This window comes from Cryptomeria japonica, chromosome 3 (assembly GCF_030272615.1).
Source record: "Cryptomeria japonica chromosome 3, Sugi_1.0, whole genome shotgun sequence".
Lineage (NCBI taxonomy): Eukaryota > Viridiplantae > Streptophyta > Pinopsida > Cupressales > Cupressaceae > Cryptomeria > Cryptomeria japonica.
Window position 1 is genome coordinate 638,957,640 of NC_081407.1, and position 72,089 is coordinate 639,029,728.

At 37.1% G+C, this 72,089-nt stretch overlaps 1 protein-coding gene across 2 annotated transcripts; it reads right to left on the reverse strand.

The window, feature by feature from the left end:
- Nucleotides 1-9,461: 9,461 nt before the first annotated feature.
- LOC131050155 (uncharacterized) lies at nucleotides 9,462-54,159 on the reverse strand. Of its 2 annotated transcripts, XM_057984329.2 has the most exons (9): nucleotides 53,877-54,156; nucleotides 53,439-53,739; nucleotides 13,791-13,843; nucleotides 13,605-13,654; nucleotides 11,224-11,428; nucleotides 10,947-11,045; nucleotides 10,604-10,770; nucleotides 10,146-10,285; nucleotides 9,462-10,069 (listed from the first exon to the last, which is right to left on the reverse strand). In XM_057984329.2, the coding sequence occupies exons 1-9, from the start codon at nucleotides 53,877-53,879 to the stop codon at nucleotides 10,059-10,061; spliced, it is 1,029 nt and encodes a 342-aa protein (XP_057840312.2). In that variant the 5' UTR covers nucleotides 53,880-54,156; the 3' UTR covers nucleotides 9,462-10,058. The 2 variants fall into 2 exon arrangements, with proteins under 2 accessions (XP_057840312.2, XP_057840311.2); XM_057984328.2 differs by having other exon boundaries at nucleotides 9,462-10,285; nucleotides 53,877-54,159.
- Between the last annotated feature and the right edge of the window lie 17,930 nt (nucleotides 54,160-72,089).

Genomic DNA, 72,089 nt, shown 5'->3' on the forward strand with positions numbered 1-72,089 from the left:
ACTCCTACATTAAACAAGAGCAAAGCAATAAGGCTTTGTTTTGGACTTAAAATGCTATGAAGCCATAAAACTCATTCACACATTGGCAATTTACTCATACACAAGCTCTGCAATGTCAAAATATTTATGTGTTGTAGAGAAGGATTGCACCATCCTCCATTATTGCAAGGTAGGGCACCGATTGGTGGCTCACTGTTGAATATGATGTTGTAGTGTCATAAATTGTATCCTCATACAATTTCATACTTATTTGGGGTTTACTTTAGTGTTTCTCCCTCCTTGCCCCTAAGATTGTCTAATGCCACTCAAACAATGCCTAAATCTAACGTCTCAACACCATGTTCACGCTTTCTGACTTTGTTCTAGTCCTAGTCCTCCTTGACTAGGGTGCCTAGCACCTTAGTCCCCCTAGTCTATGGCACCTAGCACCATAGTCCAACCAAAAGCAACCCAAATTTGAACCCTCTGATGATTGTACAATATTGAGCGAGAAAATGTCCTCAATGTCAACCTTCTTCGAAATTTTCAACACTTTTCGTAAGGTTGAGTATAAAAGAAAGTCTTACTTACCCCCTAATTTGAAACATCTCTCAATCACCTCGTATCAAGTAATTCAATTCACATCAAGCAATCAAGACTTCTCAAGGCGGTGAAGGAGAGGTCAATATTCAAGTTTTCAAGCATTAAAGATAGCATCCATGATCAAGCTTGTGTGAAGGCATGCATGATCTTCCACTTAGCAACATCAACTTTTCATGGAGACTTTCAAGCAAAGACAGGTATAGCATTTCAATTTTGCATTTCCTTAAAGTTTTCAGCCTTTACCCTACAAGGTTAGGCTCTCTTTTTCTTTCATTGTTTTAAGGTTAATTCCAACTCGAAGTTTGACTTAGGCAAACCCCTATACAACCCAACACCATTTTCTTGCCTCCTTGTGTGCAAAATTAAAATTTGACAAAAGAGGATTATAGATTTATAAAGTTCAAATTGAGACAAAATGATCTAGACTTTAAAGAAGCATAAAACCATGGTCAATGGCAATTGTTGTTAGTTTTTGATACTTTTCCATTGAAATTTTAGGGAGATTATTTGTGCAACATCCTAATCCAAATTCTATTCACGATCACCTTCAGGTTAGTGACACATCTTGACATAGATCGGCACTTTTAGGCTCAAATTTGTAAACACAAATTCTTTTCTAATTCCTATTTTCAGATTTGTTCTTAGAATTTGCATATTTGTTCTATAGCTTACTATTTATACTAATTATTGTCGATTTTGCATCTTTTGACCTAGTTCTTGCATTTTATCATTTTATCTTATCCAATCATATCATTAATCAAAAAGAGGAATAATCAATCATTGTGCCTAGCTCTCCCGATGGTTTTCAGTTGGGCCTATTAGTTATTTCCCTAATGTATGTTGATGTGAATGTTTTTGATTCCCAGTTTGGCATGTTTAGATTAGTGAACCACATTCCACCACATCTATAGATGCAAAACGACCCATTGCTGAGGAGCACAACACTCAAAGCAACAATGTTAATCCCATAATCTTGGGTGCACAAATCAGCATATAACATTGGATGGCAAATGGAATGAAATCACAATGAAGGGGAAATGAGGTAGAAGATTGATTTGTTTTTTTTAAGATTGGGAATGCAAAGTTAGGGTCACATTTTAGTTTAATAATAATAATTCCTTAATGAATAATTTGTGTGGGTTAAAAGTGTCTAGTGTTTAAAATTAAGTTGTTTAACTTGTTAGTTGTGTCTATATTATTTGGCATTAGAGGTGTTTTAAAATAAGTGTTTAAAATTAAGATGTTTATCTTTTTAGTTGTGTCTATATTATGTGGCATTAAAGAGGTTTTAAAACAAGTGTTTAAAATTAAGTTGTTTAACTTGTTAGTTGTGTCTATATTATTTGGCATTAGAGAGGTTTTAAAATAAGATTATATATATATATATATATATATATTTCAAATGCTAGATATCATAATCGTCTACCATTATTTAGGGGTCTAAAAGATTCTATTTTCAACTCCTTATACAAGCATTGATAATATGTTAACATGGAATTGAGTTAGACCTCCAAATAATAGCTATCGGTAGATAAATTGTTTAACCAAATATGTACAAATTTGAACTCTAGAAACGATGCTACATAGACACCACATGAACTCAAAATTAGAGTGAACATCTATTACATCTTCTCCTTTACTTCTCATGTTTTAAGGAATTTCAAACATTCGAACTGATCCCAAGATTTGTCATACTTCAATAATGTAATTTGTCTAATACACTTTCCTATTACAAGGTTTAAAATGTGACGGTTCTTCCATCTGATATGTTCCCCTTTATTTCCTCGTATATGATATCATACTCTCATCCTAATCTCACCTCATGACCTTAACACCTAGGACTTTTGTATGTGTCGGTATGATGATGTTTTCCTACATTTTCTATTTCAAACATTCAAATTGATCCCATGATTTGTCATAATTCAACAGTATAATTTGTCTGATACACTTTTCTATTACAAGGTTCAAAACGTGACAGGTATTTCCATTTGATATGTTCCTTTTTATTTACTCATATGTGATATCCTGCTCTTATTCTAATCTTACCCCGTGACCCTAAAGACTTTTGCTATGTGCAGGTATGATGATGTTTTCCTACATTTTCTTATATGATACGCTACCTTGTTCATATGCTAAATGCAGTTAAAATTTATATGATTGGTTTGTGGTTGATATTTGTCTGTTAGATATTGGTTAAATCCAAAACACGCAGTATTCTACATATTCTATATGTTTATCACTGTGGAACACAACCAAAATTGTGGCAATTTCAAATTGGACCCAGTCAAACTTTGCAATTGTTGAAATTTCGATCTTCAGAAATTTTGTAAATATCAGTTGCACTATTCCACACACTTCAAGAGCTAAACATCGATATTTCAAAATGGCAATTATACTAACCATCAGGGCTGCGTTAGCCAGCAAATCCTATTTGGTTCAGAGATATGTTAATTATAGTCTCAGTCGTAACACAGGAAAATAAATCTGTCTCCTTATTTTATCAACACACCGAAACTAAGTCTGTTATTTGCGATTTAATTGTGATTAAATTTAGTTAGTATTAACTAACAAATTTGCTATGCTATGTATCGTTGAGTTTATGTAAGGAAGTAATCGCCGGTGTAGAAGGATCGTGGCTCCACACAGGGGTCACGACCCTATGTGGAACCAAGGAAGTAATCGCCGGTGTAGAAGGATCGTGGCTCCACACAGGGGTCACGACCCTATGTGGAACCACGTGGTTCCACATAGGATCGTGACCCCCTGTGGAGGCACGATCCAATGGAAACAAAAGATATATATATATATATGCTACCCTCTCTGTTTATAAGATATTCGATAGAAGAAAACAATACAATGATCGGTAGTAAATATAATCGTTTGTTTTTCATCTGCAGAGGCAAATCGATAAGACTAATAAAATCAATTTTACATATCCAACACTAAAACTTCTAAACATGGTTCCACATAGGGTCGTGACCCCTGTGGAGGGACGATCCAATGGAAACAAAAGATATATATATATGCTACCCTCTCTGTTTATAAGATATTCGATAGAAGAAAACAATACAGTGATCGGTAGTAAATATAATCGTTTGTTTTTCATCTGCAGAGGCAAATCGATAAGACTAATAAAATCAGTTTTACATTCCTTATATCCAACACTAAAACTTCTAAACTAGTTGTCTCAGAATTCTGATTGCCCAGAAAGTAATAACAGTCTATTTACATTTACATGGTATCAGAGCCTAACTACTTAAAGATCCGAATAGACTGAAAGCGAAGTTTACAAATTGAAGAGTTCTAAAATGGCGAACACAATCAGATTCGAGGACAGACTCGAAGGAGCAGCAAATTTTTTGGCTTGGAAAGTCAGAATTATGATAGTGTTAAAAGAGAACAAAGTAATCAAATTCATAAAAGAAGACAAGCCCGAACCTGTAGACGAACTTGAGAAAACTGTATGGAATGAAGGAAATGATAAAGCTGTAAAAATCGTGATAGATGCAGTAAGGGATCACATAATACCACTTATATTAAAATATGACAATGCATATGAAATGTTCAAAACCCTTGAAAGGACGTATGAAATAAACAATCCGAGCAAAAACCTAGCTCTAAAAAGACAGTTGAACCACATAAGTATAAATAAAGGTGAAACAATAAACTCATACTTCATGAGGATAGGTTCACTTAGAGATCAACTGAAAAAACTTGATTATCATGTCGAGAAGCAAGAACTATTAATGATTACCCTAGACAGATTACCTGAATCCTGGGAATCATTCAAACAAGGCATAAATGCAAGGGATAAATTCACAGAATTTGATCGACTAAAGGATGACTATCTCCTTGGAGAATCAAGGCAAATGAAAGGGGGAAATCACAAAACTAAAGATGAAGACCTCCACATTCTGAATACCGACTCCCATAAGGAAGGCAAGAAGAGAAACTTCAAGAAGAGAAAATCTCATCATGGGAAAAGCTTTCATAAGAAAGACATGTCAAAAATCCAATGTCATAGATGTGATTAGTACGGACATATGTCATTTAACAGTCTTGATAAAGTAAAATAGCAGGCATCATTCGCCAAAGTAGAGAGGAACACAGAACTTGAATCTGAGAAGTTTGTATTATATTCAACACTATCAAGTCAAGCTTCAAAAAAGTCTAACACTTGGGTGATAGACAGTGGATCGTCAAGACATGTCACCGGATTCAGAGAATTACTAGACTCAATGGAAAAGGGATCAAATGAAGAGGTAACGATAGGGGATGACTCTGCACATCCTGTAAAGGGTGTCGAGACATGTACAATCAGACTAAAGTTTGGAATCTCAATCCAACTCACCGGGGTACTATTTGTACCAGGCATCAAAAAGAACTTAGTCTCTATCTCTGCAATTGAGGACGACGTATATAGAGTCTCATTCATAGAAGGAAAGGTAATGGCATGGCCAAAAACAGCCACCTTCAAAAGAGCACAAGTGATTGGTTACAGACAACGGCACCTATATGAATTGTGTAATGAGCCAAATCAAACCTTACTTCATGAAGTCATAGATCAAGCAGAAATTTGGCATAGAAGACTAGGGCACTTACATTTTCATGCTCTACCCTCTATGGAGAAATTAGTCACATGACTACCTAAACTAAAGCCAATTCATTTAGATGTTTGTAAAGGATGTGCACTAGGGAAAAACACTAAAAGCTCTTTTTCTTGCAGTTCTAGAAAAACTAAAGGGGTACTAGAACTAGTTCACTCTGACTTATGTGGGCCTTGTCTAAACCATCACTAGGAAACGCATTATACTATGTAATCTTTGTAGACGATTTTTCTAGGAAAACTTGGATTTATTTCCTTAAAAGTAAAGAGTCTGAAGATATTTTTAGGAAATTTAAAGAGTTCAAATCTATTACAGAAAATCACTCTGGTAGGAAAATCAAAACTCTTAGGACTCACAATGGTAGGGAATACACATCAGAAGTGTTTAAAGAGTTTTGTAAAGATGTTGGGATTAAGAGGGAGTTCACTGTACCTTACAATCCTCAACAAAACGAGGTTGCTGAAAGAAAAAAAAGAACAATAGTAGAAGCGGCAAGAGCTATGTTAGATCAAAACCTAGAAACTGCACTTTGGGGAGAAGCCACTAATACCGTTGTATACATTCAAAACAGATGTCCTCACTCTCATATTGGTGACAAAACTCTTGAAGAAGTCTTTACTAGAATTAAAACTGATATTAACCATCTAAAAATATTTGGATGTCCTGTTTATATTCATGTACCTAAGGAGAAAAGAACTAAATTAGAACCTACTGGACAGAAAGGGATTTTTGTAGGATATAGTGAAACATCTAAAGCCTGCCGAATATTCATCCCTGGTCAAAGACAAATAGAATTAAGCAGAGATGTCATATTTGAGGAAGATATAGCTATTAACAAAACAAGGAGTTCCATCACACCTGAAACCCCAACTAATTCCATTAATTTGGAAGAAGATTCTCTTTCTGAAACTCAGAGGGAGCAACCTAAGGATAACACCTTGGAACTTGAGAACACTACAACAGAGAATCCCAAGAAGAGACCACTATGGACCACTAAAATAGTACAAGAAGCAGAATCCTTTGCAACACCTAGAGGAACAGTTAAAGAAAGCAAAAGACCTTCAAAGTTTTCTAGCTATGTTACTCTAATGACAGATCTCATAACTGTTGAACCTTCAAGTGCCGGAGAGGCTCTTAAACAACAAGTATGGAAGGATGCCATGATAGAGGAATATCAATCTATCTTAAAGAATGATGTATGAAAAATTGTGCCTAGACCTAAAGGAAAATCAGTTGCATCTTCTAAATGGCTCTTTAAAATTAAGCATGTTGTTGATGGTAGTATAGAAAAACATAAGGCAAGATTTGTTGCTCGAGGTTTCTCACAGAAGGAAGGAATTGACTATGAAGAAACATTTGCGCTTGTTGCACGATACACTTCTGTCAGAACAATCCTGGCTATAGCAGCATATAAAAGATGGAAAGTTCATCAAATGGATGTAAAAAGTGCATTTTTGAATGGAACAATTGAAGAAGAAGTATATCTACAGCAACCTGAGGGATTTGAGGTAAATAATGCTAAAACACATATATGCAAGTTAGAGAAAGCACTGTATGGATTAAAACAAGCTCCCAGAGCATGGTATGAAAGAATTGATAGTTACTTATTTGAGATAGATTTCTCTAAGAACATTGCTAATCCAAATCTGTATTTCAAAATAATCAAAGGTGAAACGTTGATACTCATATTATATGTAGATGACTTATTAATTACAGGCGAAGATCATCTCATTGTAAAATGCAAACAAGAACTAGCTTCAAAGTTTGAGATGAAGGATTTAGGTCTACTCCATTATTTCCTTGGATTAAAAGTATGGCAAAAACCAAATGGTATTTATCTAAATCAAGGTAAATACACCATTGACATTCTGAAGAGATTTGGAATGATGAATTGTAAGCCAATGTCATCTCCTATGGAAACAAACCTACATAAACTAAAAGAAGCTATAGCAAATTCCAAATTTGCAGATCCAACATTATACATACAGATTATTGAATCATTAATGTACCTAGTCAATACCAAACCTAATATATGTTATGCAGTAAATGCACTCACTCAACACAGGGTTGAACCTAAAGAAATACATTTGGTTGCAGTAAAGCATATATTGAGATATCTACAAGGTACCTTGGACTATGGACTGCATTATGAACACACTGCATTGAACCTACATGGATACTCTAATTCAAACTGGGCTGGAAGCGTGATAAACAGGAAGAGCACTTCAGGATGTTGTTTCAACTTAGGATCAGCCATGGTATCTTGGATCTGCAGAAAACAATCATCTGTAGCTCAGAGCTCCACAGAAGCTGAATATATAGCTACATCCATAGCAGCTAAGGAAGTCGTATGGTTGAGGAAATTGATAGTAGGATTGTTTGATGAAAGTCTGAAGCCTACTATCATTCATTGTGACAATCAGAGCTGCATTAAACTTTCAGTGAATCCAATTTTTCATGATAGATCCAAGCACATTGAGATCCCATATCACTATGTAAGAGACATGACAGAGAGAAAGGTAACAAGACTGGAATATGTCAATACAGGAGATCAGACAGCTGACATTCTCACCAAACCCCTAGCAAGAGTGAAAATAGATCACTTCAGGAGGTATCTTGGTATGGTTAAACTGCAATTGATGTCTAAAATTTATGTAAACTTCTTGGTCATATATTTGAGTATATGAAGTATGCAACCTTTCCCTGTGTTCATTCTAAAGGATGAGGATTCTTTAGTTAATGAACACTTGTATTTTAACATTGTAAGGTGACGATCTTATAAATGTTTGGAAGATCATATAAACTGAAAATCAGACAATTTGAATATCAATAATATGATAAGTTATAGTAGACATTATGTAAGCGAATTAATGTCAATGCACATACTATAACAGGGACATCAAAGTAAGTATATCCTTAGTATCACAAGCTGATATTTAAAACTGGATATCAAAGTGAGTATATCCTGAATATCACACGATGATACTTCACATCTAGGTGATGTAATTCTCATGAGATTAGTGGTGAGCTCAATTAAGTTTTAAGTCTATACTCCTAAGACTAAGAGGGAGTGTTAATTATAGTCTCAGTCGTAACACTCAGGAAAATAAATTTGTCTCCTTATTTTATCAACGCACAGAAACTAAGTCTGTTATTTGCGATTTAATTGTGATTAAATTTAATTAGTATTAACTAACAAATTTGCTATGCTATGTATCGTTGAGTTTATGTAAGGAAGTAATCGCCGATGTAGAAGGATCGTGGCTCCACACAGGGATCACGACCCTATGTGGAACCCTATGTGGTTCCACATAGGATCGTGACCCCCTGTGGAGCCACGATCCAATGGAAACAAAAGATATATATACGCTACCTTCTCTGTTTATAAGATATTCGATAGAAGAAAACAATGCAGTGATCGGTAGTAAATATAATCATTTGTTTTTCATCTGCAGAGGCAAATCGATAAGACTAATAAAATCGGTTTTACATTCCTTATATCCAACACTAAAACTTCTAAACTAGTTGTCTCAGAATTCTGATTGCTCAGAAAGTAATAACAGTCTATTTACATTTACAAGATATAACGGTAGCATCATAAAACTTCAAAAAGCACCAAAACTTTTCTTCACAAAATGTAACAAACTCCACTGCATAAGGTTTGTGGTGAAATACACAACTTAAATGCAAATATATTGAATGAACCATCCTTATGTCATTAATATCAGAATTGTTGTCACTGGCACAGCCGAATGTGTAAAATGAATGGCATATATATTCAGAGTAGGCATGGAAAAGCAACTCATAATAGACATGAAATACAGCCTTGAGAAACATATTGAACAGAATTACCTCACATTAGACTGGTTCAAACCCCAAACCATCAGAGATTTTTTTGTTTGAAAGTTTTTAAATTCAAATACAAGGTTTCAAACAAAGGATATCATTTAAGTGTAAGCATGCAATGCATTTTTGACCATGATCAACTTAACCATGCACAAATTATTGTCAAGTCTCATAAAAGAATAAAAGAAACATCAATCAGTTCCAGAATTGTGGTCAATCTCATTGGTTAGAAAATAATGTAACTGTTTCCAATGCCAAAGAACATCTATTATTCACAAAGTAAGCTTAGGGCGTTTCTAAGGATCTACAACCAGCTAAACAAAATTTATGGGCAACAGAATGTGAAGAAAACCAGAAATCTTACAACTATTCTCATAGGCACCAGTTTCTCCAAAACAAATGATCTTAAAAAAAAAAAGCAGAAAATGGAAACAATTAATGGATTCTGTCCTCTCAAATACTAGAACAAAACAGTATGTTACACATAATTAATCCTCTTCGACCTCAATCAACTTTCCGTGAAACCCATTTTGTCTTCTTATATTTTTCTGTCTGGAAAGGTTTAACTTCGGATTTCTCATCGGTATCATGAATTGAGTATTTGTTACCAGGCAAAAACAATTTCATATTATGTGGTATAGATGATATAATGTCAATTGTGATGTTCCCTGCAGGACTTGAATCACCTTTCCAATTGGAATTGTCCTGTTTATCAATCAAAATAGGGTTTTCCACAATAGAATTTCTGTCTACAGAAAGCATGGCATCTTTTTCACTAACCTTATCGCTTGTTCCCTCAAGTCCACAACCTGAAGAGGAATTAGTAGACCTAGCTACTTCTAGCAAGCCAATTTCAGGGGATGAAATGGGATGGCTGGACTCACATAAGTCATGGTATAAGCTTCTTGATATTTGTTTCTGACTTGCATGCGAGCAGAATGTTTTCACAATTTTTCCTGCTCTTGGACAAAGATGATTGGCAAATTCCATAGTTATCAGCAGTATCAGGCATTACATTATCAGCTACCTCGGATCTGTCCATGAAATGAGTATCTTTATAAGTTGGTTTGCTAAAATCTCTTTCTAACATAAATGAATATGTACTTTTACCAGATTCTGCAATTTCCATTGAATGTATGGCCTCATCAATGAGCCGACGAATTTCCAAAAGAGAATCTTGCACTAAAGTATTAACAGTTGCAGCAGACTCCAAGGCTTTTGCTGCTTCCACTGCTTCTGCGATTAGCAACCTGTTCATCCATACATTAAGTCACATCTCAGAATGATGAATATCTGCAGTCTACTATAAGCTTCCTAAATCTGTCTAGAGCTAGCTTACAAATATTTATGATGTATTGTCTAACCAGCATACTGGATGCCCGTTTAGCCATATTCAATAATTAAAGGAAATTAAAAAATATCGAGTTCTAATTTTCTTTATTAAATAATTATGGTCAAATGGGCATCCAGTAAGATGGATAGACATTGCCATACAATGCATAGAAAGCACATATATTTTATTGACAGACAAGGTGTTCAAAAAGAAAAGTGAAATTTTCTAGACATACATCGCTCGCCCCTTAGCTAATCTTTTTTCTAGTTCTTGGGCCGCTCGATCTGCTCGAATTCTCTTTATTGTCTGTAATTTGGTATCCAAATGTGGGTCTTTATATGGCTGTAGGTGTCCTGGTCTCCTCAAACGCTTTGACTTCTCCATTCCAGTCATCACATTTTTCTGGTATTTACGGAAATGGAGAAAGAAAACAGGTATTTCAAAATACAGAGATAAACAAGCAGTTTGATGCAGTTTAGTTCCTACAGATAAGAATGAGAAAACTGGAGATGCATGCAAATGCTTCTTTAAGATTTCAATAATGCCGTTACAGGATTTTTCCATTTATATTTGATTACCCGCTGTAATTTGGTATCTGGTCGTGGGACTTTATATGGCCGTCGGTGTCCTGGTCTCCTCAAACGCTTTGATTTCTCCGTTCCAGTCATCACATTTTTCTGGTATTTACAGAAATGGAGAAAGAAAACAGGTATTTCAAAATACAGAGATAAACAAGCAGTTTGATGCAGTTTAGTTCCTACAGATGAGAATGAGAAAACTAGAGATGCATGCAAATGCTTCTTTAAGATTTCAACAATGCACTTTAACAGGATTTTTCCATTTGTATTTGATTACCCGCGACCACTCTTGGTGTATAGCTTCTCTCAAAATATAACAACTATCCCACTGTAACTCATCTTCACCATCACCTCCCCTCCTTGCTGATTCTGCAATGCTCTCTTTCCACTCAACCATACATATTTGCTGCAACACTGATCTCTTCCGACGCACTTCCCATGCTCTACTCTGAATTGCACTTATTTCTTTTTTTCTCTCCTCACTGCACAAGTAAATCTTTGGTTACTAATGAAGTGGGAATACTGCTAAGTGTTAACAACGGAAAGAGGTGTATCTACTTCCTACGAGAGAAAGATATGATGTCGAAATGGATGAAAAGGTCTCCATCAGTTGTTAAGAATTTACCATGCATAGAATAGTCTGTTGTACTAAAAATATAAAATGGGTACTTGGAAATATTTGAAACAGATGCATCCTAAGCAGGGACAACTAGGGTACTTGGAAATATTTGAAACAGATGCATCCTAAGCAGGGACAACTAGGTAAGGGAACAATATTTGTTACAGATATTTCCAAGTACCCATTTTATACTAAAAATATAAATGGGTACTTGGAAATATTTGAAACAGATGCATCCTAAGCAGGGACAACTAGGTAAGGGAACAATAGAACATTAGGGTAAACTTCTTTGGTAAACAGAGGAAAACAAGGAATTAACATTAAACAATATCAGTAGCAGCACAAGCATTCAGAAATAATAGCTGCACCGAAATTCATATACTGACCCCTGGTATTCAACTCTGATCTTCAAAACATGTCTCTGCCTTAATAATACATGGGGTGTTAACAAACTTCAAATGCTTCAGTCTTCAGCTTACGTCTCTTGGTGTCTACAAAGATATTGGGAGACTAGAGGTTTTAAACTGCCCTATATACTATATGGATTTTTGCCTCTTGAGCCAACAACTGATCAAAAGGAATTAAAATAACTCAAGCAAAATAGGCTATATTTTGGCAGCAAACTTATTATCAAAGCCCATAACTGGTACCAATAAGGAGATAAAAAATAAGAAGGTTTATATGTTAGGATGTCGGTCTACATGAAACGAAATGGGAGAGAGTTGCTCCATGTTACTAGCTTGTGCTTATATACTGCAGTGTTCCTGATCTGCATTTGCAATTTCTTACAACTCACAAAAATACATGAAATATTCTATAGTTGTCAACTTTCACAAAAAAACATTTTAAGAAGCATTCGGATCAGTTAAAAATTGGTAATTGTTAGTAATATTCTTCTATTGCAGATGCTTTGTTGTACTGTAGTTTTCCGTAGTTAGGGCATACTTTCAATTTTTGTACACTTCATTTCAATACTAAAAAAGACCTTCAAGTTTATCCAATAATTACACGGTACAGCTTAAGTACAGCACTTCCATACAGTTATGGCTGAGAGCAGTATCTATTTTGAACATCTCCAGGTAATCGAATAGACCTGTCTCCCAGAACATTATGGAGGCTCATAATATTTTGTGCTTGATCTTGTATGAGACCTTTTTAATTCATCTCATTTCTGGCATCTTGTGAGCTTTTGCTTTGTGTAACTGTACTTCAATAATAGTATGCATTTTGTCTGTATTGTTAAATGTTTATAGAGCATTCTAATTCATTAATTTTCATTTAATTCATCTTGCAATATTTTAATTTAACACAAATATTTGCATTTTTATTTTTCTGTAACCCATTATTGTATTTCTTCAAAAGTCCGCATTTCCTTACAACTACGCAAAACCTCTTGGAAACAGTATCAGAAATACAGAAACTCCTGCAAGTAGTATTGGAAATTTCCCCACATCTGATTTCCAGCAATGGAAATCTCCACAAACTCTGAGAACAGCATACTGCTGCAAATATCTCTAGATATTTTGAAAATGTCTCCTGATGTTTCCGGAAATTTCCATATGCTCTTTGCAATTCCTATAATTCCAAGATGGGGAAGCATTCCAGCAATTCAAAAAGATGGATCTGTCTAACTACAAATTGATTTTATAATTCGAAGTACAATCCCAACAGATAAACAAGTCAGTAAAGCATCCTCCAGATTATCCTTTTTAAGGACGGCCTGTACACTAAGCCAGGCCCCTATAGCCATATTAATCACTAACTATTACAATGTATATTAATATTCTGATGTTTGACCATCATTTGTAAGTTGTCTCGGTTATTATAATTCAGGGCATAATAAAATACTATGAGCATAAGATAACTTAGAAAATGGTCTGAAAGTCACATTTCTAGAGGCCTATTGAGCATCAGGACACATGACCGATGCTCAATGGAACTGAAGCACGTAAGACAAAACTAATAGGCTACTCTAAGATACCTAGAGAGAGAGTTCAACAAAGCTTAAGATACTGAAAGGAAATGGTGCTACTACTTACCTTTCTGATGCTGCTCGGGCATACCCTGCTCGTGACATCTTCAGCCTGGTCTGCAAGTTCAAGCATGAATTCAACACAAGAATCTACAGTCACCTTCATGTTTGATTCTGTGTGCATTTAAAACTAGGCCATGAGGAGATATTGTTCAATTTCCAAACATAACTCCCACTTCTTACATGACATCACCTTGGGGTTTTGCAGAGCTTGCTTGGTCCTTTCCGAAATGAGTGCAAGCATCTCTGCCAATAAGAAAACTCGGAAATGAAAAATACAGTTGTATTGGATGGCATAAATTCCAATTAGAGTCTTGTACACTGTTTCTAATACAGCCAAAATGAGAATAAAATATGCCTTCAGTTATTTTGATAAAATACAAAATGTATACCTTCAACATCAGCCTGGATTAAGACCAACTCTGTTTTTTAAGACAACTTACGAATACACTAAACTAGGTTGTGTAAATCCCATTCAAGCAATAGCAGGCACTTTAACTGTTAGAAAGAAGAACCCAAGAATCTTAGCTGACCAAGAAGAGAGGAAAGAGAAATGAAGCTCTCCTTAGGAGGGGCTACACCAAATTAAATCTTGAAAGTGTGTCAAGAGGCAATCTAAGATTAGCAAGAGGAGGTTGGTGCTTTGGAGTGCAGAAGCAGAGCTCCTTTTTGGCAGTTGTCTCTTCCTCAGCATAAAATTGAAAAATGTGGCTGAGTGGAAATCTCTTGTAGCTGATATGGTGGCGGCATGTAATGTCCCCATTTGGGATTCACCTTGATTTAATCCTAAAACAATAATTCTAACTTAAAGTGAGAATTGTACTGCATTTATAAATATAATTTCATTAATTCTGAAGACATTTTTCTATAATATTTAATTCATAATGCTAAGAACAATTTTGGAAGATAGACTTATCTTGATAACTTCCCCTGATTTGTACATGGGAGATATACTATGACTGAAACAATGATGTCTGCAGAACTCAAAGTGTTGCTCTTGAATTTGGTTATGGTTCCTCACACAAGATGATAGACTTTGATGACGTTGGTCTTTAATTAATACTTCACACCATTTTATTTATTTGCTTCATTGATTCATATTTATTCTCCTTGAATGGCCTGCCTTTCTATGTTTATATCTGCTTCAAGGCACTTAATAAATATGCTAAACTATGCTTCATAAATCTGCTATGATCCTCATCTTCTTAAATACTAGTAATCAGAATGATTAGTAAATAACTTTCTCTGTAGTGCTTATTCAAGAGTTCTTTCTGATTTTACAATTTAATATAATAATATTGTTATTGATCTGATCAAACCTTATATATATATATGTATAAACCAAATAGTATTCCCTATAATATAAATTATTAACATTACCATTTTCTAAAACATTAATAATTAGACCACCTAGTAACAGTAATGGCAGACAGATCTGACACGCGTCAGATCTGGTCTGACACTGTATATGAGATGAAGTATGACTGTCATTGTATTGTTGCCTATATTAACATTATTATTAAATACTACTACTAAATCCAGTATAAAAATATTATCAGGTTGTTTATGTTAAGCACATCCCCGTGCATACGGCCAAGAACCAAGATGTTACCATAATAGTTCTGATCGGAACTGGACAAACCTCCTCAAATAATATTCTTTTTATTATTCCAGATTTGCTATCTCCCTCTTCCTCGTTTCATCTATCCATTTCTTTTTTCCTTTCCTTAAGTGTCAAACACTTATTGTTTGTAAGAAGTTTTTAATCCGATCTAATATATTTGTGATCCTATATGAACCGATGGAATTATAGTAATCTGCAACATGAATATCGTTCTTTTTCCCGATATCCCCTCCTCAACGAATTCTGGAAAAGTATTCTTATATCGATGTGTTTAGAATGGGGAGTCATATTGGACGAGACATGTCTCATCCCCTTTGATGATCGCCACTCTCTATAACAGCTTCTAATCAGAACGCACCCCTTCAATAATCATAGCATTTTCTTATATTAATTCTGAAATATTGTTTAGTCTCTTTATCGGTAAGGTGATTGCACATGTATCAGTGAATTACTTTAAGTCGACACTTCTTTGATGAGAATGACTTTCCTTCAATAAATAAATTAAATAACTAATTAATATATTAAGTAAATAATCAAATTATCATATTTGTTTATAATTTATGTAATATTAAATATTACAAGAATATAAATAAAATAAATATTTAATAATTTCAAATATTTGTTTGTTGATAAATATTGTATTAATTAATAAATAAAAATTTGCTATATATATATATATATATCAAGGAGGGGACATGACACGGCAGCCTCTCTAATGTTGCCTGAGCCAGTGGTAAGATGATTCTCTAATAGTAATAAATGCAGCTTGTGCCAGTAAGAGTCTGAACTGGAACTTAAACAGATATATACAGAAGTGAAAGGACTAAAACATACATTTAAAGAAATCACTTTTGTTCATTGTAACAGAGAGTTAAATGCTGTGGAAGACCTATTGGTGAAAGCAGGTATTGACCAAGAACCTATAATGACAATCTGCACTCATGATCTGAATATTTAGAAAGATTTGGAGAGACCTGTAGGATTCCACCCACTATGATTGGGTTTGTTTTAGGAGTGATAAGGTGGCATAAGTATAGAAGATTGTATGCTATTTACTGGTTTTAGGTTTATCATTCCACTCAAGATGGTATTAATGCATATATGCAAAGAATGAAGATCTTTGGTGGTGTTGGTGATCTAAGTTGTAGGACCCAAATTTCTAAGGTTAGATAATCTACAATGTTCCACCGAGATTACTAACGGTGGGACAGGGATGGATTTTAGGGACGGGAAAGGGCCTAAGTTTGGGGATGGTGGGGGGACAGTGGCTGGGGGATGGTGCTGATATACATATAGTACTTGAAAAAATATTTATAAAAAGATGTATAAGAATTACAATTTTGAATTTTCAAATGAAACTTTGGCAAATTAGTACAATAGCAAATACTAAATACTGAAATACTTGAATACTACTAAAATTTGAAGTGAACATTCAACATTAACAATTTGAATTTAACATTGAAGTTTGAACAATGAAAATGTCAAATTCAAGATTTATATTATATTCAAGATTTCAAAAAGATGATTACAATGAGCACAATGATGTCAAAATAACAAAATATAGTGAAAGGAGGCCTCTAATCATCCCCAAACTCCTAATCACTAGAACTACTGGACTCCACATGGTCAAGCTCCCCAAAACTAATACCAACCAGCCCTACCTCTATAATTATAGTATCTTCATCAATCTATGCTAGCTCCTCTGCCTCTACATCTCATCACGTTTGTTGGACTATCTTTGTACACAAGTGTCTTGCATTCAATGAGACAAAAAGCACTATGTACAACCATAAGATTATCTGCTCTCCTAGAGGTAAGTTTGTTCCTCTTAAGACATTGGATGAAGCTATAAGTAGAACAGTTCCTCTCAGCAGTTAAAGAACTAGAAACTTGAGATAGAAATCAAATTGGCTAGCGAGGTAGTCAAGTTATTCGGTCCATGGCAATTCCACCACAAAATTGGGTCCTATGCCATAGTTGCCATATCCATCTTGGCTGCCTCAGAATAACCCCTAAGAGTTGCAAATTTGGTCCACTCAACGTGAATGTTGTTGGCCTCTACAAGATCATACATCTTCTTACTGGCACTAAAGAACCCTGCCTTCACCTCAGCATCCTATATCAATGTAACTCTACCAGGCCTATGCTTACCATTTAGGATTCTCCCATATCCGACGAATGATTGGCCAAATGTGCTCATTGTAGAAAGATAATGTGGGGTACTCTTGCATGACAATCCTCATTCGGTCAAGCATAGAATCAATGCACTCATACACCTCTCCAAGGTTAGGTGCATCGACATCCCCATATCTAATGACAATTGGAGTAATGATGTTGACTATATATTTTGCATTACTCCAAAAAAACATCAGTCTTCACCGTATCCTTCACCCTCCTCCCCCACTTTGTCTTGGACTCGGCCCAATTCCATTCTATTGTCGTAACCATGAGTCGCAATGACTCTTGCAACTTAATCATTCTCTCCAAGAGAATTAAGTAGGATGTATATCTAGTCTCAACAAGTTTCAAAAACTCCTTAGAGAAACTCTTGAAGAGTGCATGTGAAGTGTGGTGGTTGCACATAAAAATCCAAACATCTCTAGCATCACTAACCATTGCTTTGATCCACTCAATCTTCCCATGTCCTTGAGTGCATTATTCATGGCATGCACACAACAAAAGAGTCCACCAAATATGTTTGTAAGCTACCTCAACTAATTTTCCCGCAACTTTGGACACATGGGCCACATCTATTATTACTTAGACCACATTTTGTGGCCCAACCTCCTCAATAGCATCCATGACGATCTAAAACTGAAAATCGGCATCTTTGTGATGCCCTGAACAATTATTGATGAGTGGACAATGTGTAATGTCCATCCACCCATCCATGACTATACTACATCCACTTTTCACCCAACATTCCTTCATTGTCTCCATCAACACATTTATCTTGAAATAGTTCTTATCCAAGATAGTGGACCTCAATTTTGTCTCCCCTAGTGACACGTGATGGTTCTCCCCTTGCTACCATTGACATCATCTCCTTATAATAATGAGATCGAGCTACATGAAATGGAATGCCATTGGAAAAGAAGAATTTGCCAATGGAATCATCTATATCATCCTTCAGTAGCACATTGAATAAATCAGCTATGGGGTTACAGGCATCACTTGTCAATTTGTGTTTTCCCCCTACCCTCTCATGCATTGGCCCAAGTTGTTACCGATACTACCCTTATTTGTAAAGTAACAGGTATGATGGTGCAAAAAAAGTATAAGCATATATTTTGGACACAATGTTGTGTGCATTCATTGAACAATGCACTCAATGATATTGCCAAGTTCCAATGGATTTCAAACTTCAAAGAAATGGGCAGAAAAATACAGATATTCATATGTAACCATCACCATACACAAGCCATTTATCATAAATTTGTCAAGGTGGAACTTCTCAAACCAGCTAATACAAGGTTTGTTTCTTTATTCTTCTTGACCGCCTTTGTGAAGTCAAAGGAGTTTTGCATTCCTTAGTTGTTAGTGATGCATGGACATCTTGGAGCCAATTTACATCAAATACTGCAGTTGAGGTGAGAGATTTGGTCCTTGATGACCATTTTTGGACTAATGTAAGATTTGTTGTGGACTTTATTATGCCTATATGTGAGGTGATTAAATTTGCAGACTTGGACTAGCCATGTTTGGAAGAAGTTTATGAAAAAATGGATTCCATGTGTGAAGAGTCAAGAAAATAATTGATGCAAAAGATCTTTCTTTATATCCTTTGATAGAAGAAAATTTACATGGAAGACGAAACAAACTTAACACACCCCTTCATTGTGTTGCCTATGCCTTAAATCCTAAATGGCATAATACACAAGAGACCAATAAGAGGCCTCTACATAAGAAAGATTTATGGTCAAGGTGAGGATGCCTCAATTATAAGAAGTCAATGGAATAAGTTTTCACGTGGGTAAGGTGATTTTTCTTCAATGGAAGCTTTAGATGATATGCAAGCAAAGAAAGACCCTTTAGAGTGGGGATTGAACCATGGAGGTGAGACCCCTGAATTGCAATCACTTGCAATTAGATTGCTCTCACAAGTAGCTAGATCTTCATCTTGTCAGAGAAATTGGAGTAGTTATGGTTTTATTCATTCACAAATAAGAAACCGATTAGGGACAAAGAAAGCAAAAAACTTGGTCTACATTCATAGCTCACTTTGTCTTCTCTCTCGTGTCGATCTTGGGTACATGGAGAGTCCTCCATGTAATGTCCCCTACTAGGAGTCTGCCTCTTTCCTATAAATTAAACATACATCATTTAATACATTATTATGCCTTAAATTAGATTATTAAAACTAGAGAACAATTAGTATTACTAATACAATTGATAATTACCATATTTTATGCTCCCAATCCTTACTTCTTTCCTAATCATCAACCCTAACGAGGATGGGGAATTACTATATTAGGGCGCTAGAAAACCATTCTCCACAAATGGGCCAAGGGTTTCAAGATCACTTGTCCATACCACCTCTTGGTCCCCCTAAGGATTTTAGGCACACCCGTCCATACCACCTCTTAGACTCACCTACTTTGTAAGATATTAATACAGCCTTTCCGCAACAAAACCAACCTATCCTCATGAGGAGCAATAGAGAATGATTAATGATTAGGTCATTAATATGCTAATCCCTCATGTATTATGAATGTATATGTAAATAAATGAAATTAAGTATAATTGTCATATAAATCTGATTTCCCTATTATTAACAATTATAAATCTTATTGGCATTATTTTGTCATGTGAATATTTAAGAATAAATGAAACGTCTTATATTATAGGCCATATATCTGCCCCTTATTCCTTATAGAATTCAGATATAACATTACTGTAAATAAGCATTTAGTTTATAAGTGAGATACAGCATAACAATCTGCTGTTACAACAATGATTGCCAATAATATAATATGATATGTTCCTTCGATACTGATTACTTGCTTAGAGTTCTCATTTTATATCCTTCAATTGGCAATAAAGGTTATGTATCTTTCCACATGTTGTAACCTCCCTAAAGGGTATCCCTTCAACTAACTATTTCCCAACTTAACTAATGAGATGGCTGCTGATTATAGCACCTGTTCATTTATTACTATACTAATTGTTGCATTGTTATATGGATGGCTGCACTCAATAATTTTGTGTTTTGGTGTTGCTTTTCATACTTATTAATTTATATCTATCTTTGTTAAGGGTGTTGGCCATTCTTTATATTAATTGCTGTTTTATTTATACTAACTGTTATCGCTGTTTTATGAGTAAATAATATTTGCTTAACTTGATCAAGGTTTAGTCCACCATCGTATTGTGCTGAAGTTTGCTTTCCTAATAATCTTAACTGCTCCGAGTCTTAGTTTTTAGACCAGAAATGAAGATACGCAGAAAATACAAAATGATGAGCAACAGAACACAGCAAATACCCTGGGAAAACCCTCCTTGAGGGAGAAAAACCCAGCCAAAATGTATCTCTTATATATTGAATGAAAAAGGAGCAGAAATCTGCTTACAACTTAGGCCAAACACAAGGCCGATCTGATGCAATGAAAGATAGCACCTCTCTTAGATGCAAATATTCAGTCAAATATGATTTCTCCTTGATATCGATCTGCTTGATACAATATGGTGATCTGCTGCAAATGTACGAACTCCTTCTTGAAGTGCGAATTGATTGTCTGTATGAATTGATGATCAAATGAATGATCATCACCTTGTATATATACAAAGCAAGGTGACCTTTTATTTGAGTCAGCCTCTTTTAGAAAATAAAAGAATAAAATTATTATTTATAACGAGGCCGACTTGCCTTGGTATTTATTCATTTATCATTTATTGTTTTAAATTTGAGAGAAATATATCTCCTGCCGCTAGAACATTAACACTAAGCACTACCTTAATATGAGTTGATGCATATTTAACGAGCAAATTTTCATCATTTCCTTTTAACTGCTCTCAAACATGTCTTCGTAATAAAATCACGGTTTTTATCAACCCATGTGCTGTCTATTAATAATGTTTTCAGATTGCTCTTTCTGGAAAAATCGTCTTGTCTCAAGACTTCACGATTTTTCTAAGGTATTAGTATTCCTTTATGGTGGGGCATGACACTTCAGCAAGATGGGACCAAATTACACCTAATGGAGAAGTTGCAGTCATGGGGGATGAAGTGGTTGAACCAAATAGCCTTAATGAATTGCTCCCAATTATACTACCATCAAAGGAACCTGAATTAAAGAGTGATGAGTATATAGAGAGCATCCTAGCTGAGGACCTTGATATGGATGATCAAAACATAGTAGATGATAAATTTCTGATTTTTGTTTTTCATTTGTGTATCAACATCAATCTATCAATACTTTTGGATTTCAAAATGTAATGATAATCTAATATGAAATATGTAGTGTGAGTTTTGAACTATTAGACTCTGACACAATGACATTTGTGTATTTAAACTTGAAAGTTAATGTTAATTTGTTAAACTTCACCACTGTTCTTGTTTTCAAAGGTCCATGTTATGGTATATTTTGAAAATTATTAAATTATATTAAAAAATATTATGTCTCCAAGGAACCCCGTCTCCTATTTTTGAAAATTTGTCATACTAGTACCGGTAGCGGTACCCGCCCACAAAGTCTCCAAGTACCCCCATCTCCTGGTAAGCTTGATTTTAACCCATTTCTTTGAGCATCCAGCAATCTGTTTCATGGCTTTTTAATACGTTTATTGCAATTTAATATGTTCGCTGTCTGTAAATATCTAGCATAAATCATTTCAAATTTTCAAGTATATGTCCAATACAAAGCAAACCTAATTATGATGTTTGTAAATGAGAAAGGGCATTTAGTATTATTAAATACTAGGACAAATACATTTTACTTTCATTCTCTATATCAACTAAGGCAAAGTGTTCCTCGGTTATAAGACTATTCTCAGGTAGGGCTTCACATATTTTATCTTTTCTAAGTTATTTGAACTTGTCTTTAACAGAATCTTCCAACAGAAATCATTAGCAAGGTTCAAATAAAACCAACTGGAGTTTGCTCTTCCAATTGGGTAGGGAAAACCCTCATGTTTGAGCAAAATCCAATTTATAAGAAAAATACTCTTGTTTGAGCATAAGCTAAATCAGTTAAGGCAAACTCTCTTTCCATGTATGCAAAATTTAGTGTTGGGATTTTACGATTCATAGAACTAGGGGAATTCCTATCGCAAACATGTATAATTTCTTATTGATAAAAATTAACAAGATTTTCAGGAGAATGGTATTGGCCCCAGTGTCGAAGACTAGAACTAGTATTGGTACATCTATTTTGAAAATTGGAGATTGGGGCAATTGGAGACATCATTTATTTCTTTAATATAGTTTGATAATCAATTAATTTGGTAAGATTAAAACTAAAAATATCATGACATTGAACTTTCAAAACAGGAGCAATGGTAAAGTTTAAACACACAAATGTCAAAGAGCCAAAGACAAATAGTAAATTAAAATATAGTGTCTAAACAAATAGTAAATTAAAATATAGTGTCTAAGTGTCGACTTTGAAGACTCTTGATTCAAGAGTTCACACTACATATCAAGATTCAAAAATGCTGATAGCTTGATAATAAGCATACAAAAAACAAAAATCAGAAATCTACATTTCTATTAATATTATATTTTCCTAAGTTATTAATGCTCAATAATGTAATATATTGTAAGATATTGTAATTTTAGTTTCTTATTAGGATCTTTCTATTTTGAGATTCTTTATAATGATCTATATGATCATTCGTAAATACAACAATCATTTTTTACCAATTACCTCTCGGTAATATGGTATCAGGGCAGAGAATTAAATTTTTTTGAAATTTCTTTGTTATTCTAAACATTTTCGAAAGGAATTTTTTAGAAAAAATTTCAAAAGTTTTTCGAAGTGGTTTGCTTCTAGTTTGTGGATTTTTTTTCTGCAAATCGTGTCGCATGTCTTTGCCCTCGATCCGCATCTATTCTCCACATGTTTTTGCTCGATCTAGTTCATTCATGGCCACCTAGGGTTTCTGCAATTTTCAACTAGGGTTTTGACCCTTCAATTCAAGTCGAAATTTTATTCTGGTTGCAGATTCTTGGTGGGTTTTACGAGACCTCAACTGGGTCATCATCAGATTTTTTTGGGTGCATCGTTTTTCGTGCCTCAATTTTTGAGCCATTGGATCTGCATTTTGATTTCAGATTCTTGGTGGGTTTTTCGAGAGCTTTTCTGGGTTGGTCTCAAATTTTTCAGGGTGCCTCGTTTTCCATGCCTCAAATTTGTCTTGGAATTTGTGCATGTACTTGTCTCAGTGCATTGAACTTCGTACCTTGGGTTTCGTGCATTCAACATCTTCTCAGTAGCTCGTTTTTTGTGCCTTGAAAAGTGTGAAGATGGCCTCTGGGCATCAATGTTTGTTAAGGTTTTTAATATTTTTTACCTGAAAAAAAATTCTGATGGGTTTTAATATTTTTTTCCCTTAAAAAATCTGTGGGTTTTAATAATTTTGTCCTCAAAAATTATCTATGGGTTTTTAAATATTGTCCCTGAAAAAAAAATCATGGGAGGGTTTATGATTTTTTCCTCAAAAATTGTACTTTGCTGCAATCTATTTTTAGTCGCACCTGGAGTTGTTGTGCGAACATCTGCACTAGTCTCTTGTTTGCAGTCTATTTTCGGGCATCTTGTTCCTCTGCAATAGTTTGGAGGGTTTGTCAATTCTTTCCTCAAAATCGTGACAGTTGTTCTTGGTGTGTCTCTAGTTACAGGGAGGAATAGTTCTCCAACATCAGGTTGGACGATTGGTATTGTTTTGGGTATCTCCAAAAGTTCTATAGTTTCTGGGAGGGTTGATGGCAGACTCATCTCAAGTGGCAGAGTTAGTGACAAGCTCTTGTCTTCTGTTGTATGTACCTGTATCTACCTCTATTTTCTGCATTGGGATTTGTGCTTTATATTATGTGCTATTGCCTCTTTGATTTTTGTTTTATGTGCATTGGGAATCGTGCAAGATGGCGTCATTGACCAACTTGATGTTGGAAGGCAATCAGCGATTCAACAGCAAAAATTATAACACCTGGAAGCAGCACGTGCTGACAATCTTTGAATATCACCACCTAGATGATCTTGTCTTGGGAAAAGAATCTCGTCCTTCTGTAGCCGGAGCCGATCAAGACAAATTTGATGACCGCAATAGGGAAGTTGTCATGCTTCTCAATCTCTTTGTCACAGATGACCAGCTACCTCAGATTCCTTTTGGTCAATCAACCTCAAAAATTTGGAAGCATCTAAAGGAGTTGCATGAGACATCCGACAAAAGCCGAGCATTCTTCTTGAAGAACCAATTGTTCTCCATCATAATGGATGAACGCATGTCCTTATAGGTGCATCTCATGAAGATTAAGGACATTCGAGATCAGCTCGACGCTATTGGTCAGAAAATGGAGGAAGAGGATATGGTAGTCATAACCCTCAAAAGTCTACCAAAATCCTACGAGAACTTCATAGAGACTCTCAACATTACGTCTACGACTATTGATCTGAAATTTCCAGAATTGTGCACCAAACTCTGCAATAGGATCATTGGAAACAATAGTTTGGTAGCGGTGCCACTTCATCCTCCTCTGGGCAAGCATTTGCAGCCAAATCCTTTCACAAGGATAAAGGCAAATTTCGGTCATCTCAGTTCTCTCAGTCAAAGGGCTCTAATCAGTCACAGGAAGGCTCGAAAAAGAAGAAGGTTCAATGCAATTATTGTCACAAATATGGCCATTTGATTAAGGATTGTCGTAATCGGATAGCTTCCGAACAGCAGAAGCAGGGAGGGTCTCAGCCTAAAGCCAATGTCGTTGAGCACACAGAGCAAAAAGAGTCTGCCTTTTACGCCTTCATGGCTAAAAGACCTACAGACCATGTGAAATCTTCTGCTTGATATATTGATTCTGGTGCTTCTCGACATTTCACTCACAGGCGTGATTGGCTTACAGAATTCTCTCCCTATACTGATTCAGTTATTTTTGGAGGAGGTGAGGAGTATACAGTTGTCGGCAAGGGCAACGTTCAGATACAATCTGGTGGGAGTAATCTCATATTCCTCAATGTGTAGTTCATTCCTAGCATGGAACTAAACCTTCTCTCCGTGAGTCAGATTATGCGGCATTCTCCTAAGCTTGATGTCATCTTCAATGCACATAAGTGTTCTATTGTTGATCGTGCGACACGCACTACAGTTGTTGTTGGTATTGAGGATCATGGTCTTTATAGACTTGTGGATACAGGTGATTCTCTTGAGCATGCCTTCGCAGCAAAATCCTCCTCTATCTCCCGTCTATGGCCTAAGTGATATGGTCACCTGAACATTCATTTCTTGCTCAGCTTGTTCGGGAAGATTTAGTACATGGCCTACTTGAAATTCAAACTCAAAATCAATGAGTTTGTGAGGCTTGTCAGGCTGGGAAGCAGCATAAGACACCGTTCAAGGATGGTGACTCATGGCGAGCATCTAAGGTACTGCAATTGGTCCACATTGATGTATGTGGTCCAATGAATACTACTTTTGTTACTGGGTGCAGGTATTTCTTACTTTTTGTTGATGATTATAATCGTAAGATGTGGGTGTACTTTCTTAAACAGAAATCAAATGTGTTTCCTGTATTTCAGAAATTTAAGGCCTTTTTAGAAATAGAGTTTGGTTGTTCTATTATTACTCTTAGGTCTAATAATGGGGGGAGTTTTGTTCTACTGTTTTCTCCACTTTTTGTGATACACATGGCATAAAACGTCAATTAACCACACCATACACCCCTCAGCAGAACATCGTAACCACACTGTTACAGAAATGGCTAGGTCTATGTTGGAACACAAAAATGTTCCTAAGAAGTATTGGGCAGAAGCAATATTTACTGCAGTCTATATCCTTAATAGGTCTCCCACTCATGTTGTTAAAGGGAAGACTCCTGGGGAAGCCTGGACTAGTCGCAAACCCAGGATCAGCCACCTGAAAGTTTTTGGCTCTCTAGCATATGTTTGGATTCCAAATGCCAAGCGCTCTAAGTTGGATTCCAAGAGTCAGAAGCTCATGTTTACAGGTTATAGTGACAACCCTAAGGCTTATCGGTTGATTGACATAGACATTGATCGTCTCATCTTCAGTCACGATGTTGTCTTTGATGAAGATCAAGGACCATTTCAGCTTTCCTTGTCTGAACAAAATTCTGAGGATCAGTCTTTGAAGGCTTTTGATTTAGGTGTTTGTCTTCCATTTTGTTCACCTGATGGGAGGGATGATGCAGATTCTATATTTGCCGATGCACTACCTGAATTTCCTCTAGATGATGCTAATCTTCCACCTGTTCCAGATCCTCTTCCACCTCTAGTTCCAGTTTTTCCTCTTCCATTTGATGTTGGCACATCTACTCTCCGACCTAAGTGGTGGGCTAAGACAATCAGTGATCTTCGTCATGATGAGCTCATTGAGCGTAGATCTTCCAGAAATAAGGGCAAGCACCAAAATACAGTTAACTTTGCTCTCATGGCCAACATTCATAGTATTTATGAGCCTCAGACTTATACTGAAGCAAAAGGGATTCCAAAGTGGGAATGAGCAATGGATGCAGAATACCAAAGCCTTCTGAAGAAAAACACCTGGGTTCTCTATGATCTTTCTCCAGGGAAGAAACCCATTAGCTGCAAATGGGTCTATAAGATCAAGTATCATGCAGATGGTACCTTACATAAATACAAGGTCGGATTAGTTGCTCAAGGATTCACACAGCGGGAGGGCATTGATTATGAGGAGACATTTGCTCCTACTGCCAAGATGAGTACCATTCGTCTTCTTCTCGCTATTGCAGCTCAGATTCGATGGAAAGTCCATCAGATGGATGTTAAGAGTGCCTTCCTCAACAATGAGTTGCAAGAAGAAGTCTACATGATGCAGCCTCCTGGTTTCAAGGTTGTCAGCAAAGAACATCAAGTATGTGGACTCGTTAAAGCACTCTATGGACTTAAACAAGCTCCTCGAGCATGGTACATTAAGATTGATCAGTACTTGGTTGCTCATGGTTTTCAGCGTTGCCCTTCAGACAGTAATATGTATATCAAACACTTTGGTGATGATATTCTCTTTCTTATTGTCTATGTGGATGACTTAATCATTACTGGCAGTTCAGCACATTTGATTGCAGAAATCAAACAGGATCTGTGCCAGGATTTTGATATGACAGATTTGGGGCTTCTCCATTATTGTTTAGGTGTTGAGGTTTGGCAAACTGATGGTAGCATTTTTATTTCTCAGTCTAAGTATGCCAGGAACTTGCTTGAGAGGTTTCAAATGCAGGATTGCAAACCTGTTTCCACACCTATGAAGACTGGCTTGAAGTTGTCAGCCAAGTCTGATTCTCCTCCTGTAGATGAAACACAATTCAAGCAACTAGTGGGCAGTCTCATCTATCTTACTGCTACTAGACCTAATCTCAGTTCTATAGTGAGCTACATTTCACGCTTCATGACAGCCCCCAAGGTTGATCATTGGGTAGCAGCGAAACGTGTGCTGCATTATGTGAAAGGCACCTCTGATTATGGACTTCTTTACACTAGAAGTCATGATTCTAGACTCAGTGGGTTCACAGATTCAGATTGGGCAAGCTCGGTTGATGACAGGAAATCAACCTCTGGATATGTGTTCAATTTGGGATCCGATGCAGTCACTTGGACTAGTAAGAAGCAGCAAGTAGTGGCTCTTTCCTAGACAGAATCAAAATATCGGGGAGCAGTTAAGGCAGCTTGTGAGACAGTTTGGCTTCGTCGGATGCTTGCGGATATGCAAATATCTCAAGTAGGTCCAACTCCCTTGTTCTCTGACAATCAGGGAGTTCTCAAACTTGCCAAGAATCCAGTCTTCCATGAAAGAACCAAACATGTAGAGCTTCATTGTCATTACATTCAACAGTTGGTTGAAGACAGATCCATTCAGTTGTTGTATGTTCCTACAGCAGAGCAGCAAGTCGATATTCTCACCGAACCCCTCAATCCAGATAAGTTTGTAAAATTCAAGGGGTCTATTGGTGTAGTTGATAGATTGAGCATTAAGGGAGGGTATTAATATTATATTTTCCTAAGTTATTAAGCTCAATAATGTAATATATTGTAAGATTTTGTAATTTTAGTTTCTTATTAGAATCTTTCTATTTTGAGATTCTTTGTAATTCTTTATAATGATCTTCATGATCATTTGTAAATACAACAATCATTTTTTACCAATTACCTCTAGGCAATAATTTCTACTCCTACACCAACTATGTCATCACTTTCTAAGTCCTCAACTATAATGTTTTTCAAATGCTCATCACTCTCAAGCTCACATTACTCTCTAGGCAATATAACAGAAGGTAAATCATTGAAGCCATTTGCTTCAACCACTTCATCCACCAAGGTTGCAGCTTCTCCATTAGGTGGAATTTAATCCAGCTTTACTGAAGGACCCTACTTGTACCCAAAGTCTACATGAGAGGGAAGACAAAGTGAGCTATGAATGTATACTAAACTCTCTGCTTTCTTCAACTCTAATGAGTTCCTCTTCAATGAATGAATAAAAACATAAGTACTCCAATTTCTCTCACAAAAGGAAGAGTTGGCTACTTGTGAGAGCAATCTTATTGCAAATGATTGCAATTCAAAGGTTTCAGCTCCATGTTTCCACCACTGCTCTATAGAATATTTCTTTGTGTGCATATCATATAAGGCTTCCACAAATGAAAAAATCACCTTGCCCAAGTGAAAACGTATACCACTAAGTCCTAATAATTGAAGCATCCTCACCTCAACCATAAATCTTTTTCATTGCAGCCCAAAACCCCTTTATTAACTCTCTATCCTCATAGGGAGCCCTTTTTCTTGGTCACTTCTATATCATAACATTTAAGATTTAAGGCATAGGCAACACAATGAAGAGGTATGTGAAGTTTCCATCATCTATGTATCTTTCCTTCTATCAAAGGATATAAAGAAAGATCTCTTAAAATTGTTATTTTCTTAATTATTTTACACATGGAGTCTACTTCATAAATTTCTCCCAAACATGGCTTGTCTAAATCTGCAAATTTGATCACCTCACATATGGGTTTAATAAAGTCAACAACAAATTTAACATAAGAACAAAAATGGTCACCAAGGACCCTATCATACCTATCACCTCAACTAAAATATCTAATGTATATTGTCTCCAAGATACCCTTGAATCACTAACTATTGTGGAATACAACACTCCTTTGACTGCACAAAAATGGTCAAGAAGAATAATATAAGAAGCAATATCAGCAGGTTTGAGGCAGTCCATGTTGGCAATTTTTTTATAAATGGCTTGTGTGTGGTGATGGTTACATATGAACATCTATATTTTTCTGCCCTTCCCAATGAGATCTGAGTTCCATTGGAACATGCTAATGCCTTTGAGTGCATTATTCAATGAATACACACATGGTGTTCAAAACATATGCTTGTACTTTTTTTGTACCTAGAAGCCTCCTCCTTTACAAAGCCAACATCAATAACAATTTGGACTACATGTGATGGCCCTTCCTCCTCAATGACATCAAACAGCTAGTTATGAAGGAACTTTGCATTTTTCTCGTCCTAAACAATCGATTGCCTTTAAAATATAAGGCTTTTTGTTGCATATGTTGATTATATAGCTTCAGTTGGGATCCGATAAGGCCAACTATGCAGATCAAATGTGTAAGTGGCCTATCGGCCTTACACATTAGATTATATCAATCAATTTGCATTCACCCTTAATATTATTATTAAATTCGATTATATATTATCGGGGTTTCTATGATTAAATTTGCCTTAACCGAAACTTACTATTATCGGGTATGTTATTTATCGGGTTGATTATTATTATTATCGGGTTTGTATGAATCGGTTTGTATAACCGATCATGATTATAGAAAGACGTCTTATGTTATGGAGGGTCACGATCTCTAGAAGGATGCCATTCGAATTCAATATATTATTATTTATCTCTCCCTCACTTGGTGATGAGCGAATAACACACAAGCATCTGTGAATATATAGATCATGAGAAATTGATATACTGCAGTCCGTGAACATATACTGATCGATGATCTTATTAGAAGATCCAGCAGTTCGTATGGTGTCTTTCATACCTTGCATTGGCATCTACAGTTCATGCATTATCTTGTGCAATCAAATTGGCTTCATCTCCAGCCCATACATTCTCAGTTCGTGTGAAATCAATCCGCCTCCATCTGCAGTTCAAGTATTGTGTTTATCATCAGTTGTTCAGGGATCATCATTTTCAGTTTGTGGATTGGTATTTAATTCATCTAAAGGAGCAGATCGATCACATCTCATTGTGTAGAGATCGATTACATATTGCGTGCTAGGAGGAGACGATAGCAGTATATCGTCTATGGTTGGGAGGGCAACCATGATCTGAATCATTGCCCGTGGTTAATCGAGCAGACCCTATGATTACTGTGCATGGTCATCTTCTTGTGATCCTAGTATTATAAGAAACCAACAGCATATTACCGTGATATTGTGCAATGGACAATTTCTCGCATCGATCCACCCATCCATCACAATACTACATCCTTTCGTAGACCACATTCTTTTCATTGGTGCAATTTGTTGCTCTAATCAAATTTTCTCTTTATCAATTAAAATAGTGTGAAGCTTTTCATGCCCAAGTTGATTGTTTGTTGCTGGTTCATCATTGATAGTTCAGACCATCTCGTAGAAAGGTGAGTGAGCAACATTTAACAATATTCCATTTGCACAAAAGAAGCAAGTAATTGTTGCATCCACTGTATCTTGACCTTGCACATCAAATAATTTTCCGATGGGGTTTGTGCTGCTAATTTGCAGTCACTTGGGAGAATATCCTATTGCTACATCTGCTATTGTCATATGAACATCCTTAAAAAACGCATCCATCTCTAACTATCTATTTTGATTCTAAGTTGTAGCAATTTCCCCTACTATCGTTGAAGCGTGAGAGCTCAAATGAGACACTTTCCTCTCAGCCATTTCTTGATACCTAAGGGCATCGTATCATTCTAATTCATTCAGACAAGGATCGACACCTTTTCCAAGTATGTGAAGGAATGAGCCCTCACCCTTTTGTAAGTACCCTACTGTGATGTTTGACAAAGTTTACATGTGATTACAAACCTTGTATTCCACTCACCCTACCCCCAGCAACATATCTCAATCTGCAATAGAAAGAAAAGTGATGAAATAATAATTGATTTGACTTTTGAGCAAAGGTAAAATCATGTTTCATCCAAACAATAATGAATAAAGTTATAAGCCAAAAGATTGTGACTGTTATATGCCTTTTGATGGTCAAAATCCACCGTGAAAAAAATACAAAAAGGAGTTGAGGAGTTTATAAATTGTTGCATAACCACTATAACCACTGTCAACTACAAACAAATCTCCCACAAACAACCTAAAAAGTCTATATCAATCCACTGTTTGGAATTCTGCATTGATAAGAAAGACATAGTTTTAGTTGGGTACCATGGAGGATTGCCAAGGAAAACTGAAAAACAAAAAGGACTGCACTTGTGATAGTTTTCCTTTTGCCAATACATCACACTATCATTGTCAATGTCGGTTCATATTATGACAGAGGCAACAAAGGCTCATAATGTTAAAAAAGCACAATGGAATATTTGTATATCTGAATATCACCCATAATAATGAACCATGGAACCAAGAGTATGTCGTATAGTCAATAGTGGGTGATATAAGATATTCCAAATATCTCATAACACACTATCAACTATACAGCAAAAGGCTAGAAGCCCTAAAAATTGTCAATGAAAAAGTGTGGACATTGAAAACTGCAAAAAATGTTGACCTACCTAATATGCTTCATTGCTTGGAGGCTTGAAGTTGACAAGAATGAGAAACCTCTGAGTGTCAAGCAAAAATAGTGAATGGAATGACTTTTTAAATAAAAGGATTAAGGAGATGCTTATTTCACAACATGGGATACGTAGATATGCATAGAAGATGCAATTGAACATATCTTGCAAAGGGAGATGTCCTCAACTGAGTTTATGAGATTGGAAACACATCTCAATCTTGAAGACACATTCCAAGGGGGAGAAGCATCTCCCAATAACACTAACATGTTAATATCTCTTGCTAGGTAGTTCCCCGTAGCCAAACTGCACACTCAAACATCCTAAAAAGCGTGGGTTAGCGTTTGAGCCCTGTGGGATTAAGATGATTTAACCATAAAACAAAGTGGACCAACCCTTACCAAGTCCACTACTAGCTAATAGGTATTTGTTGAAGTATCTTTCATGTATAGGAAGAAACTGTTGAATATTTTGTCATTGATGTCAAAGCTAGTCAGCAATTTTCTTAATTAGTGGCAATTATATTTTATCCATGCTATTGTTTGGTGAAATAAATATCATCTATTAGACGTGGTAATTTAGTGACGCGATATGGTATTATTCTTAGTGTAGGACGGCTGCAGGTGTCTGTATACTCTTAACAGTTTCTGACTTTGATTTTTGGTGGTGCATTGATTTATTTATCCTTCTTGAGCAACGGCAGATTCTTCGTTTGACTATGAGTGGGGCGGCTTATTTTTGACAACCGCTGTGTAACTTCAGCATTAAAAAGAGAATCATTTTGAATTCTGAAATAATTGATAAAAGCCTCAGTCGTTCCTTCCTTTTTTAGAGTTTATGGAGAAGCATTTATGCTGCATATTAAGCTTTTCAAGATTATTTTTCTGCTGTTAATCGCTGTCTTCATTTTTGGTGTGGGATACATTTTGGTTGTCTTTTCAACTTGCTGCAGATAAGAAGTCAAGAACTATTTCAGCAAGATCTATGTAATTTTTGTATGGTGATTGAAGTGGTCAGTGTATTATGAAAAGTGTTAAAAAGTTTTAGTGCATTTAAGTTTGTCTGAAAATTTAAGTTGGTGTTCTCTATGAGTTGGTGCTCACTTATGTAATCTGGGTTGGTGCCCATTTCATGAATGAAATCTATTGATCTATCGTGGTTTTTTACCCGAAATGTTTTCCACATGAAATTTTGTGTTCTCCTTGTTGATGTTTGCTCTCTTTATTTGATCTCTTTGTTTATGTGGTTTGATGTGTTTAAAAGTTCAAAATACTGATTCACCCCCCCTCCCCCCACCTCCCTCAATATTTTTTGTGTGCTTTCCAATTGGTATCAAAGCAAGGTTCCTTCGGAAAAAAAACTTAAACGCTTGGAGATTGATCGTGATTGCACACGTGGGTTCTCATGAAAATCATATTGATGAAGAAGAAGGAGAAGCGGATTTTGAAGAGGAGCTAATAAGTGCTCTAAGTGAAATCAAAAGACTTAGAAAGAAAAATTAGAAATTGAAGTTGCTTCTACAAGAAGAGAGTGAGACGAAAACCAAGACATCCATGCTCTTGAAAAAGCAAAAAAATTGATAGTTGATTTGAAGGTTCAAGTTGAAGAAGCAAAGAAAAGAGAAGAAGAAATTAGGAATCAGCTTAAGCTCAAGGAAGAAAACTATGAGAGACTTGAAACTGAAATTGTTTCACTTAGAAAGTTAGATAAATCAAAAAAGTTTCATGTCCTTGGATAATGTCATTGGCTCACAAAAATTGTCTACTGATAAAGGTGGAGTTGGTCTTGAAGGTCAAATAACTAAGTCTACCAAAGAAGAACAGCAAAAGACCAACATGGATAGCAAAAAGGATTCACCATCAAAAATCAGAAATAATGTTTTCAAAAGGCCTTCTATCTCAAATCAAGCATTTATGAACAGGTTTAATAATTCTTTTTTTATGGTTATTGTTTATCTTACAATTATTTTGGACACAAGGCAATCAACTGTTGAATGTTTGCAAGAAATGATTTCAGACTTATGAGTAGGAACTCTTTTGCTTCTTCAAGGAACTACAATGTTATATGTTATAAATGTAATAACTTTGGTCACACTGCAAAAGTTTGTATAAGTAGTATGGCAGATTTCTCTAAGTAAAACAAGAAGGTTGAAAAAGAGGACAAAGAAAAGAAGGTTACTAAGGTTTGGAGGAAAAAGGAGAAAGAAGTTTTAGTGGAATCCCTGATTGTGCAAACAGCCTTTCACGCACAAATGAAAAAGGCATATGGTATATAGACAGTGGTTGTTCTAGGCATATGACTAGAGACAAGAGCAAGTTTCTACTCTCAAAAGGACTAATAGATGTAGGACTAATAGATGTAAGGTAAGATTTGGTGGTGATACATCTGCAAAAATCAAAGGTAAAGGTACACTTGTTTTGGATGATAGTGAGAACAAAGTTGAGAATATTTTATATGTAGAAGGTATGAAACACAATCTATTAAGTGTGAGTCAATTGTGTGATCAAGGACACAATTTAGTTTTCAATTCAGATTGTTGTGAAATCAATAAAGACGTTAAACATATTGTTGATGCAAGTAGGGCTGCTAACAATCTGTACATTCTTGATGATATCAGAAGTGAGAAGTTGGGAATGATTCCACTCCATCTTTGAATTGTTGTTTTGACTCGGGGAGTTTTCATTGTCATATTCTTTCAACCCCATTTCAGTTATGCAGGTTGGTTTCAATCATTGATGTCAAAGGGGGAGTAGTGAGTCAGAGGGAGCAGCATTTTTTCCAAAGCAGTTCTGGTTTCAGTTTGGTTTCAGATGGAGTTGCCATCAATGACAAAATTGTTGAATACTTTGTCATTGACGTCAAAGCTAGCCAGCGATTTTCTTAATTAGTGGCAATTATATTTTATTTGTGCTATTGTTTGGTGAAATAAATATCAACTGTTAGACGTGGTAATTTAGTGAGGCAATATGGTATTATTCTTAGTGTATAACAGCTGCAAGTGTCTGTATACACTGACAGTTTCTGACTTTAATTCTTAGTGGCGCATTAATTTATTTATCCTTCTTGAGCAACGATAGATTCTTCATTTGACTGTGAGTGGGGCAGCTTATTCCTGATGACAGCTGTGTAACATCGACATTAAAAAGGGAATCATTTTGAATTCTGAAGTAATTGATAAATACCTTAGCCATTCCTTCCTTGTTTAGAGGTTATGGAGACAAGCATGTATGTTGCATGTTAAGCTGTAGCCTGTAATGTCCCCACTTAAAAATATGATTTGATAATAAATAATAATAATAAAATTAAAATACAGAAGAATAAAAATTAATAATTAAATTAATAATTAAAATAATATAACTAAATATGATTAAAATTTGATTAAAGTTAATGAATGGTCAAAAGACATGGAATGAAAAGTTGTGACTCCCTCAAATATGAGGTATAAAAGGGAGAAGAGAACTCATTTTAAGGGAGGAATAATTTAGAAATCAGAAGTGCCGATCTGATTTAAATAAGTGCAGATTTGATTGTGAAAAGTTGTGTCCCTTTCAAAGAGCAGAAATAATGAAGGGTTGCACTCTTCCAAAGGGTGCTAGTAGTGAAAGGGTGTGTCTCTTGCCTTAGGGCATATATGATGAAGAGGTGTGATGTCTCCCTCACATTGAGAGATATAAAAGAAAGAAATCCAAAGCATCTAGCAGGATCACCATCAATCAGATCAGAACAGAACTGTTATATAGTTACAGGCAGTAACATTCTTCTTCTTGGTGTTAACATTAATTCATTAAATAGAAAAATATGGGAAAAAGATCAGTGTTATCAGAGAAAAAAAGACAGACATCGTGGATGTGATTGGCACACAGAGTCAGGTAAGTAGTGAATACATTTTCCTACCAATGTTTATACATACAACTCAGTTATATCAGAATCAATGTTCTATAATATAGAAACATAAATGTGCATGAGTCTGCATCAATCATTCAATAATAGTAATAAGGGAAATCTATAACATTGTTCTACATTAAAATGATATCATCTGCATCATACAGGTCATTGGTGAATAAAGGATAACGCTGCTAACATTTTTCTATATATTGGTCCATGTACACAATAATTTGAGTGTTATAACTTAATAATCTGAGTACTGTAACTTCATAATCTGAGTACTGTAACTTAATTCATAAAGTCTGAGCACTATAAATCAATTTATGCTAATTATAATCTAATACTGCAAGATCGGAATGGTTTATTAAGATACCCTATCATATATGGAAAGATAGGGGGAACGGTTTAATAAGACACACTATCATGTATGGGGAACGGTTCATTAAGACACCCTATCGTATATGAAAAGATAGGGGGAAAGGTTTAATAAGACACCCTATCATGTATAATATGATAGGGGGAACGGTTTGATAAGACACCCTATCCGACTTGATTTGATAGGAGGAACGGAAGACATCCTATCTGGTTCAAATCAATAGGGGGAACAGTTGATTAAGACACCATATCTGGTTGGACTTGATAAGGGGGAATGGTTGATCAAGACACCTTGTCAAGCATCCTTAATAGCTTACTGTGCTTGAGGCTTCATTAGTAGCCAATTAGCAGTGTGAACAATTAATAAATCATGGTTCATGTTTCGAAATTCTGTATTAAAAATTATTTATAATCAAAGGTGTGCTTACTTTATTCTCTCTTATTTTTCAATCATTTATTACTTGGTTATAGTTGTTGTTATGATTACTTATTTATGTATCATGATTTGTAGAATGTTTCCTAACTTTGTTTTGTAGGTCTTTATTCCTAAAGAGATAAAGGTACTTTCCCTCTAACCCTCTTCCTATTGGTTAAAAATCATATCTAGGGCAAAGCTAAGGTCTCTTACAAAGGGGACATTACATAAGCTTTTAAAGATTACTTTTTTGTTGTTAATCGTTGTCTTCATTTTTGGTGGGATATATTTTGGTTGTCTTTTCAACTTGCTGCAGATAAGAAGTCAAGAACTATTTCAGCAGGATGTGTGTAATTTTTGTATGGTGATTGAAGTGTTCAATGTACTATGAAAAGTGTTAATAAGTTTCAGTGCATTCGAGTTCGTGTGAAAACTGAAGTTGGTGCTTCAGCTGAACGAAGTTGGTGCTTCGAGGAGAGTTGGTGCTCACTTATGTAATCTGATTCAGTGCCCATTTCATAAATGAAAGCTATTGATCTGTCATGGTTTTTTACCCAAAAGGGTTTCCATGTGAAATTTGGTGTTCTCCTTGTTGATGTTTGCTCTCTCTATTCTATCACTTTGTTTATGTGGTTTCATGTGTTTAAAAGTTCAAAATACTAATTCACCTCCCCACCACCACCTTATTAGAATAATATCTTATTTATTTATTATTAATGGTCAATATTGTAACTTATGCAAATATTAGGTAGTTTCTATTTTACGATTGTTTCATTATGGAAACATCATTTTGTAATTCTTTAAATGATCTTTCCATCATTTCATTAATTAATTCAATATTTTACCAAAACATGGTATCAAAGCCAGAAAGAAAAAATATCATTTTTTTAAACATTTCGATAGAAACATTTTAAGTTTTTTGGAAAACATTTTTTCTAAGCGAAAAAAATTTCTTCGGTTTTTTTTTTGTTAGTGATTTTCTCGTGCCACGACCTAGGGCACGATTTCTCTGCAACTGGGTTCATTTCTGAAAAATTCGTGGATTTAGCAGGGTTTTCAAATCTGTGTTCACACATCTGATTTCAGTGATTTTTTTCATTCACGCATTCTTTCCTCTCTATCTGCGGCATGTTGTTTGGTCGCAAAGTCATGTTTTTTACAAAAAAAACCTGCAATTTTTTTTTGGCATCAACGGCAACGTTTTGCACCATTTTCCGTCATTTTTATGTGACGCAATTTCACATTTTTTGGCAGATCTTTTGCGCTACGAGACTCTACAAGTTTTTTCATGACATTCGTGCGCGGTTTGCTTCCTTCCGCGATTTTTGCAACTCGGAATTTTTTTGGTGATGGGATTTTTTTTACTTCTGTGTGTTTTGTGGCAGAGGGCACATTTTACAAAAAAAAATGGTATTTTATTCTGCAATTTGACCAGACCTAGGGTTTTCCACTTGCTGGCTAGAGTTTTTGAAAAATCCTCAGATTTTTTGGTCAGAATAAACTTTAACCTACAGATTCTTTGTGTGTTTTTTACAAAGTTTTTTGGGTCTTCGTCATTGAAAAGTTTGCCTCGGGATTCATGTTAACCACACTTCATATTTTTCGAAGTTTATACCTGAATCTGCCTATATTTTTTGCATTGGGATATGTGCCTTGGGTTCCATAATCAATTTTTTCACCTTTTCAAAATTTCTTGTTTTCCATGCCTCAAAAAGCGTGCACAATGGCATCATTGACCAACATCAGGTTGGAGGGCAGTCAGTGATTCAACGGCATAAATTACAACACATAGAAGCAGCGGATGACGACCATCTTCGATTATCGTCGCCTTGATGATCTCATTTTGGGTAAAGAGACTCGTCCTACTACAGCTGGACAAGATTAGGATAAGTTTGACGAGCGCAATTGGGAAGCGGTCATCCTTATCAAACTTTCAGTTACTGATGATCAACTACCTCAAGTGCCATCCAACAAGACAACTGCAGAGATCTAGAACATTTTTAAGGATCTCCATGAGACATCAAATAAGAGTCGTGCGTTCTTCTTGAAGAACCAACGATTTTCTATCATGATGGATGAGCATATGTCCTTACAGGAACATCCGACTAAGATTAAGGACATTCGAGATCAGCTAGAAGCAATCGGTCGAAAAATGGAGGAAGAGGATATGTTAGTTATAACCCTGAAGAGTCTACCTAAATCCTATGAGCACTTCATAGAAACTCTCAACATTACTTCAACGAATGTTGATCTGAAATTTCCAGAGTTGTGCACCAAACTTCTGCAGCAAGACCGTTAAAAACAACAATTTGGTAGTAGTGCCACTTCGTCCTCCACCTAGCAAGCCTTTCACAGCCAAATCCTTTCACAAGGATAAAGGCAAATCTCAGTCATTTCAACAGAAAGGCCCCAGACAGTCTCAGGATAGCTCGAAGAAGAAGAAAGTTCAGTGTAACTATTACCACAAATTTGGTCACTTGATCAAAGACTGTAGGAATCAGATAGCTTCTGAACAACGCAAGCAGAGAGGGTATTAGCCTAAGGCCAATGTTGCAGAGAACTCAAAGCAAAAAGAATCTACATTCTATGCTTTCATGGCGAAGCATCCTGCAAATTATGTGAAATCTTCTGCTTGGTACATCGACTCTGGTGCCTTTCGACACTTCACTCATCAACATGATTGGTTTACAAACTTCTCTCCTTTTGCTAATTCATTCATTTTTGGAAGAGGTGAAGAGTATATTGTTGTCAGCAAGGGCAACTTTCAAATACAGTCTGGTAGGAGGAATCTCATATTCCTCAATGTATACTTCGTTCCTAGCATGGAACTAAATCTTCCCTGTGTGAGCCAAATTATGCGACATTCTCCTCAGCTTGATATGGTATTCAGTTCACACAAGTGTTTGATTGTTGATTGTGTGACTCGCACTACTATGGTTGTTGGCATCGAGGATCATGGTCTTGTTGATGTGTTTTTTATGCACATGCGAACATAGAATAAAATACCTAAAGGTACCTTATCCTCTCTTGAATAATGTCTCTGAATGCTGAAGATGTCGCAAAAAGGATCAATCGAGATGACTTCAAGGTTCTTTACTGTAGGATCTCTATGTGTGGATAAGCTCTCTGTGGTATGATGTGATTTTGCTGGAATCACAAGGGGACTTACACTTGATGACCTAAACGTCTGGTTTGCTGGAATCACAAGATTTTACTAGCTTAGATTTTTTTTAAAAAGGAAAAAGGACGAGGTCGAGGAAAGGATCTAATTCTGACACTAGGAATGTAGGAGCAATGAATAATCTTTGGTGAAATTCTAACTAAGTCTTGTTTTGACATCCCAGGACCATCTCCACAAGGTTAGTGCGATCTTCGGAGGAAAGCTTTATGATGTTCAAATCATCACTACAAGCATAGACACCATCAAGCGGATGCATGTCAATGAAGAAGCGACAATTGAAGTTAAGCTTAAGCTGAATGATTCCAGTTGACTAAACAGGGCAAGTCTACAATCAACAAACTGCTAGTAGTATGGACATACAAATTTCACTATCAATCAAACACATTTCTTCCACTCATCTAATAACATGAAATCAAAACTGAGAAGTATAAAGACCATGGAAATTGTTGAATCGACCCATAGATTTCACCATTTCTTCAATGAAGTTTTACAAGCCTTTTGCAACAACATCCTGGCAACAATCTTTGCCTTCTCTCTCTATTCTACTTTAATTGCTATTCTATCAACTGACTATTCACTATTTCTAACTATTCTCCCTCTAACTACTGACTAACTATTTTCTATTAGCCTTTACAAATGAAGAGTCGGGGCTTATATAGTGCCCTTAATACAATTCAATGGCTAAGATCAATTTGAGATCAATGGCCAAGATTCTACAATGAAAACCCTAATTAGGGTTTGTTACAACAAACTCAATTCTGACCAATGAAATAATTGTATTAATTGGACACGTGTCTTCTCTGGAATATTCGACCAATGGATAGCTGGGGTAGGTACATCGAAGTTTGTGCCACCTTTAATGAGTCAGGTACATTGAATTTGGACATGTTGAGGTGGACCAACCCAACTAGAGGAGTGATGACTAGGATGCCACCTTGTCTGATACTTGCAACTTGGTAGATATCCAATTCGATGATGCTGAGAAGCTAGCTTCAATTAATTCATCTGAAACTATCTGCTTCTTCAACGAACCCTTGCTTTGACTTCTTTTGTCTTTGATGTGCTAGGATGATGATATACCTCACCTTGGAATGCTGGATTGGAAGAGGTTATTCCTGACGATGCTTGACCGAAGAAGGTCGTCCTTGACACCTTGTCGATGCTGGACTAGAGGAGGTCGTCCTTGTCCTGACTTGATCTTCTTTGATGAGGGTCTGCCAAATAATAGATCCTCCGGCTTTGGGTGGTTATTTGAAACCTACACAAAAACTTAAAATTAGTCTTTGAGCATCCTACCTTAGAGCATGAAATTTAAGACCTTTCAAGGGTATAACTTAAGATATTAATTTGAAAAAGACATGATAAATCCAGAATTCTAATTTTTCAAATTAATGGTAATGAAATCAAAATAAATCTTGAATAAGAACTTCAAAATGATTCTTCATACCTTCTCCCTTGAAAGCCTAACTATAAAACCTTGGAAAATGATGAAAGAAGACCGGATTTTGCTGGACAAGGGTTGAATTGTGGTCTTCCTTTGGATGAATTATGCCTCCACTAGCCTCCAAAAGAGCTTCTCCTTCTTTAGCCTCCAACACTTAGCAAAATTTCACCTCCAATCTGCTGGATTTCGCTCCTCAAATTGCTCCTCAATTTCGCACTTAGAAGGGATGAATGAATGATTTGAAACTTGAAACAATACTCCCCCATTATATAGAGCGCTCACCCTACTTAACCATGAGGTCGACCTAGGTTTTTAATAATAACATAAGATAAAATCCCACCTAAAAGGAGGCCGACTTACTTGTAAAAGCAAATAAATGCTCTTGAGCGCTTTTTGATAAATTTTAATTTAAAAATTAATTTTAGATGTCTCTAAGATGCCCCTTTTGATTATTTCAAGGTCAAAAATTAATTTATTAAATTAAAATGCCTCTAATTTAATGCGAATTTGATTTAATCTTTCCAAAGGCCTCGAAGTTAGCAATTTTGAGGGATTTGAGGAATATCAATGCTTGACTAAGGTATCAATGAAGAATGCCAATAACTTCGCCCTGGACCCTTAGCAAGGGTCAGGAGCGATTTTTCAAATTAGACCTTGAATACCTCATTGTTACACGTCCAAAACTTCACCTAGGCATCTTAAATGGCATCTTTTACTGGAGTTTGGGTTTGATTTCACTTGAATTTTGGAAGAAAAGTGCATTTAGGGTTTTTTTCGCCCTGGACCCTCAGCAAGGGTCAGGAGCGATTTTTCAAATTTGCTCTTACTCCTCCATCATTTAGCCCCAATCTATTTCACAAGGTTAAGCAATGATGCTCTTCATTCATTCCATGCATGCTTGGTTTGTTATTGCAAGGCAAAATAGGTGTTTGAAAGATTTTCGCCCTGGACCCTTAGTAAGGGTCAAGAGCGAATTTTGCAATTTTGATTAAAAAAAATCCTCATTTCTTCATCTAAAAACTTCTTCACTACACAAGACCATGTTCATTTCTCTTTTCAATATGCCTTTGATACTTCATTTCAATCAAACCAAGCAAGAAAAGCCTCCTTCAAAGTTTTTTGCCCTGGACCCTTAGCAAGGGTCAGGAGAGAATTTTGCAAATTAGATTCAATCCATCATCATCTTTCGTTGAAACTTTCATTCATCACTAGGTAATGTCCTTCCTTATCCATCCCATCCAAATTTGCCTTGTTTCTGCAAGGTAGAATAAGAGTTTTTCAAATTTTCGCCGTGGACCCTCAACAAAGGTCAAGAGCGATTTTTCTTCCCTGGCTTAGAATCATCAAGTTTTGGAAGCAAATCTTTATTCATCATGTTTTTAAAGGCCACTTTTACCCCAGTGCATCTTTGTCTTAGCAAAACTCAAAGGAAATAGCTTGATTTTGCAATTTTCGCCCTGGGCCTTCAGCAAGGGTCAGGAGCGATTTTGAGTTTTTTGAGCAAATTCTTGATCATTCCAACTTCAATCCACCTCACAATGCCAGGAAATATCTTTCTTCTTGCTCCCAATCCAAGTTTGATTTCGTTTTGCAAGGCAAAATGGGAGATTTTAATATTTTCGCCTTGGGCCTTCTAAGAGGGTCAGGAGCGAAATTTGAGTTTTAGGCATATTTCTTCATGCTTTCAACTTGAAATCTCTTATAAGGCAAAGAACCTCATGCCTTCTCCCCAGCCAAATCATGAATAACAAGATCTTGTCTCAATTTGCAAGGAAAATAGGAGGATTTGGAAATTTCGCCCTGGACCTCCTGAGAGGGTCAGAAGCGATTTTCCTCCTTAGCCTTAAAACTTTCATTCTTAACAATCCCTTTTTAGTTCAAAGCAATTCAAACATCATTTCAAGCTTATTCCTAGGCCTAGCTTTGCTCAACTTTGGAGGAAAAAGGTCAAATTTTGGATTTTTCGCCCTGGACCCTCAGCAAGGGTCAGGAGTGACTTTCCTTATTTAGCTTGATTGCTTCTTTGTTGGCCATCCAAATCATCTTCAAAGGATAAAACATACCTTTTCTTATCCATTCCAACCCAGAAAATCATTTTGTCCTTGCAAGAAAGAGGTGTTTTGAGAATTTCGCTCTGGGCCTCCTGAGAGGGCCAGGAGCGAATTTGCCTTTCCTGGGCAAAATTCCTTCATCTTTTGATCTTCAAACAAGTTAGGGGTTTCTATTATGTTCACTTCACCATTCATCACGCCTTTGACATCTCAATTTGACCAAACATGGCCAGAGATGACTCCAATAGAGATTTTCGCCCTGGACCCTCAGCAAGGGTCAGGAGCGAATTTCTCAATTCATGCTTGTTCCATCATCACTTCAAGTTGATTTCTCCTCTCCAAGGAAGAAAACACTATTCCTCTCTCATCCATACCCAAGCTTGACTTGATTTTGCCAGAAAAACAGGTGATTGAAGGAATTTCGCCCTGGACCCTCAACACGGGTCAGGAGCGAAATTTAGGTTTTCAACAAAGTCCTTTATCTTTTCAAGTTGAAACTTTCTCAGGTGGGTAAAGGGAGTTGTCCTTGTTTCACTCATGCCCAAAACTTGACTTCTTTTATTGCAAGATAAGAGATATTCAAAATTTCGCTCAGGACCCTCTGGAAGGATCAGGAGCGAATTTGCCTTCTTTGTCCAAAATTCATCATCTTGCATGCTTCCAATTCTTCAAATGTATCAAACGACATCCAATCTTCATTCCCAGAGACCCTGCACATAAAAAGTTAGCCAAAATTAGTGACAAATAAGCTCAAATAAGATTTTCGCTCTAAACCCTCTGGAAGGGTCAGGAGCGAAATCTTCATTCCAGGCTAAACTGCTCAAATTTTTAGTTTCAGACCATTTCACAAGGCAAGGTTATATCATTTTCCAAGTTAGGAACAAGGTTTCAAACTCAAACAAGGTGGCAAATGAAGTTTATGATGAATTTCACTCTGGACCCTCTGGAAGGGTCAGGAGCGAAATTCCTCTTCCAGGCTTGAATCCATCATTTTTCAAGGTTTTCAAACAATTCCAAAGTCCAAACATGTCCACTTTTCCCTTCAAAATGTCTTGCAAATCAAAATTTGGTCGAATAAGGCAAGAAATGAATCCTAGGTTGATTTTCACTCTAGACCCTCTGGAAGGGTCAAGAGCGAAAACGTATAATTGACATTTCCTTCTATCTTTCTTCTTTCTTATACTTTAAGTTATATTCCATATATACTTTCAGGATGTTTGAGAGTGGTTTCAGACCTCCAGGAGCTATATTGCAAAATCTAGTTTTTGGAGGATTCATCAGTTTTCCAGACTTAGTCAAATTTCAGGATCAGGACATTCCAGACTTAGCCAAATTTCAGGATCAGGACTTTCAAACTTCATCACTCACCAATTTGACCTAACTCGAGCAGAACCTGCTATCCAGGTGATCCCCTTGGCGACCCTCGAAAGTTAAAGGCTAACAGACAAAACCCTAAAAGACCTAAGAAAAACAAACCCTAGAAAGCAAAAAGTAGGGGTCCCCATTTGCAATGGGGCGATGTGTGAAATGGTCACAACAGGTCTATACAGACTTGTGGATACGGGTGATTCTCTTTAGCATGCCTTTGTAGCTAAATCATCTTCTATCAGCAATCTCTAGCATCAACGATATGGTCACCTGAACATTCATTACCTTGCTCAACTTGTTCGGGAGGATCTTGTTCTTGGCTTACCTAAAATTCAAACTCAGAATCACCAAGTTTGTGGAGTTTGCCAGGCTGGGAAGCAGCACAAAACACCATTCAAAGATGGTGACTCATGGCGAGCCTCAAAGGTATTGCAGTTGGTTCACGCTGATGTATGTGGTGCAATGAATACACCTTTTGTTACTGGTTCCAAGTATTTCTTGCTTTTTGTTGATGATTTCAATTGTAAAATGTGGGTGTAATTTTCTTAGATAGAAATTAGATGTGTTTACTATATTTCAGAAATTTAAGGCCTTAGTACAAAAAGAGTCAGGGTCTCCCACAGTCACTCTTAGGTCAGATAATGGGGGGGAGCTTTGTCCTACAACTTTCTCCAACTTTTGCAATACACATAGCATCAACGCCAGTTAACCTCCCCTTACACTCCTCAACAGAATAGCATTGTAGAATGTCACAACCGCACTATCACTGAAATAGCTAGGTCAATGTTGGAACACAAGAGTGTTCCTAAGAAATTTTGAGCAGAAGCAGTACTCACTGCAGTCGTCTATCTTCTTAATCGGTCTCCCACACAGGTTGTTAAGGGGAAGACTCCTAAGGAAGCCTACACTGGTCGCAAACCTAGGATCAGTCATCTGAAAGTCTTTGGCTCTTTAGCATATGTATGGATTCCAGATGCCAACTGGTCTATTGACATGTTTTTTATGACTACGTTGAACACAGAATAAAGTTGCCTAACAGTCACTTCACTCTCTCTTGATCAAAGTGCGATTGCACGCTAAGATTGCAAGAAGTTCAAACAATCGACTCCAAGGTTCTTTTATGCTATGGACGTGACTCAGTTGGCTGATGTGATTGCTGGTAATCCAAGGGGCCTTACGTTTGCATCATTCTTTCACTTCTTTATTGTGGCTGGAACTCCATCATCGGATATGGCAATTTTGCGAGGTTGTTGCTTCGAACGGACTAAAATGAACTGAAAATAAAGGGGAAAGGGGTTTAGAAGGATCTAAATCTACTCCAAAGGGCAGTGATATCAACAATTAATGCTTTGGTGGACAAATTCCAAATAAACCAAGCTTTGCTTCGCCAAGTTTAACTACAACTCCGCAAGAACCGATGCAATCTTCTGAGGATGATGAAGGATTTTCATATTGAGAAGGTGCATTTGAATACCCAACACGACGCAATCCAAACCACTATTCACAATCAAACTTAGCACAAATTTGGTGGCTCGGGCTAACTTTACACTGCAACTTACAATCAGCAAAATGCAAAAAATATGAACAATGGAAATTCATCAAACACCATAACATTCTCCATTGAAATCAAAGCACTTTATCTAACAACTGAGAAAATAAAATTCTACTCTAAGTGAGGAAGGTGAAACCATGCAAGTTTTGAAAAAATAACTTAAGTGGACACCATCAGAGAACAATGTTTAACTGTTATTTTCTCAAAAACTTATCGCAACAATTTCATACAAAGTCTCCCTCCTTTTACAAATGAGGGGGGTCACCCCTTTATATAGGCTTCAAGCCCTGGCTACATGCGAAACCCTAATTAGGGTTTCACCCTAGAAGATTTCCCACTCAAGATGCAACAAGGTGGGAATCAGTAATTAATACCTACTAAGCCCGTGTACAATTAATTCAAAAGTACCCAAAATAGCATCCATTGCGCATTAAATGCACCACCTCTTTCAAATTCGCCCAACATGCGTTGAATATTCATCCATGCAAAAAATCACCCCATTATGTCATAAATGCTCCATCATTTCCACATGCGGCGGCTGCATGCAAAAAGAATCTGCCATAAATTCAACATGCATTGACCGGGTCGCCATTTGGTCAAATATTCGGGCAATGAATGCGCCACCATACTGCCATGCGTTCAATAGATCCTTGCCATGCAAGTGGACCCTGTCGTCATGTATCCGCTCCTACACATCTAGAATTGTTAAAGAGAAAATTTGATTCTAGAAGAATTTTCTTGAAGTTTCTCGAACTTTCCTTGCTCTGGAGGAGATTTTCAACACTTTTCAACCACCTCCTATTTTTTAGGAACTTTCCTCAAATTTAGGACCCGAGTCCAAGAGAGAGAATTCCCTCATGAGTCCAAATCTGCAAAAATTTTTGAATTCTGACGAGATTTGGTGTCTAAAATAGGATTTTTCAAAATTATTCCTGAGGGGATTTCTTGCATTTGCATTCCTCCTTGACCCTCGAAATTCTCCTTTGCCTTGGAAATTTCCATCCCGGACTTTCAAACTTAGGCATGGAACGTGGAATTCAACTTGGTGAAGGAATTTCATTATTTCCATGCCTTAGAAAATTTTTAACTTCCTAACTGGGTGTGGAATTTTGACTTTGATAGAGGAAATTCATCCTTCCCATGTCCTTCCTTGATACCTTGACTCAGGCACCTTCCTTTGGATTTAAGCAATAATTCTGCACTAGTAAGGAATTTTGATCATTTTTGCACATTTCCATGCCCTAGTTACCTTGGCTTCTTCTATCTCTTCCTTGGCGCTATCTCAACTCATCAAGGAATTTTCCAACTCGTGCATTTGTGTGAAGGCATATAGGATTTTTAACCTTCTCCAAGCCTACCCTCCTTTGGCACCCTAATGAATCCTTGGGCGCATTTTGGCATGAATCACGGAATCTTCCACTTTCCATGCTCTCCATGGAATGTCCCTTTGAGCGCCCTTGGTAAAGCATGGGTGCCATTCTTCATTGAAGAAGGAATTTCATGAATTTTAACATTTTCCTTCATCCCCTCCATTTGGCGCCCTACTATTCCCTAGGGCGTTATTTCCCTTTGGTCAAGAAATTCAATGAATTCCAAATTTTCCCTGTTGACTCCATTTTGGCACCCTCCACAGTGCTAGGGCAGAATTTCACACTGAAGGAGGAATTCATACTTTGTTTGAATTATCCATCATCCCTTGAATTTGGCACCCTATGACCTTCTTGGGCAGATTTTTGACAGTCATGGAATTCTCTATTTGTCCTTCCTTCCATGCTTTCTCCTATTTAGCATCTTCCTGAGGAGTAGGGCAGAATTTGACTGAGGTGAAGGAATTCACAATTTTTCAAACTTTCCATGTTGACTTCATTCTGGCGCCCTTTGACCTTCTTGGGCGGATTTTTGGTGGTGAGGAGGAATTTGGCAATTTCCATGCTATCCATGCGGATTTTGACCATGAAAGAGGAATTCTTGGTTTTTTTTTCATTCCTCCCTAACTCCTTCATTTTGGCGCCCTCACCTGGTTTTGGACAGATTCTGACCATGAAGGAGGAATTCACACTTTCCCTGCTTCTTCCGAACTTAGGTGAATTTCTGAGCTTCTTCCAGATCAAGCTACCATATATGGATTTGAGGTGATTTCCCGGACTTAGATAAATTTTTCGAGTTTTCCACTTTAGGAATGGGCTTTCAACACTTAGCCATTTTTTGACTCTATGTCTGCTTTCTAACTTTCCAAAATTAGAAGTAGTCATGAATGCTTGGCCTTCATCACTTCACCTGAATGGTCCTGCCAAAAATGAACTTCCAAAAATAGAAACCTTTAGAGCGTCAATGTTAGATCCCTAGAACAAGACACGGGAATGACTTACTATAAATAAAAACTTACCAAAAATAGAAATTACTAAAAATAGTAAGTTTGATTTTTTGGCAAAATGACGACATTACGAGACTTAGTAAAATCCCTAAAAAATAGAAACTTTCTAAAAATAGATAGTTGCTTTGTTTTGGCTCAAATTTTACTGGGAGGTTCCTTGAAGGGCTTGAATCATGTTGTATGTTTAGTTTTTCCAAAACCCTAAAAGAAACCCCTAAAATCTAAGACTAAAGGCAAAAACCCTAAAATGGACAAAACGAGCCCTAGACTTAGCCAAACTTAATCAAAATGACCCCCAAACACTCGCAAACTGAGAAAACTGATGAGACTGCCGCGAAAAGATCCAACAACAAAAAAACCAAAAGACCAAGAGGGCCTAAAAAGTAGGGGGTCCCCATTTGCAATGGGGCGATGTGTGTAAACGTCACAACACGCTCCAAATTGGATTCCAAGAGTCGGAAACTTATGTTCACAGGGTACAGTGACAACCACAAGGCTTACTGGCTAATTGATGTAGACACTGATCGTTTTATCTTCAGTTGTGATGTTGTCTTTGCTGAAGAACGAGGACCTTTTCAGCTTTCCTCATCTAAGCAGAATCCTGAGGATCAGCCTTTGAAGGCTTCTGATTTGGGTGTTCGTCTTCCATTTGGTTCCCCTGATGGGAGAGATGATGCAAAATCTAAATTCGATGATGCACTACCTGAATTTCTTCCGAATGATGTTAATCTTCCACCTGTTTCCAGTTATCCTTCCTGCAACTGATGTTCGCTCTTCTACTCTTTGGCCTAAATGGTGGTCTAAGACTATTAGTGATCTTCGCCTTGATGAGCTCATCGAGGGTAGATCTTCCAAAAACAAGAGCAAGCAACAAAATACAGTCAACTTTGCTCTCATGGCCAACATTCACAATGTTTTTGAGCCCCAAACATATTCTGAGGCCAAAGGAATTCGTGAGTGGGAAAAGGCTATGGAAGTTGAACACCATAGTCTTTTGAAGAATAACACTTGGGTCCTTTCTGATCTTCCACCACGGAAGAAACTCATTAGCTACAATAGGGTGTATAAGGTTAAGTACAAAGCTGACAAAACCCTAGACAAGTACAAAGCTCGTCTCGTTGCTAGGGGTTCTCACAGAGGGAAGGCATTGACTATGAGGACACTTTTGCTCCTACAACCAAATTAAGTACCATACGGCTCATCCTTGCCTTAGCAGCTCAATTTGGTTGGAAATTCCATCAGATAGATGTTAAGAGTGCATTCCTCAATGGTGAGTTGCAGGAAGAGGTCTACATGACACAACCTCCAGGGTTTAAGGTTGCTGGAAAAGAAGATTAGGTGTGCAAACTAGTGAAAGCACTCTATGGTCTCAAACAAGCTCCTTGGGCTTGGTACATAAAAATTGACAAATACCTGACAAATAATGGCTTTCAAAGGAGTCCATCTGATTCTAATTTGTATGTTGATTATCACTGGTAGTTTGGCACTTTTGATCAATCAAATCAAACTAAGTTTGTGCCAGTCCTTTGGCATGACAGACTTGGGACTTTTGCACTATTGTTTAGGTGTTGAAATTTGGCAAACTAAAGGTAGTATCTTCATCTCTCAGTCAAAGTGTGCCCATAGTCTGTTGGACATGTTTCAGATGCAAGACTGCAAACCTGCATCCACACCTATGGAGAAAGGGCTACAGCTGACAGCCAAATCAGATTCACCTGTGGTGAATGAATCAATATTCAAGCAACTGGTGGGCAATCTCATCTACCTTATTGCTACTAGACCTGATCTCAGTTTTGCAGTGAGCTACATTTCACGCTTCATGACAGCCCCCAAGGCTGATCATTGGGTAACAACAAAGCATGTGTTGTGTTATGTGAAGGGCACTTATGATTTTGGTCTTTTGTACAGCAAAAGTCACGATCCTAGACTCATTGGTTTTACAGACTCAGATTGGGCAGGTTTCGTTTGACAGAAAATCAACATCTGGGTATGTTTTCAATTTGGGATCTGGTGCAGTGACATGGACTAGTAAGAAGCAGCAGGCAGTGGCTTTTTTGTCGATAGAAGTTGAGTACCGAGGAACAGTTAAGGCAGCTTGTGAGGCAGTTTGGCTTCGACGGATGCTTTCAGACATGCAAATGTCTCAAGCAGATCCTTCTCCCCTTTACTATGACAATCAAGGGGTGCTCAAACTAGCCAAGAATCCGGTCTTCCACGAGAGAACCAAGCATGTTGAACTTCATTGTCACTTTTTTTGGAAGCTGGTTGAAGACGGATTAGTTCAGTTGCTGTATGTTCCAACGGCGGGTCAAACAACAAATATTCTCACCAAGTCTCTGAGCCCAGACAAGTTTGTAAAATTTAGGGGGCAACTTGGTGTAGTTGATAGATTGGCCATTAAGGGAGGGTATTAGAATAATATCTTATTTATTTATTATTAATGGTCAATATTGTAACTTATGTAAATATTAGGTAGTTTCTATTTTACGATTGTTTCATTATGGAAACATCGTTTTGTAATTCTTTAAATGATCTTTCGATCATTTCATTAATTCAGTCAATATTTTACCAAAACACACCTCTCAGTATTTTCCATGTGCTTTTCAGAAACTTGGTCAGCCATATTTTGAATCCATTTGATAGAAATTACTAGACCAGATATATTTAATTGTGAGGATAAGTGCATCTAAAGTAAAAGGAGTTGATTGGGGCGACAAATCTCCAAAGCTATTATTTACAGTTTAATGTTTATTGCATGTTTATTATTCAGGGGTTTAACATATGCCCTTTGTTGTTTGTTTTTATTATTGTAAACACTCCTACATTGCCATCAGCATGACAATTAGAAGGCAATACCATCAAGGAGGTTATCCCTCTATGTTTGAGGCACCCACTAGTCCCGTGAAATGTGATTAATCCACGAAATACAAAATTTGGAGAGCATATTGTTAATGAGACATTCCCAACTGCTATTAGAGTGAGATTGAAAGTTTGCAGCACCCAGTTAAGAAACTTTATTGCTGATAGTTTGCATTCAGTCTAAATCATTTGATAGTTTCCTTCTAAATTATACACTGGTAATTTCATAAAAAAACCCCAAAATATATGCAGCAGTGCTGATATTACGCCTCCTACTTTCTAGGTCGCCCAATTCAAAGGAGATGTTATTACCAAATGCTATATAAAGATTAGGGAGATGATGCCCATCTCAGCAGCAATGAAAAAGGATCCATATGAACTCCATAATTCAAGGTGGGCCCAATGGCAGGAAAATGTCAAGCTGAATATAAAATTTATAAATCAAAAAATGTTTTCAATCTAATACATGCCACAAACCCTGACCCTAATAGTCTACGGACCCCACCCAAACCCTAAGCACTCACCAAAACTTATTTATAGGCACCTAACTTCTAAGCCTAATTTCAAATCACTCCTAAGTTTCAAATCGCTCCTAAGTTTCAAAATTAGGAAGGACTTGGTGTTGCAAAAAAAAAATGATAAAATTGTGAAAATGGCATTCGCCGTGAAGGTTCATGTGGTTTTGAAGGCCTTAATTTGCACTTGCTGGTGGGTGCTTATCCCTTGACCCCACCATGTAGGGCACTGCCCCCAGACTCATCAAGGAGCACTGCTCCTCAACCACCATGTAAGGTGCTGCCCGCAGTCCCCACTGCCCCTCAAACCCACCAGGTACGCTGTCCCTCGAATCTGCTGTAGTCTCAACCTCCAAACCTCCACCCACCATTGTCAATGTTCAATACAATCATTTTAAAGTTTTTATTATTTAGTAATTACTTATGCCAAAATTTGGTATGCTACCCTTCAAACCCATCAGGTATACTGTCCCTCGACTCTACTGTAGTCTCAACTCCCAAACCTCCACCCACCATTGTTAATGTTCAATACAATCATTTCAATGTTTTTACTAATTAGTAATTACTTAATATGCCAAAGTTTCATTTATAAATTATAATTCTTATACTTATTCCTTATACATCTTTTGATATCTAATTTTTCAAAAAGTACTATATGTATTTGCACTGTCCCATGCCATCCCCAAACTTAGCCCGTCAGGATACTCCGTGGATCATAGTAATTATTGACCACTTATAAGATTATTGCCTGATTTAATATTAACCATTTTCCATTGAAGAAGTTCACTGCAATAGATTGATCTGCAAGTGCTGATGAAAAAAGGAAACCCCGTTGACTGCCTTCTTAAAACACATTCAATTCTTTTGACGCTGTGGATTCGGTATCATATCAAATCCCGGTTGTCGTAGATTCAAAAGAGGTGGCGGTAGTTTACTGATAAAGCCAATCCCCATGTTTACGCCGGTGCACTGTTTTGATTTAGAAGTTTTCTAAAGGTTCGTCATTGGAATGTTTCATGACTACACCAAAGAATATAGTTAAGTATTTGTCAGATATCCACGACTAACAGAAACCTTAACCGTATAAAGCATGTGTTCACTCCAAATCCTTCGTGGACTCAAAACCTTGAAAAATGAAAGACAAAAATGCTTGCCCTGATCCCTAATAATCTATTGCCAGCCAAATAACTTTATTTTTAAAGTAGCGAACCGGTCTGGTTTCTAAATACCTGGACTATGCTTCTTGCCCTTGTTCCAAGGCGGCTTTCCCATGTTGGACTTGCTAATTTTCATTCTCCTTTGAGCCTCCTTTGGGTCGATTTCTTTCTCATCCTCACTGTAGCCAGGCCACCAGTTGTCCTGCACATCACCCCCTATATTTTTCTCTTCAAAGGTGAGAGCGGTCTGGGCTGCTGCAAAAGAATACGGACGTATATTTGAAGCTTTCTTCCACTGAAAACAAAGCTTGTTTTTCTTCCCGCGAGTAACGTCTGCACAAGGGGGGATAATGGGCATTGCACCTGTTTGCAGCTGCACAAACCCAGTTGAAGATTCATAACAATAAAATAGCATTAGGGTCCACATAAATAACAACTAGGCAGTTTATAAAACTAGAAATTCACTAAGCAGATCCAGTTAACCAGGCACTGCAAGGTGTAGATTCATACCATAGCGCTTGGAGTGCATGCGCATCATTCCATACAGCAGTTCTTTGAGCCTCTTTAGGAAAATTTTAAAATAAGTTGTGTGTGTGTGAGAAAAAAATCAATTTGTGCATATTCATGGTTTTCTATTGAGACTGGAGCTAACAAGCTTTGGAGGCGTGCGGCCTTGGCTAATCTCCCGTTGAAAAGTGACCAGTTATTTATGAGGAACTGTGAAATAATAATGAATACAGATTTTTATGGTCGTATTTGATTTGAGGAATTTTTTTTTTGACAAAATGGTCTTTTTTTGTGGATGGATTCTTTTTTCCGGAATTTTGTTACATAGCAGAGGAGGGGAACAAGTATACGATATAGAATAGGGTTCTGTAGTGGATATTTCAAATGGCCTTCATTTTTGTGCACGTGTATTTGTCAAGTTTTTTAATTAAAAATTTGGTTTGTTCATATATTCAAATATGATATCATATTATTATATTTTTTATTATAAAATTAAAAAAAATTGGAAATCACCATTGAATTTTCTCGCGCTACAAGAAAAATCATTTTCAACTAAAACTCATTACAATAGTATTGCCTAACGGCAAGTACTAATAAGACCTTCTCTATTTATAAGTATTTTATTCACCATTATGATGTATTAGTGGAAGGAATATTTCTATTATACCAGTGATAAAAGTTGAACTTGTTTGAGGAGTGATTTATTTTTATAAATTTATGTTAGTTAAACTTTTAATGGGTGCATTGATAGGTGCATTAAGAATATTTATATGTTATAAACAAAAATAATATAGATTCTAAGTTAGAAAATTTGAGGTTAAAAATATACATGTTATGCAACACATAAAAAATAGTTTTAGAAAAGATTTGACTATTTTATAAACTAATTCAGGTTTTGACTTAAGTGAAGTCATAGGTTTCTAAAATTATGAAAAATCTAGATTACTTACTCTTTTGACAAGTCATCAAACTAAGTCAAAGAGGTTGAAGGTAAAAAGAAAGGCCCTAACTTGGTTAACTTTTTTCTTTTTTTTTGGCAAGTGCTATCTATTAGTGGTGATAGCACCCTATATTAATTTCAGAAAATATTACATACTATCTCAATACATATCCTGACAATCCAAACCTAATAACAAGAAGGCATCCCAACTATACAAAAAGGGATACTAACTCTTATACCCACCTATCCTAACCAAACAACCAAGTTATCTTCAAAACAACCAAAATATAGAAGCCCCACAAACTATATCAGCCTAACAATAGTAGAGACCCTCTCCCCAATGTCCACCACCTTATCAATACTATTGCCAGAGAGCCATCCCAGTTCGTTCTCCATCATCCTGCGAAATGGAGAAAATGCCTCGTTAGTGACTCCGACCTGAAATACCTCCCAAGCCTCTGCCATGAAATTCTCCTTCTTCTTCTGCAGTTCTGCGGCTTCCACCTGTGCTTCGTCTTCCAAGTCTGATACCTCTACCTCTGACAGCAAGCACACCGGGTTAAAGTAGGGGCCCAGGATGCTCGCCCACTCCTCTTCTACTTCCATGACCACACTCCCAACCGCCTCCATGTCACATTCTTGGACAAACTATGTAATTAACTCCACCACAGCTTCCTTGGATGGTTTCACATCCACTAATAGGCAAAGCACAATCTCATAGATGTGGTCATCGCACCAGTGCCTATCTGCGCTAAGGGCGTCTTGAGCTAACGCCACGATCGTTGCTTGTCCTTCAACATCAATGTCGAAGAGCCTATCACACTGCTCTTCCAGGGATTCCTCCCGACATAAGCAACTAAGCCCAAAATAGTGCACCATGGACGCAAAATGCTAAAAGTAATAGAGCAGACAATTGCGCAAAAACCCCTCAAAGCAGCAAAAAATGATGTGGTTAATATAGAAGCTCTGCATTCCTAAACCATCAGAAGCCCAAAACAAAAACCAATTCGAATCAATTTGGATCAGGAAGCAATCATACAAATGACTAATCATCCCTTATCCTATGTGTGTTTAATCAAATCATTGTACTATCCACCCCCCTTCCTTGAATCCACCAGGTCACAGGAGGCAAATGAATAATATTAATACACGCCACCTCTTGAACCGCGTGTCCGGACCCACGTACCTGGCTGAGAAATTGCAGCGTTGTCCAAGATCATCGAAACCAGGCTTATCTGACAACTTCGCCAATAGAGAAATCTCATCCAATTCCCTGTCTAGGAATCAAATCTATGTCCTGAGAAATGATGTTCTGCACACCCTCTGGCAAAGCATTAACACTGTCATATTATGTGACACGGGACTCCTCAATCCCTAGATTAGCCAACATATCCACAGCTTTGTTACCTTCTTGAAACATATGTTGAATGTGAAAGTCTCCAAGCAAATCCAAAAACATCTTGATCCTCGGAATCCAATTATCCAAACGCCAATTCTGAAACTTTGAAGAACTTATCCCATTGAGAATGATTTGGGAATCACCCTTAGTAACAAGTTTATCAATCCTCTTGGACGCACACCATTTTAAACCAACCTCCAACGCAGAGATTTCTGCCACATTGTTTGTAGCAATACCAACAGGACCCGAGAAAGCTTTCAAAGTAAATCCAAATTCATCCCTGGCAATAGCACCCAATCCATTCCGACCCCGGTTGCCTTTGCTTGCCCCATCGAAGTTTTATTTCACCCACCCTGGCGGTGGGGCTTGCCATACCACACTCTTGTGCTTCAGTCTCTCATCCTTTAATCTATGTTTGCTGGTCTATTTGAAGGACCAAACCTTTTCCATATTCAAGTCCCATTTCGAGATATATTTATAGTTAACTCCCTGAATTTTACTGTTGATCACCTCTTTCAATGGCAATATTAATCATAAAGATAAGATTTTGAACATCCAATTCTTTCCCTTGGAACACTCACCTATTTCGCTCCGTCCACACATGCCAAGCTACTAAAGAGGGGCCAATAGTCCAAATGGGGCCCCATTTCAAAAATTTGCCTTGAATCGGCCATGACAAGAGAAACTCTTTAAAAGTTTGGTTTCTGGCAATGTAGCATTGCAACATCTGTAGCAGCCACTCCCAACAGCTACCAGCAACCGGGCACCAATATAGGAGGTGATCAATTGTTTCCTCCGCCTGTTTACACATTGTGCACCTGCTTGGTCCTATGAAACCAAACAATTTGAGTCTGTTACCCATGAGGATCCTACCATGAATGGCTATCCAAAGAAAAGCGCTTGCTTTTGGCGAAGGCCACTTACTCCTATCGTGTATGTGAAGTGTACATGTTCTTGTAAACATAAAACACTCAATAAATCATTACAAGTATGGCTACTAAATTTGAATCAAAGAAATATAAACCATAGCTAAGCGATCTATCGCCTCCTAGTAAATGTGAGTATGAATTTTGCTCTCAGATCTTGGTATGCAAACTCCAGTGACTTGACTACACTTAAATGGAGGATTTAAATGATGAAGATGCATCATCTAGCAATGATAGCATGATTGAGCTACATGATTTTATGATTATTCTATAAAATAAGCTAGAATGAAGATGCAATTAAGCTAAGATTTGAACATGATAACAATGCTTGAAATGAGAAACTAGAAGCTAGATGCCTATAGTAACAATGCTTGAATTCAAATGAGATGAATCATTCGGGATGCAAAATGATATGAAATTGGGACACTTTGTGCTCCAAAATGAGGTCTATTTATAGGATTTCCCAAGGCTAGGGGTGAGGTGGCAAGAGTCAACGGTCAAGATTGATCTGAAGATATCAATGGTTAAATTGGAGGTGGGTTGAGAAGAGGTTGGATGAAAGGGGACAATTGGTGGTAGGTAGGACATTGTCATCACCATGGTGACAAGTGTCAAGAGGCTTCTAGAAGAGATTAGATGAAAGGGAACACTTAGTGACAAGTGGCACAAAGCTTTGCTCATGAGAGGGAAAAGTGTTAAAGGAAAGGGAACATGGTGGTTAGGATGTGCAAGCTAGGATGGGGTTAGGCAAAACTCGGGGTTAGATGGAATGGGTTAGGTTTAGGAGTGGTAGAAGCTAGAAGAATTTGAATTTAAAAATTCAAATAATAAGAAAAGGCTAGTTAATCTCAACAACTCATGAATTTGATTTGTTTTAATTAATTAGGGGATTAGAAGAAATGATTTTGATGGAGGGAATTAATTAATTTGAATTAATTAATCAAAGGGGATTATTGAAATGAACTTATTAAGTAAATCCTTAGATTTATTAATAAGTAGATGAATGGGAAGATTTAATCAAATTGTCGATGAATTCAATTAAATTGGGGAGGAAGATTAATTAAATAATTGCTTATTCAGTTAATTATCTTCAGACCATTTTTTGGTGTATAAAACTCCCACAAAGAATTGAAGTCTAGTCACTACTCTGTTCCCTCTTCCTCTGTAATTCATACCCCAGACTGACCCTATACTCACCCGACTTAGAAGCACTCCACAGAAGACTATCTTCCTCATTCGAGGGGGGAAAAATTTTTTATTGAGAAGGATGTTGTTAAGCCGATTGTGATTAAGAGGGTACCATTCTCCCACTTTCTTCCATACCAATGCAGCAACCGACCAATGAAGGAAATAGTTTGCAACCCAAGGGCCCACCAAAGCTTCGATCTGATTAACCCACTCTTGGTCCTCGAAAGACTCTACCAGTGGCTCATCCCCGTTCCATGAATCATGCTAAAACTTGGCTTTTCTGCCATTCCCGATTCTCCAGGTTAAGTGCTTTGAGAGAAGCTTGCGACTATCCCATAGGAATCTCCAATTAGCTTTTTTGCCATTCCCGATTCTCCAAGTTAAGTGCTTTGAGAGAAGCTTGCAACTATCCCATAGGAATCTCCACATAGGAGATCCCCTAGTCGAATTGGCTATCGTCAAGATCCTCTCTGGGGATTGTGAGTCTAGATATTTAGTAGTAATGATTCTGCACCAAAGATTTTGCGGACATTTGTACATTTTCCACGCAAGCTTGGCCCCTAATGCTAGATTTTGCAAATTCATCTTTCTTAAACCAACCCCACCTTCTTCTTTAATCATACAGACAGTATCCCAGCTAATCAAGGGGAGCTTCCTCTCTGGTTTAGAGCCTTCCCACAAAAACTTTTTTAGCGGGCCATCAATGACAATGGAAGCTCTGCCTGGCAATCTATAACAGGACATGTAACATGTAGGTATAGATGATAGCACTGCCCTAACCATTTGGATCCTCCCAGCTTGTGAAAGCCACCTATTTTTTCATGAATCCATTTTCAAATGACACTTATGGATAACCTCCTCCCACAAACCATTGTTGATCCTTCCTGCAAATAATGGGACGCTGAGGTATGTAATGGGAAATTCTCCCAGCATGAAGCCCAAGATACCAACAATTTTATAGTGGAGGCTGCACTTGGTATTTGTAAAATACACTAGTGATTTGGTCATATTCATACTTTGTCTAGAGCCCAATTCATACTCATCAAGCACTCTTCTCATGATCCTCGCCTCCCTCTTTGAAGCTTCACCGAAAAGAATCGTATCATCTGCAAATTGTGAATGGGAGACAGGTTCCATGCTCTCATGAATGGTGATGCCTCTCCAGAGACCCAATCTAGTTTGCCTTTTAATACTTTTTCCCAATACCTTTGCCATCAACACAAAAAGAAAGGGAGATAGGGGATCACCTTGTCTTAACCCATTAGTAGCCTGGAAGAAACCACACACCGAACCATTCATGAAAATGGAGAAAGTGACACTCGACATCCAGTGTAAAATGCATTGCACCCAACTTTTATCAAAGCCAAATCTAAAGAGGATATCAATCAAAAAGGACCACCAAACTCTATCATATGCTTTACTGACATCTAGCTTCATGATCATACCTTGTTTCTTCTCCAAGTGCATAGTATGGATAGTCTCCCCTGCCATAATAATGCTATCAACAATTTCTCTACCTGGTACAAATCTATGTTGTTCATGAGAAATTAGATTACTCAAAATGGGTTTTAACCTATTCACCATGGTCTTTGAAATGATTTTGTACATGGAGTTGCACAAAGAGATAGGGCGAAAATCCAACATCTGAAAACAGTCTTGTTTCTTGGGAATCAAGGTGATCACCGTGTGATTGATTTCCTTGACAAACTTGCCTTTTTTCCTAAATTCCTCTGCCACCTTGAATATATCCTCACCCATGAACCGCTAGCATATTTGAAAGAATTCTGAGGTAAAACCGTCGGGACCTGGTGCTTTATTCGGGGGATTGTCGAAAGTGGCCTTTTTTATCTCTTTCAGAGTGAAGGGGTGCATCAGCTACTTGTTATCTTCCTCTGTCACCTCCCTCCAAATTACATCCGGAAACGATGTATTAGCGTGAATGTCATGGACCACATTTGCATCCAGGAGATTCTTGAAGTGACTTACTACTAAGTCTTCAATAATTTCAGCCTCTTCTTGCCAAGCTCCCGAGTCATCTTGAATGTGAAAAATCCGATTAGAAGCTCTTTTAGATTTTACAGACGCATGAAAGAATTTCGTATTCAAATCCCTAGCTTTAATCCAATTCTCACGCACCTTATCTCTCCAATAAACCTCTTCTCTCTGAGGAAGCTCCGACAATTCTTCTTTCAACAATTTTTCTCTAACAAATTCCTCATTTGACATACCTGTTGAGATCACCAGATTATTCAAGTCCTCCAACTCTTTCTCTATTCTTAATTTTTCCGCAAAAAATTTCTTGAACGAACTCTTATTCCACTCCTTGATTTTTCCTTTTAATATTTTCAGTCTTTTCAGAAAGCAAAAGCTTGGGGTTCCAGAGAAGAGATTGTTGGCTTTCCACCAAGTCTCCAAATTTGGAAGAAATTCCTTATCTCTCCACCACATACTTTGGAATCTAAAGCTCCCTTTATTGTTATTGTTTACCTGCTAAAGGAGCATCTGAACTGGGAAATGATCTGATAGAGTCCATGGAAGAATACAGGAATCAACATTGAAATCTAAGTCCACCCAAAAAGGCCCCACCAAGAATCTGTCTAGTCTTTCAGAGATCCTAGAGAAATTTGCCCTCTTATTGGTCCACATAAATAGACCATTCTTTGGCTTTACATCAAACAAAGAATTTCCTGCCACAAACTCTCTGAAATCTTCCATAACTCTTATATTCATTCTCAAACCACCTTTTTTGTCGTCCAATTCCAGCAGAGCATTGAAGTCACCAGCAACTATGACCTTATCATTGTTAAGAGTGACGATTTTATCCTGTTGGTTAACAGATTTGTCTCCTTGAAATTTTAACTATTACCTTCTCAAAGCAAAATATGACTCCGTTTTATCCTTTAGAAAGAAATAAATATACCAACAGTTGGAAGAATTAATGAAAATTCAACCTCTGCATTAGAGGGCAGCTCCTCGTATGATTTACAATGAATTTATTATATAGTTGATACGCTAACACTTTAAACCAAAAAGCATCGAAAGGCTTCAACATTTATCCATCAACACAAATAAATGCCTTCAAAACTGCACACATAGGAAATTTCTAAAAAGAATATTCAAAGGAGAGTTCACAGACTCTGATTCATAACATTCTTGTTGTATAAATTCATAGCAAAATCAGGACTCAGCGAAGACTAATGGCTCGATCAATACTCTCTCATGCTTCACAGAGCAAGGGGGATCAAGCAAATCAATACAATGTGAGTCATCCAAAACCAATATTAAACATGAATTGAAAAGGATTACAGAGGTAACTGATCATCAAATTATATTGTGCCCATAATCAACTTAAGAAAGATTGCAAATCTAAGAATGCACAGATTCAAAGATAACACAACATTTCATTAATAGCCAGTCATTGTATCATCCAAACAATTCATATCAAAATTTTATCTACTGCTCCCAAAATCATAGTTTTTGGAACCCTTACAAAGACAAGATCTTCTGCTTAAATAGCCACCAGGCCATAGTTTTTACATGATCAAATAACATTTACTTTCACCCAGGTGAAAGAAACCGTTTAAAGCAACATAAAAGAAAACTAAACTAACAACCACTAAAAGGCTGACATTTCATTTTCAGATCAGCTAGGCTTCCACCGTGGCAGAGGAGGTTATGGGCTTGTCCTGCTTTGCCGCAGAACCCCGCCATTCAAGGTGCGATGCCGAGAAGTTTAAGATGACTTGGAAATAGGGCAGACCGATGTGCAGGATCCTCTGCTTCCACACTTATTTGTCCATATTTACCTGTGTAACTTTTACCTTGTGAACCTCTAAATGGTCTGAACAGGCAAAGAGCATTGATTCAATCCTTGCCACTTTTGAAAAGTCATCAGTGGTCAAGGATTTTGTTGTCTGAATGAACTGGATCCTTTCTCGAAAGACCTTAGTCATGTCTGCAACTTCTTCGATTACCTTGGCACCCTCCTTCATGCATTGAATATCAATACACTTGAGGTCCTTCTGCATCGTGTCAATCAAGTCAGTCAGTCCTTTGAGAAACTTGGTGGATTCTTCATGGCCCTACTTGATGATAGAATTGCACCATTCCACGTTTTTCTTTGACACGTACAACACATTGTCATTCAAGTTCTCCACGGGTTTCTCAACCAGGAATTTCATCACTTCATACTTCTGAACATTGTTCATCTACGTGAGGACTGCTACCCACTTAATCCTTTCTTGTTCCCAGGCGGTTGTTTCCAGTTCAATCTCTTTACTCATGGTTTCAACATCCTTATAAACTTTAACCAGGTTACAAATATAATCTGACCCTTGTTGTATTATCAGGCCTAACCATTTATTAAACATCTCCATCACTACCTTGTTCCTTTGAACTTGATCTAGCATCTTCTAGTTTGCTAGTGATTTAGGGTCAAATGACATTGGTATCTGTAATAATGGTTGGGGGTCCAGGTCATGGATAACATTGATGTACTGAGCCATCCGTGTGACAACTTACTTCAGTTCTCTCTTATCTTTTTCATCTTTCCAAGTCCTTGAAATTATCCTCTTCGTGGAGGATTCTAGATGTTTAATATCCACAGCCCTTGAAGCAACCCCCAAATCTATCTTCTCCACAGTGAAATCCTCCTCTGTAGCCTTGTCTGCATCTCTTCCAGGAATGGGTTTGGCAACTTCAGTTGTCCAGTGACCTATTGTGTCATCCACATCAAGCATTGCCTATGTTTTGAGCTTTTTGGGCTTTGATGTCTTTCCCAAGCATATGCTAACCATGTCCTCTATCGGAATTGTGACCGGCACCACACTCCTCTTTTTCCCAATGGCGGCTTCCAACCATCTTGGTGCAATTGCAGGTTCCTTGGGTGGCGGAGTGGTTTGTGCATCTGGTGAAGTAACAATTACTAAGGTATTCATGGGATCCTTTTGAATTTCCATTTCTTTATTTGTGTCCATTACTTGCATCCTGGGCTCGCCTTGATCATGTGAATCCATTGTTTGTTCAAGCTCTTCACTGGGGTCCAAGTCTACAATGACCTATTTCAGGACAGGTGCCTTACTCCTCTTTTTGCTTCTGGACCGAGTTACTCGGACAGCTATGAGACTAGTTGGTGACCTTTTTGGCCTTCTTGGTTGAATTTTCTCTACAATGGGCTTTGAGACACCTATAACATCAGCAATTTCATTAGTGGTAGAAACAGGAAATTGAACCACAATGTGTGAATCAATTCTTGATTCGTGTGAGGACATGTGGGGTTCATCCTTGAACTTCTGATTCCTCAACCATCTCTTTGTTCTCCTGACAACATTGAAGGTTCTTGTTTGGATACCGTCATCTTCCTTTTTGTTCTAGTCAAATTCTGGAATCGGTTTTCCTTCAATCTCAGTATCAAACTCAGGATCCAAAACATCCCTCTTTGTATCTTTTGATACGCCGGATATATTAATTGGGAGCCTCATGGTAGTTATCTACTGCAAAGTGAATTTGGACCACAATCTCTTTCTCACTTCATACTCATCCTTGCAATTCTCCCAATAATCCTCTATCTGAGGTTCATGGAAAAAATATCTGTCTACCTTAAGGTTCTCCCTTACATAACCCTTGTTGTCAAATTTTCGCCTTGCCACATATGGCTACAGGTTCATCCTTTTGAACTCCAGTTTCAGGTTCAAGGCATCCGATACACACTAGCAACTGTAATATCCGAGTTCAACGGGAAATATTACACCAGACTTGCCCTTTTCTCCTAATCTTTTGTCTATGTAGGCCAACTTCTTGCTCACTTCTATAAGCACGTAGCTATCAAAAGCATACCTGGGTAACTTGAATGGTTGGCCTTCAAAGCCACCTACCCGTATGTAAGTAAATTGAGGAAATTGGATAAAGAAACTTCCATATATACTCACAAATTCCATAGCTTCAACTGACATTCTCTTGTTTGCATCACCCTGAACCTCGAAGGCAAGTCTCCCTGCGAAGACTCCATTCCACCTATCAATTTGCTCAACATGTCTATGTTGTTGCAATAGAGGGTAAAAACTATAAACCCTCATTCCATCAATCCAGGGTTCATTAGGTAGTCCAGGTCAATCCCTCGTGCAATCTAAAATGTAGAAAAGATAGGAAGACATGTAAAACCATGTCATCCCCACAAAATTGCTCAATCCTTCATGAAGTCTCTCTGCAATTACTTGAGACCAATCCAGAAATCTATCACCAGATTAAATCACTTGGATGAAAAAGTGCATCCAATCCTCCCAGTAGAAAGAATGTGAATTCCCCTTCACTCTGTTCAAAAGTATAACAATATCCCGCACCTGTGGGATGAAGTGTTCTCTGGTCAGGGGCTTGGGTAACCGTGATCCTCCTTTCTAAATCATCAAGAGCCAATTTCTAGCAATTACACTCCTGTACTTGCTCTTTTTTTTGACAAATAGGTGCATGAACTCCCAATAGCCCAATCCTCATACTCATCCTTATGTGGAATACCCATTGTTGCCATCACCGTTTCTCTATTAATTCTGACCAGCTCCTCACCATCACAGGTTCTGATACATCTGTTTTTAGAGTCATATCTGTTCATGCATGCCAACACTAAATCTGGGCACGGTGCGACGAGCAGGAACACAACAGCTTCCACAAGATCACTCTTAACTATCTTTTCCATTAATGAACCAGTCTGAGGGTCCTTGGTTCTTTCCAGAAAATCCCCTAAATCTACATGAATTAAGGAGGTGTCTTCCAATTCTGGCAAAATCCTCACTAGACATGAGGTCCAACAAAGCTTTGGTAGCACAAGCCTTGTGTTAACTATCTACCCCCTTAACCAAGAAATTTGAACAATAAGACAGTATCCCACCCCAACAATTTAGAGATTTCCCTTTTCTATACTGATAAAAACCTCACAACTCAAAGAAACACAACTTAGGAGAAATCAACTAAACTTACCCGTTAACACCATGAAATCTAGAAATTCCTCCAGAGAACAGAGCTGGTTTTACCTTCGACGCCTCCAATTTTACTGAAGTATGGCAACTATGACCTTCTTAAATATGGAAATAAATTCATACACATGTCCTTCAACCAGACGTATAAATATCTTTAGAGCTACACACACTTCAGCATGATTTATCCAATCATGTGAAGTAATGGTGAAATGACAAAAATCTGACACCTTTATAATTACCTATCACTTCCACACAAGTAGATTGATGCACTCATGATTACTTTCCATATTTTAAAATTTTAAACTACTGAAAAGGGAATATTCCTTCTTGTCGCGTCGTCTTTATTTTCACCAAAAAGCCTTAGAGTTAATTTTGAAATGAACCCATGAACCTTGAACCGCTTGACAAAAAGGTTCAACGGTTCAAGTTCTGATGCAGAGGATGGAGGATTTAGTTGCAATCTTGTAAACTAAAGTGGAATATGGACCCAAACCCCAACACTCCTATGGTGTTTCAAATGCTCAAAGTGCCTCAATAGGCTCAAAACTTGTCTTCACCTTAATCAGGTGTTTCCTCCACCTCCACACACATCAAATAACTTCACCTAACATGTCTCTAAGGTTTTCAAACCCTCAATTCATCAACTGATACAAAAACCCAAATCTAGCCCTTCACTAGGCCTAGTCTCCTAGTAGCCGGCTGGACTGTTTTTGCTTCTTTTCACACACATTTCCCAAAACACCAACCAATGTTATGACTGATTTAGATACCCGATATCAACCTCCATCAACACCCAAAATATTTCCTATTATTGTTTTGGAACAAAGTCTTCAAAAAACTACTGTCCCTGGTCACCATGAGGGCTAATTAGGTCACTTTTGTGAAGGAGGTACCCTCCAAAACACTTTCAGGCTTAAAAATTATGTACAGTCTCTTGTTATGGTCTCAATCCAAGGATTTTCCAAGTTTTAATTTTTGGTTGCACTCCTAGATACCCAAACACCAAAAACCTCACTAAATCAACCTTACAACTAGGGCTTTCTCAAAATCCCACCTCCAGTCACTTCTGAGGCTCAACCAAAGTTCAAACACCTTCACAATGGTGTGTCTAGACACTTCAATGCATAAAATACCCCCCTTGTTCAATCAGATTCTCTGCTACTACACTCTAGCCTTCATTTTCACACATTTTTAGTCATTTTTCTTCAACTTTCATGCAACTTTCATGGTGTACACCTGCACTCTTCACTCCTTCCTGTCAATCAAAGGTTAAGAAACTATTGTACATTTTATTAGGCATCATTAACCCAATTACGTAACATTTTGGTCCTAGGGCCTTTATCAGGACCTTTACGACTTTTACACATTACATATGATTTATTGCTTTCAAAAGCCATTATTGGCTCTAAAACTCTCCAATCAACTTGATTTGCTTCATAAAACCTTCCTGGTATCTTCATTGTCTTCTTGGTTTTGTAGGTTGGCCTGGGTGCTCCTGCACCAAGTTCACTTAAGAAATATAACAGTGACTGGGCGGCACACACAACAGCATCGGGAACGAGCGACAAAGGAAAAGGACTATTAAACATGAACCTTGAACCTTTTGAACCACTTGAGGTTTGGTTCAAGGTTCAAGACCGCATACCAACCTAAAACATAAGGACTCACGCTCGTCAAATAACAATACATTGTCACAACTCACAAAAGGCATTTTGAACCTTGAACCTTTTGAACTACTTGAGATTTGGTTCAACGGGTTCAAAACTTCAAAGACCACGAACAAAAGCGCACTTGTTCACACGGCGACAAAGACTGAAAATGACTCTCTTTTAAAACACGCTTTGAACCTTCTAATTTTTTTAAGAAGAGTTCAACGGTTCAAGTACGAAGGAAAACAAATGACCCGACTTAAGTAAAGGCACAAAAGGCAATCCGCGGATTTGAATATTTAAAACGGAAAAATTATGGGTGGACTAACATATCCGAAATTTCTTTCCAGAGTTTAGCTTTGTCAACCATTTTAGTTGGGCCGTAGACATTAAAGAGGAATTGACACATTATCCTTCAAGCTGCGAACAACACCAAAAATCCAAAATTCTGATCTCTCCAAATTGAAAACTTTAATACTTTGAGGATTCCACAAAAAGCCCAATCCCCCGGTAGAACCTTTAGCTTCTTGAAAATAACCTTCCCATGACCTACAAGAATGTAAAAAACTGAGAGCTTTATCCATACATAGTTTAGTTTCTTGAAGTAGCACCACTTCGCAAGAAACTCTACTTAATGCTCGTTTTACCAAGCGTTTTTTGTCAGGGGCAGATAATCCCCTGACATTCCAAGTGGTGATTTTCATCTACCCCCAAGGGAGAGTCTATCTCCCTTGGCTTTCTTCATAAAATCCATGACGCTAATGATACCTTTTTCATTGACTCTGTCTTCCCACAATCTCCTATTGCTCTGTCGGCCCTTGAAGCCTTTGGATTTCCTGAGGAGAACATTGTCCAATTGATTGATGCATCATGGGTCGACATTGTCCAACTCATCTTCCTACAAAAAATCCTCATTCGATCCCTTGTCATACTCAAACTTTGTATCTGATAAGCCTTTGCCTTGAATAGGTAGATTACAAGTAAGAGCGGGCCCCTGATAATGATTAGCCGAGCCTTCCCCACCATTAGCATCCATTAGCATTCTACTATGCTCAATATGATCTAACTTGTCTATGATCGTCTCCTTATCAAAATTCCCCCCATCTGACTTGCTAATCTACCTGAATTAAACTCAGATTCCTTAACCAGATTGAATGTAACCTCATCACCTATTGCCTCTGTGGCTTCACCAATGACTTTCGACATGGATTCGACAACTTTCTCCTTGCTCCCTGATTGCACCACGGGAGTCTGCACCACCATCCCCATAACTGTTTTCTCTAGAGAAACTATCTTACGCTTCCAATTTTGAGTTGATTTTCTGAAGACCTTTTTGGCCTTCCTAACAAACATTTTGCAATCGTCCTCACCATGCATCCTACTCCCGCATCTCTGGCATTGACATATCTCTTTTTCAATCTCCAACTGTTGGCGCCATTCACCATTGGCCGTTAAAAGATTTATACTTTCTGGGATACGCCTGATCGTTGCTATTCTCAGTCTGGCATACTTGCAAAGATCTGCTTCATCATCCACATCAACCTCCAGAAGAGTCCCTAACGTCCTGCCAATCTTCTCCAAAAAACCATCACCTCAATATTCAATCGGAAGGTTATACAATCTGATCCAAATCGGGTCAGAGTAATGAACCAAGGGGATGGGATTGAAATTTGGTGTCCATGGTTGCAGATAGAGAGCATGCTTGTTGACAAACCAATTCTGATGGTTAAGGATGTTATCTCTGACTGATTCTTCCTCAAATAGAACTACAAAAAATCCTTTGGGAATGAATTTCATTACTACCTGCGAACCCCAATTACCTTCCACCCCATCTCTAATCACTTTTCTGGACCAATTTAGCTCGATAATTCTAGCGATCATTGCTTGAGCTTCCCAAAAGGATCTGTCTTCCTCCATTTCTTCTGACAAATCAATGGTAATCTCCTCGTTTCTGCCTGCGTGGTGGACTATCGACTGCTTCTTCCTCTTGTTTCCCAACCCGCCATTGTTGCCTAACTGATTTTGCAGAGCATCATCCTCTGCCATCACATTCCACGATAAATTCCCTAACTTGGTTAACTTACTTCTTTATGTAGAGGAATAAATCACCCTACTTAACTTCATACACAATTCAAAAATTATAGGGTTGGACACTTTTGTTTTGTAAATTCTATTTGAATTGAGCCTTAGGTCTTTGAATTTTAATATTTCCACCTTTAGCACAATTTATAACTCATCAAACCAACCAATTTGTACATGTAGTATTTTAAGTAGTATTAGATTTTTTAATATCAATTATGAATATATGAATGATGTAGTAGTAGATTTTTGGAAATGGCTATGCAAGGACCTAAAAACAACTTATATAAGGGGCACATATCCCTATGTTATGTTTCCCCTTGTATGAGTTGCATTTTAGGTCCTTGCATAATCATTTCCTAGATTTCTTAACTTCAATTATTAAGGAGTAATGATTATATGAATAATGAAGCAAACTATTTTCTTGACATGTTAAATTTTTTATCACTAATAGGGAGTCTTAGTAGGCTATAAAAATATAAAATGAGAACCCATCATAATTAAATAGATTCTTGCTTCTATCACTAAGATGCAATGTCTACACATATAAAGATTATAAGTGGTTCAAGATATCAATTGGTTATATTTTCATCACTTAATTGTCATGTTACATAGTCGTTATAGAATCACATGATGTTTGGACTATGGATACCTTCTTTTTTTAAAGCTTCTCATTTCAATAGAGAGAAGAAATTCTTAGCATGGATGTAAATCTACAACTCAAACAATAGTGTTGGTATTGATGTTCTCTTCAACTCAATGCCATGTTCAACCATGCATCTTTAATTCATCTAATAAGTTATGATGTCCATCTTCAACTAATTCATAAAAAATATTTTGTATTCATGTTTCTATGTTCCTTCAGAGCCGTGACTAAAATTGTTTCTTAGTGTCATTCATCTAATTACAAGGGGGAGAAACTTATCTTTCAATAACAACTCCATTTTCTACTTTACAAACATAAATGAGTAAATTTTAAATGACACAAACACCATTGACAAGGGATGGCATTATCTATCTAATCATCTTTAATACAATATGCATAAATATAATCCTACATAATTTTTACCAGTTTATCCAAAATCTCACCTTTCACATGATGTAATCTTCTTATAATATTGATTTCTTTCAAGGAAATTTATGTAAGTTTGGTCACGCACCCATCAAATATAGATTGTGGTGTAGATGCCTAAAAATAATTAAATTAACATTTAATTAACTTATCTTTTTCGCATAATTAAACATGTTAATTATGTTAGTTCTCATTCTTCTCAAAATTAATTAAACTATATTTTAATTAATTATGTCACTTTAGCCATATAATTAATTTATCAAATTGATTATATATTCAATCTTCTAAAATTATTTCAATTCCCAAACCTTAGTCAATATTCTCCTCTAATTTTGATTAGTTAATTAATCTCAATTAATTGACTAATATTTTGATTCCTATAAATCATCCTCCTAATCTCTATCATTTAGCCTAATTCATCAGGCCTAATCATGATCATCATTACTTCCAATTTTAAATTCCTCCACTCATTCTCTCTCCTCCAATCACATCCTCCTAATTCATCCACTTGCCTTCTTAATCCTCCATTATCCCACCCAATCCCCCCACTAATCATTTGCACATTCCTAATCACCATGATTAGGAGGTGATCAACTTCTTGCCATAAATGGCTTTCCCATCTCACTTGCTGACCTTAAATGCCACCCACTTTTGTCTATCCAAGGAATTTTGAATTTCTTGACTCTCCTCAAGCCCTCTCTTCCCAAAGAATTTTTAATTCCTTTTATCCTTTATTCTTCCAATTCTCCCTCTTTTTTAGGAATTTTTAATTCCTTTCTCCTCTTTCCAATGTACTTGGGGATCTCTTCCCCATGTACTTAAGAAGTGTGGAGACAAGAAATGTCTTTACAAGAAGATCTCTTGGATCTCCCACTTGTCCTCTCAAATCCACCTCACCTTCCTTAAATCCTTGCCCTCCATCTCCTTTCAATCTTGATCATCCATTTTTATCCCCTCAAATCTATAAATTGAAGTCTCCTCCCTTCACAAATCATCCATCTTATTCACATTGTTATGTTGTCAAGTTGAGCCAAAAAATCACTCCTCACACCCATATTATGCCAAGATTTAGCCACACTTAGCCTATTATCCATCATCAACTTGGTGTGTATCTTGGAGAGCAATCACCATCACTCAACACCAAGGACCAACTCAAGTGGAGACAAGGGTGCAATTCTACTTCAAGCTCATCGAAGGGGGTGAGAAGAAGGTATAAAGGGTTATTTGTTTGCTTTTGAATGCTTTGTTGTGTTTCATGATTTAGTATATGCAATTAACCCTTTCACCATTTTCTCTCTTCATTTTGGAACACCTGGTGCGACCCCAAGTCCCTAAATCTAATGGATTTTTGAGCTTTTTGTAAAGAATTTTGCATAGGTAGCGCATCGATGTTTCTGCCCGGTATCATCGTTTGGGCCTGCAAGACAATGTCTCTAATATTGAAGTGATGTCTCTACCTTAGAATTTTTCCTAATCATCTCTATTTTGAAAGTTCTGTAGATTGGTGTCTACATCTACAAAACATCGCCTCTACCTCAGAAACAACGTCTCTGTCCCAATGAATCACATCTCCACCTTAATGGTTTCCTATGCGAGGTATTTTTTTTTACTTTTTCTGCATATTTATTATTTAGTGGTTTAAGAATAAAATTTTTAGAAAAGGGATAAAATCTAAGAAAAACTTTTTAAAAAAAAGTTTTTTTAAAACTTCATAATTTAAAATTCACTAAATTAATTTTTAGGTTTTCTACTTTTTCGCAAGTCTCGGATTTTATCAACTAACTATTTTTCACAACAGCCTGAAATGGCGTTTGCACTTCTGTGTTGGCATCTCCATTTCGACGTCTGCACAGATGGAGCGCGTCTTTGACCAAAAATAGTTATTTGTAATTCTGGCTAATCATTTTGTGTTTGCAACTTGTCTCCCGGCCATCCAAGATCAAATTTAAAAACTACTAACTAGTTTCTTACAGGTTCGTTTGTCCAAGACAATGT

Coding starts and splice junctions, on each gene's coding strand:
- LOC131050155 (XM_057984328.2), bottom strand. Junction 13,655..13,790: donor AAGCTCTGCAAAACCCCAAG/GTGATGTCATGT, acceptor TTGAACTTGCAG/ACCAGGCTGAAGATGTCACG. Junction 11,046..11,223: donor TACACCAAGAGTGGTCGCGG/GTAATCAAATAC, acceptor TGTAAATACCAG/AAAAATGTGATGACTGGAAC.